Below are 72,089 nucleotides of genomic sequence, written 5' to 3'. Positions count from 1 at the left end.
AGTCGACTCGTTGACTCGAAGCTCAACTCGAGGAATGAACTCAACTCGAGGAGTCATGTGAAGGGTCAGCAGGAGGGCTTAGCAATCGACTCGTGGACTCGAAGCTCAACTCGAAAAGTGAACTCAACTAGAGGAGTCATGTGAAGAGTCAACACAAGGACTTAGCAGTCGACTCGTGGACTCGGAGCTCAACTCGAGGAGCTAACTCAACTCGAGGAGTCATGTGAAGTGTCAACATGAGGACTTAGAAGTCGACTCGTGGACTCGAAGCTTAGCTCGAGGAGTGAACTCAACTAGAGGAGTCATGTGAAGAGTCAACACAAGGACTTAGCAGTCGACTCGTGGACTTGGAGCTTAACTCGAGGAGTGAACTCAACTCGAGGTGTCATGTGAAGAGTCAACAAGAGGACTTAGCAGTCGAATCGTGGACTCAAAGCTCAACTCGAGGATTCATGTGAAGACTCAGCACGAGGGCTTAGCAATCGACTCGTGGACTCGAAGCCCAACTCGAAGAGTCAACTCAACTCGAGGAGTCATGTGAAGAGTCAACACGAGGACTTAGCAGTCGACTCGTGGAGTCGGAACTCAACTCGAGGAGCCAAGTCAACTCGAGGAGTCATGTGAAGAGTCAACACGAGGACTTAGCAGTCGACTCGTGGACTTGGAGCTCAACTCGAGGAGTGAACTCAACTCGAGGAGTCATGTAAAGAGTCAGCACGACGGCTTAGTAGTCGACTCGTGGACTCGAAGCTCAACTCGAGGAGTGAACTTAACTCAAGGAGTCATGTGAAGAGTCAACACGAGGACTTAGCATGCGACACGTGGACTTGGATCTCAACTCGAGGAGTGAACACAACTCGAGGAGTCATGTGAAGAGTCAACACGAGGACTTAGAAGTCGACTCGTGGACTCGAAGCTTAGCTCGAGGAGTGAACTCAACTAGAGGAGTCATGTGAAGAGTCAACACGAGGACTTAGAAGTCGACTCGTGGACTCGAAGCTTAGCTCGAGGAGTGAACTCAACTAGAGGAGTCATGTGAAGAGTCAACACAAGGACTTAGCAGTCGACTCGTGGACTTGGAGCTTAACTCGAGGAGTGAACTCAACTCGAGGAGTCATGTGAAGAGTCAACAAGAGGACTTAGCAGTCGAATCGTGGACTCAAAGCTCAACTCGAGGATTCATGTGAAGACTCAGCACGAGGGCTTAGCAATCGACTCGTGGACTCGAAGCCCAACTCGAAGAGTCAACTCAACTCCAGGAGTCATGTGAAGAGTCAACACGAGGACTTAGCAGTCGACTCGTGGAGTCGGAGCTCAACCCGAGGAGCCAAGTCAACTCGAGGAGTCATGTGAAGAGTCAACACGAGGACTTAGCAGTCGACTCGTGGACTTGGAGCTCAACTCGAGGAGTGAACTCAACTCGAGGTGTCATGTAAAGAGTCAGCACGAGGGCTTAGTAGTCGACTCGTGGACTCGAAGCTCAACTCGAGGAGTGAACTTAACTCAAGGAGTCATGTGAAGAGTCAACACGAGGACTTAGCATGCGACACGTGGACTTGGATCTCAACTCGAGGAGTGAACACAACTCGAAGAGTCATGTGAAGAGTCAACACGAGGACTTAGAAGTCGACTCGTGGACTTGGAGCTCAACTCGAGGAGTGAACTCCACTCGAGGAGTCATGTTAAGAATAAGCACGAGGGCTTAGCAATGGATTCGTGGACTCGAAGCTCAACTCGAAGAGTGAACTCAACTCGAGGAGTCATGTGAAAAGTCAACACAAGGACTTAACAGTCGACTCGTGGACTCGGAGCTCAACTCGAGGAGTCATGCGAAGAGTCAACATGAGGACTTAGCAGTCGACTCGTGGACTTGGAGCTTAACTCGAGGTGTGAACTCAACTCGAGGAGTCATGTGAAGTGTCAACACGAGGACTTAGCAGTCGACTCGTGGACTTGGAGCTCAACTTGAGGAGTGAACCCAACTCGAGGAGTCATGTGAAGAGTCAACATGAGGCCTTAGCAGTCGACTTGTGGATTTGGAGCTCAACTCGAGGAGTGAACTCAACTCGAGGAGCCATGTGAAGAGTCAACACGAGGGCTTAGGAGTCGAGTCGTGGACTTGGAGATCAGCACGAGGAGTGAACTCAACTCGAGGAGTCATGTGAAGAGTCAGCACGAGGGCTTAGCAGTCGACTCGTGGACTCGAAGCTCAACTCGAGGAGTGAACTCAACTTGAGGAGTCATGTTAAGAATCAGCACGAGGGTTTAGCAGTCGACTCGTGGACTCGAAGCTCAACTCGAGGAGTGAACTCAACTGGAGGAGTCATGTGAATAATCAACACGAGGACTTAGCAGTCGATTCGTGGACTTGGAGCTCAACTCGAGGAGTGAACTCAACTCGAGGAGTCATGTGAAGAGTCAACACGAGGGCTTAGCAGTCGAGTCGTGGACTTGGAGCTCAACTCAAGGACTGAACTCAACTCGAGGAGTCATGTGAAGAGTCAGCACGAGGGCTTAGCAGTCGACTCGTGGACTCGAAGCTCAGCTCGAGGAGTGAACTCAACTCGAGGAGTCATGTGAAGAGTCAACACGAGGACTTAGCAGTTGACTCGTGGAGTCGGAGCTCAACTCGAGGAGCCAACTCAACTCGAGGAGTCATGTGAAGAGCCAGCACGAGGGCTTAGAAGACGACTCGTGGACTCGAAGCTCAGCTCGAGGAGTGAACACAACTCTATGAGTCATGTGAAGAGTCAACACGAGGACTTAGCAGTCGACTCGTGTACTTGGAGATGAACTCGAGGAGTGAACTCAACTCGAGGAATCATGTGAAGAGTAAACACGAGGGTGTAGCAGTCGACTCGTGGACTCGAAGCTCAACTCGAAAAGTGAACTCAACTCGAGGAGTCATGTGAAGAGTCAACACAAGGACTTAGCAGTCGACTCGTGGACTTGGAGCTCAACTCAAGGACTGAACTCAACTCGAGGAGTCATGTGAAGAGTCAGCACGAGGGCTTAGCAGTCGACTCGTGGACTCGCAGCTCAACTCGAGGAGTGAACTCAACTCGAGGAGTCATGTGAAGAGTCAACACGAGGACTTAGCAGTCGACTCGTGGAGTCGGAGCTCAACTCGAGGAGCCAACTCAACTCGAGGAGTCATGTGAAGAGCCAGCACGAGGGCTTAGACGTCGACTCGTGGACTCGAAGTTCAGCTCGAGGAGTGAACACAACTTGAGGAGTCATGTGAAGAGTCAACACGAGGACTTAGCAGTCGACTCGTGCACTTGGAGATGAACTCGAGGAGTGAACTCAACTTGAGGAATCATGTGAAGAGTAAACACGAGGGTGTAGCAGTCGACTCGTGGACTCGAAGCTCAACTCGAGGAATGAACTCAACTCGAGGAGTCATGTGAAGGGTCAGCAGGAGGGCTTAGCAATCGACTCGTGGACTCGAAGCTCAACTCGAAAAGTGAACTCAACTAGAGGAGTCATGTGAAGAGTCAACACAAGGACTTAGCAGTCGACTCGTGGACTCGGAGCTCAACTCGAGGAGCTAACTCAACTCGAGGAGTCATGTGAAGAGTCAACATGAGGACTTAGAAGTCGACTCGTGGACTCGAAGCTTAGCTCGAGGAGTGAACTCAACTAGAGGAGTCATGTGAAGAGTCAACACAAGGACTTAGCAGTCGACTCGTGGACTTGGAGCTTAACTCGAGGAGTGAACTCAACTAGAGGAGTCATGTGAAGAGTCAACAAGAGGACTTAGCAGTCGAATCGTGGACTCAAAGCTCAACTCGAGGATTCATGTGAAGACTCAGCACGAGGGCTTAGCAATCGACTCGTGGACTCGAAGCCCAACTCGAAGAGTCAACTCAACTCCAGGAGTCATGTGAAGAGTCAACACGAGGACTTAGCAGTCGACTCGTGGAGTCGGAGCTCAACTCGAGGAGCCAAGTCAACTCGAGGAGTCATGTGAAGAGTCAACACGAGGACTTAGCAGTCGACTCGTGGACTTGGAGCTCAACTCGAGGAGTGAACTCAACTCGAGGAGTCATGTAAAGAGTCAGCACGAGGGCTTAGTAGTCGACTCGTGGACTCGAAGCTCAACTCGAGGAGTGAACTTAACTCAAGGAGTCATGTGAAGAGTCAACACGAGGACTTAGCATGCGACACGTGGACTTGGATCTCAACTCGAGGAGTGAACACAACTCGAGGAGTCATGTGAAGAGTCAACACGAGGACTTAGAAGTCGACTCGTGGACTTGGAGCTCAACTCGAGGAGTGAACTCCACTCGAGGATTCATGTTAAGAATAAGCACGAGGGCTTAGCAATGGATTCGTGGACTCGAAGCTCAACTCGAAGAGTGAACTCAACTCGAGGAGTCATGTGAAAAGTCAACACAAGGACTTAACAGTCGACTCGTGGACTCGGAGCTCAACTCGAGGAGTCATGCGAAGAGTCAACATGAGGACTTAGCAGTCGACTCGTGGACTTGGAGCTTAACTCGAGGTGTGAACTCAACTCGAGGAGTCCTGTGAAGTGTCAACACGAGGACTTAGCAGTCGACTCGTGGACTTGGAGCTCAACTTGAGGAGTGAACCCAACTCGAGGAGTCATGTGAAGAGTCAACATGAGGCCTTAGCAGTCGACTTGTGGATTTGGAGCTCAACTCGAGGAGTGAACTCAACTCGAGGAGCCATGTGAAGAGTCAACACGAGGGCTTAGGAGTCGAGTCGTGGACTTGGAGATCAGCACGAGGAGTGAACTCAACTCGAGGAGTCATGTGAAGAGTCAGCACGAGGGCTTAGCAGTCGACTCGTGGACTCGAAGCTCAACTCGAGGAGTGAACTCAACTCGAGGAGTCATGTTAAGAATCAGCACGAGGGTTTAGCAGTCGACTCGTGGACTCGAAGCTCAACTCGAGGAGTGAACTCAACTGGAGGAGTCATGTGAATAATCAACTCGAGGACTTAGCAGTCGAGTCGTGGACTTGGAGCTCAACTCAAGGACTGAACTCAACTCGAGGAGTCATGTGAAGAGTCAGCACGAGGGCTTAGCAGTCGACTCGTGGACTCGAAGCTCAGCTCGAGGAGTGAACTCAACTCGAGGAGTCATGTGAAGAGTCAACACGAGGACTTAGCCGTTGACTCGTGGAGTCGGAGCTCAACTCGAGGAGCCAACTCAACTCGAGGAGTCATGTGAAGAGCCAGCACGAGGGCTTAGAAGACGACTCGTGGATTCGAAGCTCAGCTCGAGGAGTGAACACAACTCTAGGAGTCATGTGAAGAGTCAACACGAGGACTTAGCAGTCGACTCGTGTACTTGGAGATGAACTCGAGGAGTGAACTCAACTCGAGGAATCATGTGAAGAGTAAACACGAGGGTGTAGCAGTCGACTCGTGGACTCGAAGCTCAACTCGAGGAATGAAATCAACTCGAGGAGTCATGTGAAGGGTCAGCAGGAGGGCTTAGCAATCGACTCGTGGACTCGAAGCTCAACTCGAAGAGTGAACTCAACTCGAGGAGTCATGTGAAGAGTCAACACAAGGACTTAGCAGTCGACTCGTGGACTCGGAGCTCAACTCGAGGAGCCAACTCAACTCGAGGAGTCATGTGAAGAGTCAACATGAGGACTTAGCAGTGGACTCGTGGACATGGAGCTTAACTCGAGGAGTGAACTCAACTCGAGGAGTCATGCGAAGAGTCAACAAGAGGACTTACCAGTCGAATCGTGGACTTGGTGCTCAACTCGAGGAGTGAAGTCAACTCGAGGAGTCATGTGACGAGTCAGCACGAGGGCTTAGCAGTCGAATTGTGGACTCGAAGCTCAACTCGGAGAGTGAACTCAACTCGAGGAGTCATGTGAAGAGTCAACACGAGGACTTAGCAGTCGAATCGTGGACTCGGAGCTCAACTCGAGGAGCCAACTCTACTCGAGGAGTCATGTGAAGAGCCAGCACGAGGACTTAGAAGTCGACTCGTGTACTCGAAGCTTAGCTCGAGGAGTGAACATAACTCAAGGAGTCATGTGAAGAGTCAACACGAGGACTTAGCAGTCGACTCGTGGACTTGGAGCTCAACTCGAGGCGTGAACTCAACTCGAGGAATCATGTGAAGAGTAAACACGAGGGTGTAGCAGTCGACTCGTGGACTCGAAGCTAACCTCGAGGAGTGACCTCAACTCGAGGAGTCATGTGAAGAGTTAGCACGAGGGCTTAGCAATCGACTCGTGGACTCGAAGCTCAACTCGAAGAGTGAACTCAACTCGAGGAGTCATGTGAAGAGTCAACACAAGGACTTAGCAGTCGACTCGTGGACTCGAAGCTCAACTCGAGGAGTGAACTCAACTCGAGGAGTCATGTTAAGAATCAGCACGAGGGTTTAGCAGTCGACTCGTGGACTCGAAGCTGAACTCGAGGAGTGAACTCAACTGGAGGAGTCATGTGAATAATCAACACGAGGACTTAGCAGTCGATTCGTGGACTTGGAGCTCAACTCGAGGAGTGAACTCAACTCGAGGAGTCATGTGAAGAGTCAACACGAGGGCTTAGCAGTCGAGTCGTGGACTTGGAGCTCAACTCAAGGACTGAACTCAACTCGAGGAGTCATGTGAAGAGTCAGCACGAGGGCTTAGCAGTCGACTCGTGGACTCGAAGCTCAGCTCGAGGAGTGAACTCAACTCGAGGAGTCATGTGAAGAGTCAACACGAGGACTTAGCCGTTGACTCGTGGAGTCGGAGCTCAACTCGAGGAGTCAACTCAACTCGAGGAGTCATGTGAAGAGCCAGCACGAGGGCTTAGAAGACGACTCGTGGACTCGAAGCTCAGCTCGAGGAGTGAACACAACTCTAGGAGTCATGTGAAGAGTCAACACGAGGACTTAGCAGTCGACTCGTGTACTTGGAGATGAACTCGAGGAGTGAACTCAACTCGAGGAATCATGTGAAGAGTAAACACGAGGGTGTAGCAGTCGACTCGTGGACTCGAAGCTCAACTCGAGGAATGAAATCAACTCGAGGAGTCATGTGAAGGGTCAGCAGGAGGGCTTAGCAATCGACTCGTGGACTCGAAGCTCAACTCGAAGAGTGAACTCAACTCGAGGAGTCATGTGAAGAGTCAACACAAGGACTTAGCAGTCGACTCGTGGACTCGGAGCTCAACTCGAGGAGCTAACTCAACTCGAGGAGTCATGTGAAGAGTCAACATGAGGACTTAGCAGTGGACTCGTAGACATGGAGCTTAACTCGAGGAGTGAACTCAACTCGAGGAGTCATGCGAAGAGTCAACAAGAGGACTTACCAGTCGAATCGTGGACTTGGTGCTCAACTCGAGGAGTGAAGTCAACTCGAGGAGTCATGTGACGAGTCAGCACGAGGGCTTAGCAGTCGAATTGTGGACTCGAAGCTCAACTCGAAGAGTGAACTCAACTCGAGGAGTCATGTGAAGATTCAACACGAGGACTTAGCAGTCGAATCGTGGACTCGGAGCTCAACTCGAGGAGCCAACTCTACTCGAGGAGTCATGTGAAGAGCCAGCACGAGGACTTAGAAGTCGACTCGTGTACTCGAAGCTTAGCTCGAGGAGTGAACATAACTCAAGGAGTCATGTGAAGAGTCAACACGAGGACTTAGCAGTCGACTCGTGGACTTGGAGCTCAACTCCACGCGTGAACTCAACTTGAGGAATCATGTGAAGAGTAAACACGAGGGTGTAGCAGTCGACTCGTGGACTCGAAGCTAACCTCGAGGAGTGACCTCAACTCGAGGAGTCATGTGAAGAGTTAGCACGAGGGCTTAGCAATCGACTCGTGGACTCGAAGCTCAACTCGAAGAGTGAACTCAACTCGAGGAGTCATGTGAAGAGTCAACACAAGGACTTAGCAGTCGACTCGTGGACTCGAAGCTCAACTCGAGGAGTGAACTCAACTCGAGGAGTCATGTTAAGAATCAGCACGAGGGTTTAGCAGTCGACTCGTGGACTCGAAGCTCAACTCGAGGAGTGAACTCAACTGGAGGAGTCATGTGAATAATCAACACGAGGACTTAGCAGTCGATTCGTGGACTTGGAGCTCAACTCGAGGAGTGAACTCAACTCGAGGAGTGAACTCAACTCGAGGAGTCATGTGAAGAGTCAACACGAGGGCTTAGCAGTCGAGTCGTGGACTTGGAGCTCAACTCAAGGACTGAACTCAACTCGAGGAGTCATGTGAAGAGTCAGCACGAGGGCTTAGCAGTCGACTCGTGGACTCGAAGCTCAGCTCGAGGAGTGAACTCAACTCGAGGAGTCATGTGAAGAGTCAACACGAGGACTTAGCCGTTGACTCGTGGAGTCGGAGCTCAACTCGAGGAGCCAACTCAACTCGAGGAGTCATGTGAAGAGCCAGCACGAGGGCTTAGAAGACGACTCGTGGACTCGAAGCTCAGCTCGAGGAGTGAACACAACTCTAGGAGTCATGTGAAGAGTCAACACGAGGACTTAGCAGTCGACTCGTGTACTTGGAGATGAACTCGAGGAGTGAACTCAACTCGAGGAATCATGTGAAGAGTAAACACGAGGGTGTAGCAGTCGACTCGTGGACTCGAAGCTCAACTCGAGGAATGAAATCAACTCGAGGAGTCATGTGAAGGGTCAGCAGGAGGGCTTAGCAATCGACTCGTGGACTCGAAGCTCAACTCGAAGAGTGAACTCAACTCGAGGAGTCATGTGAAGAGTCAACACAAGGACTTAGCAGTCGACTCGTGGACTCGGAGCTCAACTCGAGGAGCCAACTCAACTCGAGGAGTCATGTGAAGAGTCAACATGAGGACTTAGTAGTGGACTCGTGGACATGGAGCTTAACTCGAGGAGTGAACTCAACTCGAGGAGTCATGCGAAGAGTCAACAAGAGGACTTACCAGTCGAATCGTGGACTTGGTGCTCAACTCGAGGAGTGAAGTCAACTCGAGGAGTCATGTGACGAGTCAGCACGAGGGCTTAGCAGTCGAATTGTGGACTCGAAGCTCAACTCGGAGAGTGAACTCAACTCGAGGAGTCATGTGAAGAGTCAACACGAGGACTTAGCAGTCGAATCGTGGACTCGGAGCTCAACTCGAGGAGCCAACTCTACTCGAGGAGTCATGTGAAGAGCCAGCACGAGGACTTAGAAGTCGACTCGTGTACTCGAAGCTTAGCTCGAGGAGTGAACATAACTCAAGGAGTCATGTGAAGAGTCAACACGAGGACTTAGCAGTCGACTCGTGGACTTGGAGCTCAACTCGAGGCGTGAACTCAACTCGAGGAATCATGTGAAGAGTAAACACGAGGGTGTAGCAGTCGACTCGTGGACTCGAAGCTAACCTCGAGGAGTGACCTCAACTCGAGGAGTCATGTGAAGAGTTAGCACGAGGGCTTAGCAATCGACTCGTGGACTCGAAGCTCAACTCGAAGAGTGAACTCAACTCGAGGAGTCATGTGAAGAGTCAACACAAGGACTTAGCAGTCGACTCGTGGACTCGGAGATCAACTCGAGGAGCCAACTAAACTCGAGGAGTCATGTCAAGAGTCAACATGAGGACTTAGCAGTGGACTCGTGGACTTGGAGCTTAACTCGAGGAGTGAACTCAACTCGAGGAGTCATGCGAAGAGTCAAAAAGAGGACTTAGCAGTCGAATCGTGGACTTGGTGCTCAACTCGAGGAGTGAAGTCAACTCGAGGAGTCATGTGAAGAGTCAGCACGAGGGCTTAGCAGTCGAATCGTGGACTCGAAGCTCAACTCGGAGAGTGAACTCAACTCGAGGAGTCATGTGAAGAGTCAACACGAGGACTTAGCAGTCGACTCGTGGACTCGGAGCTCAACTCGAGGAGCCAACTCAACTCGAGGATTCATGTGAAGAGCCAGCACGAGGGCTTAGAAGTCGACTCGTGTACTCGAAGCTTAGCTCGAGGAGTGAACATAACTCAAGGAGTCATGTGAAGAGTCAACACGAGGACTTAGCAGTCGACTCGTGGACTTGGAGCTCAACTCGAGGAATCATGTGAAGAGTAAACACGAGGGTGTAGCAGTCGACTCGTGGACTCGAAGCTAACCTCGAGGAGTGACCTCAACTCGAGGAGTCATGTGAAGAGTTAGCACGAGGGCTTAGCAATCGACTCGTGGACTCGAAGCTCAACTCGAAGAGTGAACTCAACTCGAGGAGTCATGTGAAGAGTCAACACAAGGACTTAGCAGTCGACTCGTGGACTCGAAGCTCAACTCGAGGAGTGAACTCAACTCGAGGAGTCATGTTAAGAATCAGCACGAGGGTTTAGCAGTCGACTCGTGGACTCGAAGCTCAACTCGAGGAGTGAACTCAACTGGAGGAGTCATGTGAATAATCAACACGAGGGCTTAGCAGTCGAATTGTGGACTCGAAGCTCAACTCGGACAGTGAACTCAACTCGAGGAGTCATGTGAAGAGTCAACACGAGGACTTAGCAGTCGAATCGTGGACTCGGAGCTCAACTCGAGGAGCCAACTCTACTCGAGGAGTCATGTGAAGAGCCAGCACGAGGACTTAGAAGTCGACTCGTGTACTCGAAGCTTAGCTCGAGGAGTGAACATAACTCAAGGAGTCATGTGAAGAGTCAACACGAGGACTTAGCAGTCGACTCGTGGACTTGGAGCTCAACTCGAGGCGTGAACTCAACTCGAGGAATCATGTGAAGAGTAAACACGAGGGTGTAGCAGTCGACTCGTGGACTCGAAGCTAACCTCGAGGAGTGACCTCAACTCGAGGAGTCATGTGAAGAGTTAGCACGAGGGCTTAGCAATCGACTCGTGGACTCGAAGCTCAACTCGAAGAGTGAACTCAACTCGAGGACTCATGTGAAGAGTCAACACAAGGACTTAGCAGTCGACTCGTGGACTCGGAGATCAACTCGAGGAGCCAACTAAACTCGAGGAGTCATGTCAAGAGTCAACATGAGGACTTAGCAGTGGACTCGTGGACTTGGAGCTTAACTCGAGGAGTGAACTCAACTCGAGGAGTCATGCGAAGAGTCAAAAAGAGGACTTAGCAGTCGAATCGTGGACTTGGTGCTCAACTCGAGGAGTGAAGTCAACTCGAGGAGTCATGTGAAGAGTCAGCACGAGGGCTTAGCAGTCGAATCGTGGACTCGAAGCTCAACTCGGAGAGTGAACTCAACTCGAGGAGTCATGTGAAGAGTCAACACGAGGACTTAGCAGTCGACTCGTGGACTCGGAGCTCAACTCGAGGAGCCAACTCAACTCGAGGATTCATGTGAAGAGCCAGCACGAGGGCTTAGAAGTCGACTCGTGTACTCGAAGCTTAGCTCGAGGAGTGAACATAACTCAAGGAGTCATGTGAAGAGTCAACACGAGGACTTAGCAGTCGACTCGTGGACTTTGAGCTCAACTCGACGAGTGAACTCAACTCGAGGAATCATGTGAAGAGTAAACACGAGGGTGTAGCAGTCGACTCGTGGACTCGAAGCTAACCTCAAGGAGTGAACTCAACTCGAGGAGTCATGTGAAGAGTTAGCACGAGGGCTTAGCAATCGACTCGTGGACTCGAAGCTCAACTCGAAGAGTGAACTCAACTCGAGGAGTCATGTGAAGAGTCAACACAAGGACTTAGCAGTCGACTCGTGGACTTGGAGCTCAACTCAAGGACTGAACTCAACTCGAGGAGTCATGTGAAGAGTCAGCACGAGGGCTTAGCAGTCGACTCGTGGACTCGCAGCTCAACTCGAGGAGTGAACTCAACTCGAGGAGTCATGTGAAGAGTCAACACGAGGACTTAGCAGTCGACTCGTGGAGTCGGAGCTCAACTCGAGGAGCCAACTCAACTCGAGGAGTCATGTGAAGAGCCAGCACGAGGGCTTAGACGTCGACTCGTGGACTCGAAGTTCAGCTCGAGGAGTGAACACAACTTGAGGAGTCATGTGAAGAGTCAACACGAGGACTTAGCAGTCGACTCGTGTACTTGGAGATGAACTCGAGGAGTGAACTCAACTCGAGGAATCATGTGAAGAGTAGACACGAGGGTGTAGCAGTCGACTCGTGGACTCGAAGCTCAACTCGAGGAATGAACTCAACTCGAGGAGTCATGTGAAGGGTTAGCAGGAGGGCTTAGCAATCGACTCGTGGACTCGAAGCTCAACTCGAAAAGTGAACTCAACTAGAGGAGTCATGTGAAGAGTCAACACAAGGACTTAGCAGTCGACTCGTGGACTCGGAGCTCAACTCGAGGAGCTAACTCAACTCGAGGAGTCATGTGAAGAGTCAACATGAGGACTTAGAAGTCGACTCGTGGACTCGAAGCTTAGCTCGAGGAGTGAACTCAACTAGAGGATTCATGTGAAGAGTCAACACAAGGACTTAGCAGTCGACTCGTGGACTTGGAGCTTAACTCGAGGAGTGAACTCAACTCGAGGAGTCATGTGAAGAGTCAACAAGAGGACTTAGCAGTCGAATCGTGGACTCAAAGCTCAACTCGAGGATTCATGTGAAGACTCAGCACGAGGGCTTAGCAATCAACACGAGGACTTAGCAGTCGATTCGTGGACTTGGAGCTCAACTCGAGGAGTGAACTCAACTCGAGGAGTCATGTTAAGAGTCAACACGAGGGCTTAGCAGTCGAGTCGTGGACTTGGAGCTCAACTCAAGGACTGAACTCAACTCGAGGAGTCATGTGAAGAGTCAGCACGAGGGCTTAGCAGTCGACTCGTGGACTCGAAGCTCAGCTCGAGGAGTGAACTCAACTCGAGGAGTCATGTGAAGAGTCAACACGAGGACTTAGCAGTTGACTCGTGGAGTCGGAGCTCAACTCGAGGAGCCAACTCAACTCGAGGAGTCATGTGAAGAGCCAACACGAGGGCTTAGAAGACGACTCGTGGACTCGAAGCTCAGCTCGAGGAGTGAACACAACTCTAGGAGTCATGTGAAGAGTCAACACGAGGACTTAGCAGTCGACTCGTGTACTTGGAGATGAACTCGAGGAGTGAACTCAACTCGAGGAATCATGTGAAGAGTAAACACGAGGGTGTAGCAGTCGACTCGTGGACTCGAAGCTCAATTCGAGGAATGAATTCAACTCGAGGAGTCATGTGAAGGGTCAGCAGGAGGGCTTAGCAATCGACTCGTGGACTCGAAGCTCAACTCGAAGAGTGAACTCAACTCGAGGAGTCATGTGAAGAGTCAACACAAGGACTTAGCAGTCGACTCGTGGACTCGGAGCTCAACTCGAGGAGCTAACTCAACTCGAGGAGTCATGTGAAGAGTCAACATGAGGACTTAGAAGTCGACTCGTGGACTCGAAGCTTAGCTCGAGGAGTGAACTCAACTAGAGGATTCATGTGAAGAGTCAACACAAGGACTTAGCAGTCGACTCGTGGACTTGGAGCTTAACTCGAGGAGTGAACTCAACTCGAGGAGTCATGTGAAGAGTCAACAAGAGGACTTAGCAGTCGAATCGTGGACTCAAAGCTCAACTCGAGGATTCATGTGAAGACTCAGCACGAGGGCTTAGCAATCGACTCGTGGACTCGAAGCTCAACTCGAAGAGTGAACTCAACTCGAGGAGTCATGTGAAGAGTCAACACAAGGACTTAGCAGTCGACTCGTGGACTTGGAGCTCAACTCAAGGACTGAACTCAACTCGAGGAGTCATGTGAAGAGTCAGCACGAGGGCTTAGCAGTCGACTCGTGGACTCGCAGCTCAACTCGAGGAGTGAACTCAACTCGAGGAGTCATGTGAAGAGTCAACACGAGGACTTAGCAGTCGACTCGTGGAGTCGGAGCTCAACTCGAGGAGCCAACTCAACTCGAGGAGTCATGTGAAGAGCCAGCACGAGGGCTTAGACGTCGACTCGTGGACTCGAAGTTCAGCTCGAGGAGTGAACACAACTTGAGGAGTCATGTGAAGAGTCAACACGAGGACTTAGCAGTCGACTCGTGTACTTGGAGATGAACTCGAGGAGTGAACTCAACTCGAGGAATCATGTGAAGAGTAAACACGAGGGTGTAGCAGTCGACTCGTGGACTCGAAGCTCAACTCGAGGAATGAACTCAACTCGAGGAGTCATGTGAAGGGTCAGCAGGAGGGCTTAGCAATCGACTCGTGGACTCGAAGCTCAACTCGAAAAGTGAACTCAACTAGAGGAGTCATGTGAAGAGTCAACACAAGGACTTAGCAGTCGACTCGTGGACTCGGAGCTCAACTCGAGGAGCTAACTCAACTCGAGGAGTCATGTGAAGAGTCAACATGAGGACTTAGAAGTCGACTTGTGGACTCGAAGCTTAGCTCGAGGAGTGAACTCAACTAGAGGATTCATGTGAAGAGTCAACACAAGGACTTAGCAGTCGACTCGTGGACTTGGAGCTTAACTCGAGGAGTGAACTCAACTCGAGGAGTCATGTGAAGAGTCAACAAGAGGACTTAGCAGTCGAATCGTGGACTCAAAGCTCAACTCGAGGATTCATGTGAAGACTCAGCACGAGGGCTTAGCAATCGACTCGTGGACTCGAAGCCCAACTCGAAGAGTCAACTCAACTCGAGGAGTCATGTGAAGAGTCAACACGAGGACTTAGCAGTCGACTCGTGGAGTCGGAGCTCAACTCGAGGAGCCAAGTCAACTCGAGGAGTCATGTGAAGAGTCAAGACGAGGACTTAGCAGTCGACTCGTGGACTTGGAGCTCAACTCGAGGAGTCATGTAAAGAGTCAGCACGAGGGCTTAGTAGTCGACTCGTGGACTCGAAGCTCAACTCGAGGAGTGAACTTAACTCAAGGAGTCATGTGAAGAGTCAACACGAGGACTTAGCATGCGACACGTGGACTTGGATCTCAACTCGAGGAGTGAACACAACTCGAGGAGTCATGTGAAGAGTCAACACGAGGACTTAGAAGTCGACTCGTGGACTTGGAGCTCAACTCGAGGAGTGAACTCCACTCGAGGATTCATGTTAAGAATAAGCACGAGGGCTTAGCAATGGATTCGTGGACTCGAAGCTCAACTCGAAGAGTGAACTCAACTCGAGGAGTCATGTGAAAAGTCAACACAAGGACTTAACAGTCGACTCGTGGACTCGGAGCTCAACTCGAGGAGTCATGCGAAGAGTCAACATGAGGACTTAGCAGTCGACTCGTGGACTTGGAGCTTAACTCGAGGTGTGAACTCAACTCGAGGAGTCATGTGAAGTGTCAACACGAGGACTTAGCAGTCGACTCGTGGACTTGGAGCTCAACTTGAGGAGTGAACCCAACTCGAGGAGTCATGTGAAGAGTCAACATGAGGCCTTAGCAGTCGACTTGTGGATTTGGAGCTCAACTCGAGGAGTGAACTCAACTCGAGGAGCCATGTGAAGAGTCAACACGAGGGCTTAGGAGTCGAGTCGTGGACTTGGAGATCAGCACGAGGAGTGAACTCAACTCGAGGAGTCATGTGAAGAGTCAGCACGAGGGCTTAGCAGTCGACTCGTGGACTCGAAGCTCAACTCGAGGAGTGAACTCAACTCGAGGAGTCATGTTAAGAATCAGCACGAGGGTTTAGCAGTCGACTCGTGGACTCGAAGCTCAACTCGAGGAGTGAACTCAACTGGAGGAGTCATGTGAATAATCAACACGAGGACTTAGCAGTCGATTCGTGGACTTGGAGCTCAACTCGAGGAGTGAACTCAACTCGAGGAGTCATGTTAAGAGTCAACACGAGGGCTTAGCAGTCGAGTCGTGGACTTGGAGCTCAACTCAAGGACTGAACTCAACTCGAGGAGTCATGTGAAGAGTCAGCACGAGGGCTTAGCAGTCGACTCGTGGACTCGAAGCTCAGCTCGAGGAGTGAACTCAACTCGAGGAGTCATGTGAAGAGTCAACACGAGGACTTAGCAGTTGACTCGTGGAGTCGGAGCTCAACTCGAGGAGCCAACTCAACTCGAGGAGTCATGTGAAGAGCCAGCACGAGGGCTTAGAAGACGACTCGTGGACTCGAAGCTCAGCTCGAGGAGTGAACACAACTCTAGGAGTCATGTGAAGAGTCAACACGAGGACTTAGCAGTCGACTCGTGTACTTGGAGATGAACTCGAGGAGTGAACTCAACTCGAGGAATCATGTGAAGAGTAAACACGAGGGTGTAGCAGTCGACTCGTGGACTCGAAGCTCAATTCGAGGAATGAATTCAACTCGAGGAGTCATGTGAAGGGTCAGCAGGAGGGCTTAGCAATCGACTCGTGGACTCGAAGCTCAACTCGAAGAGTGAACTCAACTCGAGGAGTCATGTGAAGAGTCAACACAAGGACTTAGCAGTCGACTCGTGGACTCGGAGCTCAACTCGAGGAGCCAACTCAACTCGAGGAGTCATGTGAAGAGTCAACATGAGGACTTAGCAGTGGACTCGTGGACATGGAGCTTAACTCGACGAGTGAACTCAACTCGAGGAGTCATGCGAAGAGTCAACAAGAGGACTTAGCAGTCGAATCGTGGACTTGGTGCTCAACTCGAGGAGTGAAGTCAACTCGAGGAGTCATGTGACGAGTCAGCACGAGGGCTTAGCAGTCGAATTGTGGACTCGAAGCTCAACTCGGAGAGTGAACTCAACTCGAGGAGTCATGTGAAGAGTCAACACGAGGACTTAGCAGTCGAATCGTGGACTCTGAGCTCAACTCGAGGAGCCAACTCTACTCGAGGAGTCATGTGAAGAGCCAGCACGAGGACTTAGAAGTCGACTCGTGTACTCGAAGCTTAGCTCGAGGAGTGAACATAACTCAAGGAGTCATGTGAAGAGTCAACACGAGGACTTAGCAGTCGACTCGTGGACTTGGAGCTCAACTCGAGGCGTGAACTCAACTCGAGGAATCATGTGAAGAGTAAACACGAGGGTGTAGCAGTCGACTCGTGGACTCGAAGCTAACCTCGAGGAGTGACCTCAACTCGAGGAGTCATGTGAAGAGTTAGCACGAGGGCTTAGCAATCGACTCGTGGACTCGAAGCTCAACTCGAAGAGTGAACTCAACTCGAGGAGTCATGTGAAGAGTCAACACAAGGACTTAGCAGTCGACTCGTGGACTTGGAGCTCAACTCAAGGACTGAACTCAACTCGAGGAGTCATGTGAAGAGTCAGCACGAGGGCTTAGCAGTCGACTCGTGGACTCGAAGCTCAACTCGAGGAGTGAACTCAACTCGAGGAGTCATGTGAAGAGCAACACGAGGACTTAGCAGTCGACTCGTGAAGTCGGAGCTCAACTCGAGGAGCCAACTCAACTCGAGAAGTCATGTGAAGAGCCAGCACGAGGGCTTAGACGTCGACTCGTGGACTCGAAGCTCAGCTCGAGGAGTGAACACAACTTGAGGAGTCATGTGAAGAGTCAACACGAGGACTTAGCAGTCGACTCGTGTACTTGGAGATGAACTCGAGGAGTGAACTCAACTCGAGGAATCATGTGAAGAGTAAACACGAGGGTGTAGCAGTCGACTCGTGGACTCGAAGCTCAACTCGAGGAATGAACTCAACTCGAGGAGTCATGTGAAGGGTCAGCAGGAGGGCTTAGCAATCGACTCGTGGACTCGAAGCTCAACTCGAAGAGGGAACTCAACTAGAGGAGTCATGTGAAGAGTCAACACAAGGACTTAGCAGTCGACTCGTGGAGTTGGAGCTTAACTCGAGGAGTGAACTCAACTCGAGGAGCCAACTCGAGGAGCCAACTCAACTCGAGGAGTCATGTGAAGAGTCAACATGAGGACTTAGAAGTCGACTCGTGGACTCAAAGCTTAGCTCGAGGAGTGAACTCAACTAGAGGAGCCAACTCAACTCGAGGAGTCATGTGAAGAGTCAACATGAGGACTTAGAAGTCGACTCGTGGACTCAAAGCTTAGCTCGAGGAGTGAACTCAACTAGAGGAGTCATGTGAAGAGTCAACACAAGGACTTAGCAGTCGACTCGTGGAGTTGGAGCTTAACTCGAGGAGTGAACTCAACTCGAGGAGTCATGTGAAGAGTCAACAAGAGGACTTAGCAGTCGAATCGTGGACTTGGAGGTCAACTCGAGGAGTGAAGTCAACTCGAGGAGTCATGTGAAGAGTCAACACGAGGGCTTAGCAGTCGAATCGTGGACTCAAAGCTCAGCTCGGAGAGTGAACTCAACTCGAGGAGTCATGTGAAGAGTCAACACGAGGACTTAGCAGTCGACTCGTGGACTCGGAGCTCAACTCGAGGAGCCAACTCAACTCAAGGAGTCATGTGAAGAGCCAGCACGAGGGCTTAGAAGTCGACTCGTGGACTCGAAGCTTAGCTCGAGGAGTGAACATAACTCAATGAGTCATGTGAAGAGTCAACACGAGGACTTAGCAGTCGAATCGTGGACTTGGAGCTAAACTCGAGGAGTGAACTCAACTCGAGGAATCATGTGAAGAGTAAACAAGAGGGTGTAGCAGTCGACTCGTGGACTCGAAGCTAACCTGGAGGAGTGAACTCAACTCGAGGAGTCATGTGAAGAGTTAGCACGAGGGCTTAGCAATCGACTCGCGGACTCGAAGCTCAACTCGAAGAGTGAACTCAACTCGAGGAGTCATGTGAAGAGTCAACACAAGGACTTAGCAGTCGACTCGTGGACTTGGAGCTCAACTCGAGGAGTCATGTGAAGAGTCAACACAAGGACTTAGCAATCGACTCGTGGACTCGGAGCTCAACTCGAGGAGTCATGTGAAGAGTCAACGTGAGGACTTAGCAGTCGACTCGTGGACTTGGAGCTTAACTCGAGGAGTGAACTCAACTCGAGGAGTCATGTGAAGAGTCAACACGAGGACTTAGCAGTCGACTCGTGGACTTGGTGCTCAACTCGAGAAGTGAAATCAACTCGAGGAGTCATGTGAAGAGTTAGCACGAGGTCTTAGCAGTCGACTCGTGGACTCGAAGCTCAACTCGAGGAGTGAACTCAACTCGAGGAGTCATGTGAAGAGCAACACGAGGACTTAGCAGTCGACTCGTGAAGTCGGAGCTCAACTCGAGGAGCCAACTCAACTCGAGGAGTCATGTGAAGAGCCAGCACGAGGGCTTAGACGTCGACTCGTGGACTTGAAGCTCAGCTCGAGGAGTGAACACAACTTGAGGAGTCATGTGAAGAGTCAACACGAGGACTTAGCAGTCGACTCGTGTACTTGGAGATGAACTCGAGGAGTGAACTCAACTCGAGGAATCATGTGAAGAGTAAACACGAGGGTGTAGCAGTCGACTCGTGGACTCGAAGCTCAACTCGAGGAATGAACTCAACTCGAGGAGTCATGTGAAGGGTCAGCAGGAGGGCTTAGCAATCGACTCGTGGACTCGAAGCTCAACTCGAAGAGGGAACTCAACTAGAGGAGTCATGTGAAGAGTCAACACAAGGACTTAGCAGTCGACTCGTGGAGTTGGAGCTTAACTCGAGGAGTGAACTCAACTCGAGGAGCCAACTCGAGGAGCCAACTCAACTCGAGGAGTCATGTGAAGAGTCAACATGAGGACTTAGAAGTCGACTCGTGGACTCAAAGCTTAGCTCGAGGAGTGAACTCAACTAGAGGAGCCAACTCAACTCGAGGAGTCATGTGAAGAGTCAACATGAGGACTTAGAAGTCGACTCGTGGACTCAAAGATTAGCTCGAGGAGTGAACTCAACTAGAGGAGTCATGTGAAGAGTCAACACAAGGACTTAGCAGTCGACTCGTGGAGTTGGAGCTTAACTCGAGGAGTGAACTCAACTCGAGGAGTCATGTGAAGAGTCAACAAGAGGACTTAGCAGTCGAATCGTGGACTTGGAGGTCAACTCGAGGAGTGAAGTCAACTCGAGGAGTCATGTGAAGAGTCAACACGAGGGCTTAGCAGTCGAATCGTGGACTCAAAGCTCAGCTCGGAGAGTGAACTCAACTCGAGGAGTCATGTGAAGAGTCAACACGAGGACTTAGCAGTCGATTCGTGGACTTGGAGCTCAACTCGAGGAGTGAACTCAACTCGAGGAGTCATGTTAAGAGTCAACACGAGGGCTTAGCAGTCGAGTCGTGGACTTGGAGCTCAACTCAAGGACTGAACTCAACTCGAGGAGTCATGTGAAGAGTCAGCACGAGGGCTTAGCAGTCGACTCGTGGACTCGAAGCTCAGCTCGAGGAGTGAACTCAACTCGAGGAGTCATGTGAAGAGTCAACACGAGGACTTAGCAGTTGACTCGTGGAGTCGGAGCTCAACTCGAGGAGCCAACTCAACTCGAGGAGTCATGTGAAGAGCCAGCACGAGGGCTTAGAAGACGACTCGTGGACTCGAAGCTCAGCTCGAGGAGTGAACACAACTCTAGGAGTCATGTGAAGAGTCAACACGAGGACTTAGCAGTCGACTCGTGTACTTGGAGATGAACTCGAGGAGTGAACTCAACTCGAGGAATCATGTGAAGAGTAAACACGAGGGTGTAGCAGTCGACTCGTGGACTCGAAGCTCAATTCGAGGAATGAATTCAACTCGAGGAGTCATGTGAAGGGTCAGCAGGAGGGCTTAGCAATCGACTCGTGGACTCGAAGCTCAACTCGAAGAGTGAACTCAACTCGAGGAGTCATGTGAAGAGTCAACACAAGGACTTAGCAGTCGACTCGTGGACTCGGAGCTCAACTCGAGGAGCCAACTCAACTCGAGGATTCATGTGAAGAGTCAACATGAGGACTTAGCAGTGGACTCGTGGACATGGACCTTAACTCGAGGAGTGAACTCAACTCGAGGAGTCATGCGAAGAGTCAACAAGAGGACTTAGCAGTCGAATCGTGGACTTGGTGCTCAACTCGAGGAGTGAAGTCAACTCGAGGAGTCATGTGACGAGTCAGCACGAGGGCTTAGCAGTCGAATTGTGGACTCGAAGCTCAACTCGGAGAGTGAACTCAACTCGAGGAGTCATGTGAAGAGTCAACACGAGGACTTAGCAGTCGAATCGTGGACTCTGAGCTCAAATCGAGGAGCCAACTCTACTCGAGGAGTCATGTGAAGAGCCAGCACGAGGACTTAGAAGTCGACTCGTGTCCTCGAAGCTTAGCTCGAGGAGTGAACATAACTCAAGGAGTCATGTGAAGAGTCAACACGAGGACTTAGCAGTCGACTCGTGGACTTGGAGCTCAACTCGAGGCGTGAACTCAACTCGAGGAATCATGTGAAGAGTAAACACGAGGGTGTAGCAGTCGACTCGTGGACTCGAAGCTAACCTCGAGGAGTGACCTCAACTCGAGGAGTCATGTGAAGAGTTAGCACGAGGGCTTAGCAATCGACTCGTGGACTCGAAGCTCAACTCGAAGAGTGAACTCAACTCGAGGAGTCATGTGAAGAGTCAACACAAGGACTTAGCAGTCGACTCGTGGACTTGGAGCTCAACTCAAGGACTGAACTCAACTCGAGGAGTCATGTGAAGAGTCAGCACGAGGGCTTAGCAGTCGACTCGTGGACTCGAAGCTCAACTCGAGGAGTGAACTCAACTCGAGGAGTCATGTGAAGAGCAACACGAGGACTTAGCAGTCGACTCGTGAAGTCGGAGCTCAACTCGAGGAGCCAACTCAACTCGAGGAGTCATGTGAAGAGCCAGCACGAGGGCTTAGACGTCGACTCGTGGACTCGAAGCTCAGCTCGAGGAGTGAACACAACTTGAGGAGTCATGTGAAGAGTCAACACGAGGACTTAGCAGTCGACTCGTGTACTTGGAGATGAACTCGAGGAGTGAACTCAACTCGAGGAATCATGTGAAGAGTAAACACGAGGGTGTAGCAGTCGACTCGTGGACTCGAAGCTCAACTCGAGGAATGAACTCAACTCGAGGAGTCATGTGAAGGGTCAGCAGGAGGGCTTAGCAATCGACTCGTGGACTCGAAGCTCAACTCGAAGAGGGAACTCAACTAGAGGAGTCATGTGAAGAGTCAACACAAGGACTTAGCAGTCGACTCGTGGAGTTGGAGCTTAACTCGAGGAGTGAACTCAACTCGAGGAGCCAACTCGAGGAGCCAACTCAACTCGAGGAGTCATGTGAAGAGTCAACATGAGGACTTAGAAGTCGACTCGTGGACTCAAAGCTTAGCTCGAGGAGTGAACTCAACTAGAGGAGCCAACTCAACTCGAGGAGTCATGTGAAGAGTCAACATGAGGACTTAGAAGTCGACTCGTGGACTCAAAGCTTAGCTCGAGGAGTGAACTCAACTAGAGGAGTCATGTGAAGAGTCAACACAAGGACTTAGCAGTCGACTCGTGGAGTTGGAGCTTAACTCGAGGAGTGAACTCAACTCGAGGAGTCATGTGAAGAGTCAACAAGAGGACTTAGCAGTCGAATCGTGGACTTGGAGGTCAACTCGAGGAGTGAAGTCAACTCGAGGAGTCATGTGAAGAGTCAACACGAGGGCTTAGCAGTCGAATCGTGGACTCAAAGCTCAGCTCGGAGAGTGAACTCAACTCGAGGAGTCATGTGAAGAGTCAACACGAGGACTTAGCAGTCGACTCGTGGACTCGGAGCTCAACTCGAGGAGCCAACTCAACTCAAGGAGTCATGTGAAGAGCCAGCACGAGGGCTTAGAAGTCGACTCGTGGACTCGAAGCTTAGCTCGAGGAGTGAACATAACTCAATGAGTCATGTGAAGAGTCAACACGAGGACTTAGCAGTCGAATCGTGGACTTGGAGCTAAACTCGAGGAGTGAACTCAACTCGAGGAATCATGTGAAGAGTAAACAAGAGGGTGTAGCAGTCGACTCGTGGACTCGAAGCTAACCTGGAGGAGTGAACTCAACTCGAGGAGTCATGTGAAGAGTTAGCACGAGGGCTTAGCAATCGACTCGTGGACTCGAAGCTCAACTCGAAGAGTGAACTCAACTCGAGGAGTCATGTGAAGAGTCAACACAAGGACTTAGCAGTCGACTCGTGGACTTGGAGCTCAACTCGAGGAGTCATGTGAAGAGTCAACACAAGGACTTAGCAATCGACTCGTGGACTCGGAGCTCAACTCGAGGAGTCATGTGAAGAGTCAACGTGAGGACTTAGCAGTCGACTCGTGGACTTGGAGCTTAACTCGAGGAGTGAACTCAACTCGAGGAGTCATGTGAAGAGTCAACACGAGGACTTAGCAGTCGACTCGTGGACTTGGTGCTCAACTCGAGAAGTGAAATCAACTCGAGGAGTCATGTGAAGAGTTAGCACGAGGTCTTAGCAGTCGACTCGTGGACTCGAAGCTCAACTCGAGGAGTGAACTCAACTCGAGGAGTCATGTGAAGAGCAACACGAGGACTTAGCAGTCGACTCGTGAAGTCGGAGCTCAACTCGAGGAGCCAACTCAACTCGAGGAGTCATGTGAAGAGCCAGCACGAGGGCTTAGACGTCGACTCGTGGACTCGAAGCTCAGCTCGAGGAGTGAACACAACTTGAGGAGTCATGTGAAGAGTCAACACGAGGACTTAGCAGTCGACTCGTGTACTTGGAGATGAACTCGAGGAGTGAACTCAACTCAAGGAATCATGTGAAGAGTAAACACGAGGGTGTAGCAGTCGACTCGTGTACTCGAAGCTCAACTCGAGGAATGAACTCAACTCGAGGAGTCATGTGAAGGGTCAGCAGGAGGGCTTAGCAATCGACTCGTGGACTCGAAGCTCAACTCGAAGAGGGAACTCAACTAGAGGAGTCATGTGAAGAGTCAACACAAGGACTTAGCAGTCGACTCATGGAGTTGGAGCTTAACTCGAGGAGTGAACTCAACTCGAGGAGCCAACTCGAGGAGCCAACTCAACTCGAGGAGTCATGTGAAGAGTCAACATGAGGACTTAGAAGTCGACTCGTGGACTCAAAGCTTAGCTCGAGGAGTGAACTCAACTAGAGGAGCCAACTCAACTCGAGGAGTCATGTGAAGAGTCAACATGAGGACTTAGAAGTCGACTCGTGGACTCAAAGCTTAGCTCGAGGAGTGAACTCAACTAGAGGAGTCATGTGAAGAGTCAACACAAGGACTTAGCAGTCGACTCGTGGAGTTGGAGCTTAACTCGAGGAGTGAACTCAACTCGAGGAGTCATGTGAAGAGTCAACAAGAGGACTTAGCAGTCGAATCGTGGACTTGGAGGTCAACTCGAGGAGTGAAGTCAACTCGAGGAGTCATGTGAAGAGTCAACACGAGGGCTTAGCAGTCGAATCGTGGACTCAAAGCTCAGCTCGGAGAGTGAACTCAACTCGAGGAGTCATGTGAAGAGTCAACACGAGGACTTAGCAGTCGACTCGTGGAGTCGGAGCTCAACTCGAGGAGCCAACTCAACTCGAGGAGCCAACTCAACTCGAGGAGCCAACTCAACTCAAGGAGTCATGTGAAGAGCCAGCACGAGGGCTTAGAAGTCGACTCGTGGACTCGAAGCTTAGCTCGAGGAGTGAACATAACTCAATGAGTCATGTGAAGAGTCAACACGAGGACTTAGCAGTCGACTCGTGGACTCGAAGCTCAACTCGAGGAGTGAACTCAACTGGAGGAGTCATGTTAAGAGTCAGCACGAGGGCTTAGCAGTCGACTAGTGGACTCGAAGCTCAACTCGAGGAGTGAACTCAACTGGAGGAGTCATGTCAATAATCAACACGAGCACTTAGCAGTTGACTCGTGGACTTGGAGCTCAACACGATGAGTGAACTCAACTCGAGGAGCCATGTGAAGAGTCAACACGAGGGCTTAGCAGTCGAGTCGTGGACTTGGAGCTCAACTCGAGGACTGAACTCAACTCGAGGAGTCATGTGAAGAGTCAGCACGAGGGCTTAGCAGTCGACTCGTGGACTCGAAGCTCAACTCGAGGAGTGAACTCAACTCGAGGAGTCATGTGAAGAGTCAACACGAGGACTTAGCAGTTGACTCGTGGAGTTGGAGCTCAACTCGAGGATCCAACTCAACTCGAGGAGTCATGTGAAGAGCCAGCACGAGGGCTTAGAAGTCGATTCGTGGACTCGAAGCTCAGCTGGAGGAGTGAACACAACTCGAGGAGTCATGTGAAGAGTCAACACGAGGACTTAGCAGTCGACTCGTGTACTTGGAGATGAACTCGAGGAGTGAACTCAACTCGAGGAATCATGTGAAGAGTAAACACGAGGGTGTAGCAGTCGACTCGTGGACTCAAAGCTCAACTCGAGGAGTGAACTCAACTCGAGGAGTCATGTGAAGAGTCATCAGGAGGGCTTAGCAATCCACTCGTGGACTCGAAGCTCAACTCGAAGAGTGAACTCAACTCGAGGAGTCATGTGAAGAGTCAACACAAGGACTTAGCAGTCGACTCGTGGACTCGGCGCTCAACTCAACTCGAGGAGTCAGGTGAAGAGTCAACATGAGGACTTAGCAGTGGACTCGTGGACTTGGAGCTTAACTCGAGGAGTGAACTCAACTAGAGGAGTCATGTGAAGAGTCAACAAGAGGACTTAGCAGTCGAATCGTGGACTTGGTGCTCAACTCGAGGAGTGAAGTCAACTCGAGGAGTCATGTGCAGAGTCAGCAGGAGGGCTTAGCAGTCGAATCGTGGACTCGAAGCTCAACTCGGAGAGTGAACTCAACTCGAGGAGTCATGTGAAGAGTCAACACGAGGACTTAGCAGTCGACTCGTGGACTCGGAGCTCAACTCGAGGAGCCAACTCAACTCGAGGAGTCATGTGAAGAGCCGGGACGAGGGCTTAGAAGTCGACTCGTGGACTCGAAGCTTAGCTCGAGGAGTGAACATAACTCAAGGAGTCATGTGAAGAGTCAACACGAGGACTTAGCAGTCGACTCGTGGACTTGGAGGTCAACTTGAGGAGTGAACTCAACTCGAGGAATCATGGGAAGAGTAAACACGAGGGTGTAGCAGTCGACTCGTGGACTCGAAGCTAACCTCGAGGAGTGAACTCAACTCGAGGAGTCATGTGAAGAGTTAGCACGAGGGCTTAGCAATCGACTCGTGGACTCGAAGCTCAACTCGAAGAGTGAACTCAACTCGAGGAGTCATGTGAAGAGTCAACACAAGGACTTAGCAGTCGACTCGTGGACTTGGAGCTCAACTCGAGGAGTGAACTCAACTCGAGGAGTCATGTGAAGAGTCAACACAAGGACTTAGCAATCGACTAGTGGACTCGGAGCTCAACTCGAGGAGTCATGTGAAGAGTCAACATGAGGACTTAGCAGTCGACTCGTGGAATTGGAGCTTAACTCGAGGAGTGAACTCAACTCGAGGAGTCATGTGAAGAGTCAACACGAGGACTTAGCAGTCGACTCGTGGACTTGTTGCTCAACTCGAGAAGTGAACTCAACTCGAGGAGTCATGTGAAGAGTTAGAACGCGGTCTTAGCAGTCGACTCGTGGACTCGAAGCTCAACTCGGAGAGTGAACTCAACTCGAGGAGTCATGTGAAGAGTCAGCACGAGGGCTTAGCAGTCGACTCGTGGACTCGAAGCTCAACTCGAGAAGTGAACTCAACTCGAGGAGTCATGTTAAGAGTCAGCACGAGGGCTTAGCAGTCGACTCGTGGACTCGAAGCTCAACTCGAGGAGTGAACTCAACTGGAGGAGTCATGTCAATAATCAACACGAGCACTTAGCAGGTGACTCGTGGACTTGGAGCTCAACACGAGGAGTGAACTCAATTCGAGGAGCCATGTGAAGAGTCAACACGAGGGCTTAGCAGTCGAGTCGTGGACTTGGAGCCCAACTCGAGGACTGAACTCAACTCGAGGAGTCATGTGAAGAGTCAGCACGAGGGCTTTGTTGTCAATGGTGGCCACAAGAAGAGTAGTAGTGTCTATTTATGTACATTTGATGTCATATAGTCTTACGAAGACTCTTGCTTGTAATTGCTTATTCATTCATTAATATAGTTGAAACGTTCATTCATTCTTTCTTTGTTTGAAGCTTTATGATAAAACCTTAGTCTTTTAGTCCATAAACAAACTTAACAACTTACGAAGAGACAAATGTAGATTTGCATGAACAAACTCTTCGTAGTTTGCTTAAAACGACATATTCGTAATCTTACGGTCAAAGGACTATTGACCTCAGTACGATTGTTAGAAGAATCTATGATGTCTGGCTATGAGGCATTGAGAGTTGGAGACTCTATAGTTCTTCTAGGTATCTTCCGAATGTATTGAATTGACCAGTGCACTTCTAGAGACAATATAAGAACAAACCATTTAACCTCTTATGTCTCGAAGTCACTATGTATGAATTGCATCATGCTTACCTTAATCCTGAAATGAGACATGCCATTTCACACCTTAGTATTCTCATTTGAGAAAGTCAAAGTTCGGACTCACTATGTGATTCCGAACAAGGCCTATTGGTTAAGTACTAAGTTGTGAGTCTGTCATGAGTAACTTTGTGAAGTTCTCATAGATATGGAATTCATGTACAAGATTGCTGAAATGCAATGTATGTCACCTCATGCTTTGTTCCTTGGAGTGTGAATAAATGAACTGGCCAGTGTCCAAATTGAGTCATGACTCTTTTGGATGAAACAATGTGACTTGTTAGCTCCTCGTCAATATATTGTTTCTAACTTATTCACAAGCGACAAAGGAGTTGAGGAAATAACAGCTAGAAGGGTAAAATGGTAATTTAGTAAATCCCGACTAGGTGATGACATTCATGAAGGGTAAACATAGATAATATTCAGTGGATCCGCTCATCATAATTAGGTCGAATTCTTGAGTAGAAAATAAATTCATTTGAACCGAGAGATTTTCAGTGTCAGCTCTTTAGTGGAGTCAGTTGGCATTAAGCTAAACTTGGAAAAGGTTTGTGAACTTTTGAGTCCAAGTGTTTAGCTCAAGCTTTGTTCATTTGGGTCCATGAGGTCACTGTCACGAATCACATCGATAGGAATAGTTAAACTGGAAGCTAAGTCGAAACAAGAACGAAAATAGTCAAAAGGGTATTTTTGTCTTTTGAGACAAAGGATGAAATGAATGTCAATAAATTTTTTGACAAGTTCATTTGATGACTTAATGTCACTCGGCCATGACTTGATCATTGGGCCTTGTGAATTAATTTCATTTCATAAGAATTTTATTGAAAATACTAAATGGGCCTTTTCTTATGTTGTCATGAACAAGTGAAGAAAATTCTAGAAGCCTTTTCTAGAAGATTATGGGCGCCTACCCTATAGAGAAATAGGAGAGTTTATTTTGTGCATAAATGTATTTAGATACTTGCCAAAAGAAAAAGAGGAAACAAATTTCCCACACATGCATGGGGAATTTCGGCCAACTGAGAAAAGGGCAAGCCAAGGAACAAAAAAGGAAACAAATCCAAGCCTCTAGGAGGCAGCCTTGGGCGCCCAAGATGGAATGGGAAATAAAGGATTTTTGCTCATGAATATGTGATATTCTATAGAAGAGGAAACTACCTTATTGAAGGTAAAACCTCTCGTATAAATAGGAGCCCCATTCCTCATATTTCATTCATCCAAAGTCTTAGAGATTGAGAGCTTCTCTCTCTAGACTTGGCCGCCCCTTTCTCTCTCTCTCTCTATTATATTTTCGATTATTTCTTGTCTTGGCACCTAGGCCCTCACTCGACCTAGTGTTTAGCTCTGCGACTTCGAGACTCGTTCTTAAGTCGTAGTGTTTAAAAGTGCCCACTCACTGATTCCTTCTTTTCGAGTGATTTAGTGATAGAAACTTTCGTGGTTGCTCGAGGTGCCGAGGAAAGAAAGAGAGACGTGCTGCGAGGGGAGATGAGCGTTGCGAACTTTCCAAAAGGTTCTTCAAAGTTCAAGCTTCAAGAAAGGTTAGTAAACTCTTAGCTCATATTGATTTTTAATTACATGTACATGCTTCTTTGTCTAGGTTAGTAAAAACTGTTTTTACTTGAAAAGAAATTTTTTAAAATTCCGCCGCTTCCCGAAGCGTTTAATCTTTTTCTTAAACCCTAGATCAATTCCAACAAGCTTAGCAGTCGACTCGTGGACTCGAAGCTCAACTCGAGGAGTGAACTCAACTCGAGGAGTCATGTGAAGAGTCAACACGAGGACTTAGCAGTCGACTCGTGGAGTCGGAGCTCAACTCGAGGATCCAACTCAACTCGAGGAGTCATGTGAAGAGCCAGCACGAGGGCTTAGAAGTCGATTCGTGGACTCGAAGCTCAGCTGGAGGAGTGAACACAACTCGAGGAGTCATGTGAAGAGTCAACACGAGGACTTAGCAGTCGACTCGTGTACTTGGAGATGAACTCGAGGAGTGAACTCAACTCGAGGAATAATGTGAAGAGTAAACACGAGGGTGTAGCAGTGGACTCGTGGACTCAAAGGTCAACTCGAGGAGTGAACTCAACTCGAGGAGTCATGTGAAGAGTCAGCAAGAGGGCTTAGCAATCGACACGTGGACTCGAAGCTCAACTCGAAGAGTGAACTCAACTCGAGGAGTCATTTGAAGAGTCAACACAAGGACTTAGCAGTCGACTCGTGGACTCGGAGCTGAACTCGAGGATCCAACTCAACTCGAGGAGTCATGTGAAGAGTCAACATGAGGACTTAGCAGTCGACTCGTGTACTTGGAGATGAACTCGAGGAGTGAACTCAACTCGAGGAATCATGTGAAGAGTAAACACGAGGGTGTAGCAGTCAACTCCTGGACTCAAAGGTCAACTCGAGGAGTCAAGTCAACTCGAGGAGTCATGTGAAGAGTCAGCACGAGGGCTTAGCAGTCGAATCGTGGACTCGAAGCTCAACTCGGAGAGTGAACTCAACTCGAGGAGTCATGTGAAGAGTCAACACGAGGACTTAGCAGTCGACTCGTGGACTCGGAGCTCAACTCGAGGAGCTAACTCAACTCGAGGAGACATGTGAAGAGCCAGCACGAGGGCTTAGAAGTCGACTCGTGGACTCGAAGCTTAGCTCGAGGAGTGAACATAACTCAAGGAGTCATGTGAAGAGTCAACACGAGGACTTAGCAGTCGACTCGTGGACTTGGAGCTCAACTCGAGGAGTGAACTCAACTCGAGGAATCATGTGAAGAGTGTTGTCGGTCCGTCTCGGACCGACGAGAACTAAGGCATCGCTTAGATCCACACGACCGGTGCGAGGCCCGCACAGCGGCTCCCGGCCGGCCAAGTGCCGACCGGCCAGCTCCCGGCCGGCGGCCGCCCGGCGTATGACCGGCCCAAGGCCGGCGCTGGCCAAAGCCGGCTCTCCAAGGCCGGCGCTCCAAGGCCGGCCCTCCACGGCCGGCCCTCCACGGCCGGCGCTCGAAGGCCGGCCCTCCACGGCCGGCGCTGGCCAAGGCCGGCTCTCCCAGGCCGGCGCTGGCCAAGGCCAGCGCTCCAAGGCCGGCCCTCCACGGCCGGCGCTCCAAGGCCGGCCCTCCACGGCCGACGCTGGCCAAGGCCGGCGCTCCAAGACCGGCCCTCCTCGGCCGGCGCTCCAAGACCGGCCCTCCTCGGCCGGCGCTTCAAGACCGGCCCTCCTCGGCCGGCGCTAGCCAAGGCCGGCCCTCCACGGCCGGCGTTCCTCGGCCGGCGCTCCAAGGCCGGCCCTCCACGGCCGGCGCTCCAAGGCCGGCCCTCCTCGGCCGGCGCTCCAAGACCGGCCCTCCTCGGCCGGCGCTCCAAGACCGGCCCTCCTCGGCCGGCGCTCCAAGACCGGCCCTCCACGGCCGGCACTCCAAGGCCGGCCCTCCTCCAAGGCCGGCCCAACCTTGCTCACTCGGCCAAGGGGTCTTCAAACCACCCCTTGGCTGCCTATAAATACAAGGGTCCTTCCCTTGACCCAGGTAATCCGAATTTGAGTACTGAAACGCTGTCGAACTCGTACCTCGCTCGTTTCTCTCAAGTCTCGACCTCTAAACACTAAACCCTCTACAAACCACCTCAACCCTACTAATGTTGAGCGTCGGAGAGGTAAACAGAGGCAACCCCTCTGTTTCCCCTTTGTAGTTCACACCTTTTTGTTCACGTTTCAGGTGTTTGGACGAGATAGAGATCACCTACAGCTAAGGGACGGCTTGGGACACCAAGCCCGACACGCTCGAGTCGAGACGAGACCACTTGGTCCGGCCTTGGGTCTAACCGTCTACGACTCCTAAATCGTTGTCCGAAAAACTGCGACAACATTTTGGCGCTAGAAGGAGGGGGCTCTCTTGACCTTGACGACGCATTCCCTCTACCAGTTTTCTCCCTTTGTTATCACGACTCTCGAGAGATGAGTCATCTACCCACTACCTCCGCGGGTACCCGAGCGACGAGCTCGAGGTACGGTCTCCGAAGCCTCGCGCGCCGTCTTGAAGGGCAACCTCGCGATAGCGAGAGCCAGCCCCAAGACCCGGTGAGCGACCCCGAGGCCGAGCTCCGAGAGGACACGGCCCGGCGGCTCGCGGAGCTCCTTGACCGTCCCGGCGTTGACAGCTCCCTCATCGCCGGTCTCCTCGGCTACGACGTCGAGGATCGATCTGCTCAGGATTACTCCGACCCCGAGTACGTGGAGGAGTCGAGGACCGACGAGGCCACCCCTAGCCTCGCTCAAACGCGACCCGAGAAAGCCAACGGTGCGTTGGCCGATCCTTTGTGCCCGGCGCGACAACAGGCACGGTCACAGTCCCGGGGACTCACCCCCTCGGTTTCAAGAGGTGGCCGGACACGGCCCCTCGCCGAGGAGAGAGCGACTCTGGTCGACGATGGAGCCGATAGCCGAAGCGCTCGCCGGACTACCCGGCCAAGGGCGACCTCGCCTCGTCACGCACCAAGCGTGGACCTTAGAGAGCGCTTGACGGCGCAGAGAAACTCCCGAGGGGAGGATCTCCGCCAAAGGCTAAATTCTCGAAGGGACGCGCTCCCCGCCGCAACTCTTGGCCGACCTCAGGCCAATGTCGTGGCCCCGACGATTGGCCCTGCCAACGGGCTTGATATGGTCACAATGATCCAGAGCCTCCAAAACCAAATCATCGAGATGAGGGAATCAGGGAGGCAAAGGCCGTACGGGGGGATCGAGGAATCATACTCTCCCTTCGCCGCACAAGTCCTCGCGCGGCCATGCGTGGGAAACTTTAAGTTACCGTCCATTCCCCCCTATGATGGACGTACGGACCCCCACTTCCACGTCCAACACTATGAGACGTGGATGACGATGCAAGGGCAGACGGACGCCACCCTCTGCCAAGCCTTCAGCCTGACCCTCACAGGGTCGGGCTTTGAGTGGTTCCAAAGTTTGAGGCCTGGAAGCATCCCGTCCTTCCGGGCCTTGCGAGAGGCTTTCCTCGCTCGCTTCGCCACGCTTGTGGCACAAAAGAAATCGAAGACCCACCTCCTCTCCATTCGACAGGGGAGAGATGAGACGTTGAGACAATACCTCGCCCGCTTCACCGAGGAGTCTCACAAAGTCGAGGGCTTCGACGACAGGGACGCCATCACGGCGATTACCGAGGGAGTTCGCACGAGCGACTTCCTCAAGTCCATTGTTGGGCAAGTCCCGTGAGACATGGCAGAGCTGATGACGAGAGCCTGCACACATATGGGATCGAGGACTATCTCGACGGCCGCGATGGCCGGAAGTCAGGAGGACAAGGTAGTCGCCACCGCGAAGAACGGGACGAAGATCGCCCCGACCCTCAAAGCAAGAGGAGCAAGGGAGGCCGGGCCCCTAACGGTCGCCCCCTCTCCGGTCCAAGATCGTCGCACGTTGATAACTTCCAAGCGTTATCAACGTACACCCCGCTGAACACTCCGCAAGAGCGGATCCTAGCTCTGCACCGCGACGAGCTAGGAAGTCCGGCTCCTCTAGCGAAGGATCCCGCGAAGAGGGATCGGAACAGGTTCTGTGAGTACCACCAAGATCACGGGCATCTGACGTCCGAGTGCTATCATCTTAGGCGTCAGATCGAGGCCCTGATTCAAGTCGGGAAATTAAAAGAGTATGTCCTAAGAACGGTCGGGGCGGCCACGGTGCACGAAGGCCGTCCACGGCGGGGAAGGAAGGGTCCGGCGACGGTGACTGTCATGAACCAGGCAGCGATTGAACAACCGGAGAGCTCACAGCTGCATGTCGTGGGCTAAGCCCGTCCCCTCTTCTCATTATGTCATTTTATTTTAAGACAATCTCGAATTTCAATAAGGCCAATGGCCCAGGGATGTAATTTTTGACTATTTGTGCATGACAATTGTATCACATTTCACCTCGAAGTCTTTATCTTGCTGCATTATAATTTCTAGTCTCCTCTACGAGTACACGAGAAACTCGGGGGGCTAATGGGAAACAATGCTCAACAAACAAAAAAAAAAAAAATAAAAAATAAAAAAAAAAGAAAGAAGGAAACAAAAAAAGACGTGCTAATCGATTATGCCTTCGTTGGCAAATCGAGAAAAGTAAGACGCGCACTAAACGACGAAGACGTGCTAATCGATTATGCCTCCGTTGGCAAATCGAGAACATAAGACGCGCACAAAACAAAAAAGACGTGCTAATCGATTATGCCTTCGTTGGCAAATCGAGAACATAAGACGCGCACAAAACAAAAAAAGACGTGCTAATCGATTATGCCTTCGTTGGCAAATCGAGAAAAGTAAGACGCGCACTAAACGACGAAGACGTGCTAATCGATTATGCCTCCGTTGGCAAATCGAGAACATAAGACGCGCACAAAACAAAAAAGACGTGCTAATCGATTATGCCTTCGTTGGCAAATCGAGAACATAAGACGCGCACAAAACAAAAAAAGACGTGCTAATCGATTATGCCTTCGTTGGCAAATCGAGAAAAGTAAGACGCGCACTAAACGACGAAGACGTGCTAATCGATTATGCCTCCGTTGGCAAATCGAGAACATAAGACGCGCACAAAACAAAAAAAAGACGTGCTAATCGATTATGCCTTCGTTGGCAAATCGAGAAAAGTAAGACGCGCACAAAACGATGAAGACGTGCAAATCGATTATGCCTTCGTTGGCAAATCGAGAAAACAAGACGCGCACATAACAAAAAAAGACGTGCTAATCGATTATGCCTTCGTTGGCAAATCGAGAACATAAGACGCGCACAAAACAAAAAAGACGTGCTAATCGATTATGCCTTCGTTGGCAAATCGAGAACATAAGACGCGCACAAAACAAAAAAAGATGTGCTAATCGATTATGCCTTCGTTGGCAAATCGAGAGAAGTAAGACGCGCACTAAACGACGAAGACGTGCTAATCGATTATGCCTCCGTTGGCAAATCGAGAACATAAGACGCGCACAAAACAAAAAAGACGTGGAAATCGATTATGCCTTCGTTGGCAAATCGAGAAAACAAGACGCGCATAAAACAATAAAGACGCGCAAATCGATTATGCCTTCGTTGGCAAGTCGAGAAAAGTAAGACGCGCACAAAACGACAAAGACGTGCAAATCGATTATGCCTTCGTTGGCAAATCGAGAACATAAGACGCGCACAACAAAACAAAGACGTGCAAATCGATCATGCCTTCGCTGGCAAATCGAGAACATAAGACGCGCACGAAACAACAAGGACGCGCAAATCGATTATGCCTTCGTTGGCAAATCGAGAAAAGTAAGACGCGCACTAAACGACGAAGACGTGCAAATTGGTTATGCCTCCGTTGGCAAGTCGAGAAAATAAGACGCGCACGACACAATAAAGTCGTGCTAATCGATCACGCCCTCATTGGCAGATCGAGAATATAAGCCACGCACGATCAACCCGAAACAAAGGCCGTCCCTTGAGACGCACAAAGGCCGTCCCCCGCGACTCACAAAGGCCGTCCCTCGCGACGCGCGAAGGCCATTCCTCATGACACGAACCCGAGAGCGTTCATCCCGCATCCGTATAAAGGCGCAGATTTTGAGTTTCCACTCGATCTACGCTCGACCGGAAACTCGGGGGGCTAATGTTGTCGGTCCGTCTCGGACCGACGAGAACTAAGGCATCGCTTAGATCCACGCGACCGGTGCGAGGCCCGCACAGCGGCTCCCGGCCGGCCAAGTGCCGACCGGCCAGCTCCCGGCCGGCGGCCGCCCGGCGTATGACCGGCCCAAGGCCGGCGCTGGCCAAGGCCGGCTCTCCAAGGCCGGCGCTAGCCAAGGCCGGCGCTCCAAGGCCGGCCCTCCACGGCCGGCGCTCCAAGGCCGGCCCTCCACGGCCGGCGCTCCAAGGCCGGCCCTCCACGGCCGGCGCTGGCCAAGGCCGGCTCTCCCAGGCCGGCGCTGGCCAAGGCCGGCGCTCCAAGGCCGGCCCTCCACGGCCGGCGCTCCAAGGCCGGCCCTCCACGGCCGGCGCTCCAAGGCCGGCCCTCCACGGCCGGCGCTCCAAGACCGGCCCTCCTCGGCCGGCGCTCCAAGACCGGCCCTCCTCGGCCGGCGCTCCAAGACCGGCCCTCCTCGGCCGGCGCTAGCCAAGGCCGGCCCTCCACGGCCGGCGCTCCTCGGCCGGCGCTCCAAGGCCGGCCCTCCACGGCCGGCGCTCCAAGGCCGGCCCTCCTCGGCCGGCGCTCCAAGACCGGCCCTCCTCGGCAGGCGCTCCAAGACCGGCCCTCCTCGGCCGGCGCTCCAAGACCGGCCCTCCACGGCCGGCACTCCAAGGCCGGCCCTCCTCCAAGGCCGGCCCAACCTTGCTCACTCGGCCAAGGGGTCTTCAAACCACCCCTTGGCTGCCTATAAATACAAGGGTCCTTCCCTTGACCCAGGTAATCCGAATTTGAGTACTGAAACGCTGTCGAACTCGTACCTCGCTCGTTTCTCTCAAGTCTCGACCTCTAAACACTAAACCCTCTACAAACCACCTCAACCCTACTAATGTTGAGCGTCGGAGAGGTAAACAGAGGCAACCCCTCTGTTTCCCCTTTGTAGTTCACACCTTTTTGTTCACGTTTCAGGTGTTTGGACGAGATAGAGATCACCTACAGCTAAGGGACGGCTTGGGACACCAAGCCCGACACGCTCGAGTCGAGACGAGACCACTTGGTCCGGCCTTGGGTCTAACCGTCTACGACTCCTAAATCGTTGTCCGAAAAACTGCGACAACAAAGAGTAAACACGAGGGTGTAGCAGTCGACTCGTGGACTCGAAGCTAACCTCGAGGAGTGAACTCAACTCGAGGAGTCATGTGAAAAGTCAGCACGAGGGCTTAGCAATCGACTCGTGGACTCGAAGCTCAACTCGAGGAGTCATGTGAAGAGTCAACCCAAGGACTTAGCAGTCGACTCGTGGACTTGGAGCTCAACTCGAGGAGTGAAATCAACTCGAGGAGTCATGTGAAGAGTCAACACAAGGACTTAGCAATCGACTCGTGGACTCGGAGCTCAACTAGAGGAGTCATGTGAAGAGTCAACATGAGGACTTAGCACTCGACTCCTGGACTTGGAGCTTAACTCGAGGAGTGAACTCAACTCGAGGAGTCATGTGAAGAGGCAACACGAGGACTTAGCAGTCGACTCGTGGACTTGGTGCTCAACTCGAGAAGTGAACTCAACTCGAGGCGTCATGTGAAGAGTTAGCACGAGGTCTTAGCAGTCGACTGGTGGACTCGAAGCTCAACTCGGAGAGTGAACTCAACTCGAGGAGTCATGTGAAGAGTTAACACGAGGACTTAGCAGTCGAGTCGTGGAGTTGGAGATAAACTCAAGGAGTGAACTCAACTCGAGGAGTCATGTGAAGAGTCAGCACGAGGGCTTAGCAGTCGACTCGTGGACTCGAAGCTCAACTCGAGGAGTTAACTCAACTCGAGGATTCATGTGAAGAGTCAACACGAGGACTTAGCAGTTGACTCGTGGACTTGGAGCTCAACTTGAGGAGTGATCCCAACTCGAGGAGTCATGTGAAGAGTCAATACGAGGGCTTAGCAGTCGACTCGTGGACTTGGAGCTCAACTCAAGGAGTGAACTCAACTCGAGGAGCCATGTGAAGAGTCAACACGAGGGCTTAGCAGTCGAGTCGTGGACTTGGAGCTCAACTAGAGGAGTGAACTCAACTCGAGGACTCATGTGAAGAGTCAGCACGAGGGCTTAGCAGTCGACTCGTGGACTCGAAGCTCAACTCTAGGAGTGAACTCAACTCGAGGAGTCATGTAAAGAGTCAACACGAGGACTTAGCAGTCGACTCGTGGACTCGGAGCTCAACTCGAGGAGCCAACTCAACTCGAGGAGTCATGTGAAGAGCCAGCACGAGGGCTTAGAAGTCGACTCGTGGACTCGAAGCTCAGCTCGAGGAGTGAATACAGCTCGAGGAGTCATGTGAAGAGTCAACACGAGGACTTAGCAGTCGACTCGTGGACTTGGAGATCAACTCGAGGAGTGAACTCAACTCGACGAATCATGTGAAGAGTAAACACGAGGGTGTAGCAGTCGACTCGTGTACTCGAAGCTCAACTCGAGGAGTGAACTCAACTCGAGGAGTCATGTGAAGAGTCAACACGAGGGCTTAGCAGTCGCGTCGTGGAGTTGGAGATCAACTCAAGGAGTGAACTCAACTCGAGGAGTCATGTGAAGAGTCAGCACGAGGGCTTAGCAGTCGACTCGTGGACTCGAAGCTCAACTCGTGGAGTGAACTCAACTCGAGGATTCATGTGAAGAGTCAACACGAGGACTTAGCAGTCGACTCGTGGACTTGGAGCTCAACCTGAGGAGTGAACCCAACTCGAGGAGTAATGTGAAGAGTCAACACGAGGGCTTAGCAGTCGAGTCGTGGACTTGGAGCTCAACTCGAGGAGTGAACTCAACAGGAGGGGTCATGTGAAGAGTCAGCATGAGGGCTTAGCAGTCGACTCGTGGACTCGAAGCTCAACTCAAGGAGTAAACTCAAATCGAGGAGTCATGTGAAGAGTTAACACGAGGACTTAGTAGTCGACTCGAGGACTCGGAGCTCAACTCGAGGAGCCAACTCAACTCGAGGAGTCATGTGAAGAGCCGGCACGAGGGCTTAGAAGTCGACTCGTGAACTCGTAGCTTAGCTCGAGGAGTGAACATAACTCGAGGAGTCATGTGAAGAGTCAACACAAGACTTAGCAGTCGACTCGTGGACTTGGAGCTCAACTCGAGGAGTGAACTCAACTCGAGGAATCATGTGAAGAGTAAACACGAGGGTGTAGCAGTCGACTCGTGGACTCGAAGCTAACCTCGAGGAGTGAACTCAACTCGAGGAGTCATGTGAAGAGTCAGCACGAGGGCTTAGCAATCGACTCGTGGACTCGAAGCTCAACTCGAGGAGTCATGTGAAGAGTCAACCCAAGGACTTAGCAGTCGACTCGTGGACTTGGAGCTCAACTCGAGGAGTGAACTCAACTCGAGGAGTCATGTGAAGAGTAAACACGAGGGTGTAGCAGTCGACTCGTGGAATCGCAGCTCAACTCGAGGAGTGAACTCAACTCGAGGAGTTAGGTGAAGAGTCAACACAAGGACTTAGCAGTCGACTCGTGGACTCGGAGCTCAACTCGAGGAGCCAACTCAAATCGAGGAGTCGTGTGAAGAGTCAACATGAGGACTTAGCAGTCGACTCGTGGACTTGGAGCTTAACTCGAGGAGTGAACTCAACTCGAGGAGTCATGTGAAGAGTCAACACAAGGACTTAGCAGTCAACTCGTGGAGTCGGAGCTCAACTCGAGGAGCCAACTCAACTCGAGGAGTCATGTGAAAAGACAGCACGAGGGCTTAGAAGTCGACTCGTGGACTCGTAGCTCAGCTAGAGAAGTGAACACAACTCGAGGAGTCATGTGAAGAGTCAACACGAGGATTAGCAGTCGACTCGTGTACTTGGAGATGAACTCGAGGAGTGAACTCAACTCGAGAAATCATGTGAAGAGTAAACACGAGGGTGTAGCAGTCGACTCGTGGACTCGAAGCTCAACTCGAGGAGTGAACTCAACTCGAGGAGTCATGTGAAGAGTCAGCAGGAGGGCTTAGCAATCGACTCATGGACTCGAAGCTCAACTCGAAGAGTGAACTCAACTCGAGGAGTCATGTGAAGAGTCAACACAAGGACTTAGTAGTCGACTCGTGGACTCGGAGCTCAACTCGAGGAGCCAACTCAACTCGAGGAGTCATGTTAAGAGTCAACATGAGGACTTAGCAGTCGACTCGTGGACTTGGAGCTTAACTCGAGGAGTGAACTTAACTCTAGGAGTCATGTGAAGAGTCAACAAGAGGACTTCGTAGTCGAATCGTGGACTTGGTGCTCAACTTGAGGAGTGAAGTCAACTCGAGGAGTCATGTGAAGAGTCAGCACGAGGGCTTAGCAGTCGAATCGTGGACTCGAAGCTCAACTCGGAGAGTGAACTAAACTCGAGCAGTCACGTGAAGAGTCAACACGAGGACTTAGCAGTCGACTCGTGGACTGGGAGCTCAACTCGAGGAGCCAACTCAACTCGAGGAGTCATGAGAAGAGCCATCACGAGGGCTTAGAAGTCGACTCGTGGACTCGAAGCTTAGCTCGAGGAGTGAACTCAACTCGAGGAGTCATGTGAAGAGTCAGCACGAGGACTTAGCAATCGACTCATGGACTCGAAGCTCAACTCGAAGAGTGAACACAACTCGAGGAGTCATGTGAAGAGTCAACACGAGGACTTAGCAGTCGACTCGTGGACTTGGAGCTCAACTCGAGGAGTGAACTCAACTCGAGGAGTCATGTGAAAAGTCAGCACGAGGGCTTAGCAGTCGACTCGTGGACTTGGAGATCAACTCGAGGAGTGAACTCAACTCGAGGAATCATGTGAAGATTAAACACGAGGGTGTAGCAGTCGACTCGTGGACTCGGAGCTCAACTCGAGGAGCCAACTCAAATCAAGGAGTCATGTGAAGATTCAACATGAGGACTTAGCAGTCGACTCGTGGACTCGAAGCTCAACTCGAGGAGTCATGTGAAGAGTCAACACAAGGACTTAGCAGTGGACTCGTGGACTCGGAGCTCAACTCGAGGAGCCAACTCAAATCGAGGAGTCATGTGAAGAGTCAACATGAGGACTTAGCAGTCGACTCGTGGACTTGGAGCTTAACTCGAGGAGTGAACTCAACTCGAGGAGTCATGTGAAGAGTCAACACAAGGACTTAGCAGTCAACTCGTGGAGTCGGAGCTCAACTCGAGGAGCCAACTCAACTCGAGGAGTCATGTGAAGAGACAGCACGAGGGCTTAGAAGTCGACTCGTGGACTCGTAGCTCAGCTAGAGAAGTGAACACAACTCGAGGAGTCATGTGAAGAGTCAACACGAGGATTAGCAGTCGACTCGTGTACTTGGAGATGAACTCGAGGAGTGAACTCAACTCGAGAAATCATGTGAAGAGTAAACACGAGGGTGTAGCAGTCGACTCGTGGACTCGAAGCTCAACTCGAGGAGTGAACTCAACTCGAGGAGTCATGTGAAGAGTCAGCAGGAGGGCTTAGCAATCGACTCGTGGACTCAAAGCTCAACTCGAAGAGTGAACTCAACTCGAGGAGTCATGTGAAGAGTCAACACGAGGACTTAGCAGTAGACTCGTGGACTGGGAGCTCAACTCGAGGAGCCAACTCACCTCGAGGAGTCATGTGAAGAGCCAGCACGAGGGCTTAGAAGTCGACTCGTGGACTCGAAGCTTAGCTCGAGGAGTGAACTCAACTCGAGGAGTCATGTGAAGAGTCAGCACGAGGACTTAGCAATCGACTCATGGACTCGAAGCTCAACTCGAAGAGTGAACACAACTCGAGGAGTCATGTGAAGAGTCAACACGAGGACTTAGCAGTCGACTCGTGGACTTGGAGCTCAACTCGAGGAGTGAACTCAACTCGAGGAATCATGTGAAAAGTCAGCACGAGGGCTTAGCAGTCGACTCGTGGACTTGGAGATCAACTCGAGGAGTGAACTCAACTCGAGGAATCATGTGAAGATTAAACACGAGGGTGTAGCAGTCGACTCGTGGACTCGGAGCTCAACTCGAGGAGCCTACTCAAATCAAGGAGTCATGTGAAGATTCAACATGAGGACTTAGCAGTCGACTCGTGGACTCGAAGCTCAACTCGAAGAGTGAACTCAATTCGAGGAGTCATGTGAAGAGTCAACACAAGGACTTAGCAGTGGACTCGTGGACTCGGAGCTCAACTCGAGGAGCCAACTCAAATCGAGGAGTCATGTGAAGAGTCAACATGAGGACTTAACAGTCGACTCGTGGACTTGGAGCTTAACTCGAGGAGTGAACTCAACTCGAGGAGTCATGTGAAGAGTCAACACAAGGACTTAGCAGTCAACTCGTGGAGTCGGAGCTCAACTCGAGGAGCCAACTCAACTCGAGGAGTCATGTGAAGAGACAGCACGAGGGCTTAGAAGTCGACTCGTGGACTCGTAGCTCAGCTAGAGAAGTGAACACAACTCGAGGAGTCATGTGAAGAGTCAACACGAGGATTAGCAGTCGACTCGTGTACTTGGTGATGAACTCGAGGAGTGAACTCAACTCGAGAAATCATGTGAAGAGTAAACACGAGGGTGTAGCAGTCGACTCGTGGACTCGAAGCTCAACTCGAGGAGTGAACTCAACTCGAGGAGTCATGTGAAGAGTCAGCAGGAGGGCTTAGCAATCGACTCGTGGACTCAAAGCTCAACTCGAAGAGTGAACTCAACTCGAGGAGTCATGTGAAGAGTCAACACAAGGACTTAGCAGTCGACTCGTGGACTCGGAGCTCAACTCGAGGAGCCAACTCAACTCGAGGAGTCATGTTAAGAGTCAACATGAGGACTTAGCAGTCGACTCGTGGACTTGGAGCTTAACTCGAGGAGTGAACTTAACTCTAGGAGTCATGTGAAGAGTCAACAAGAGGACTTCATAGTCGAATCGTGGACTTGGTGCTCAACTTGAGGAGTGAAGTCAACTCGAGGAGTCATGTGAAGAGTCAGCACGAGGGCTTAGCAGTCGAATCATGGACTCGAAGCTCAACTCGGAGAGTGAACTAAACTCGAGCAGTCATGTGAAGAGTCAACACGAGGACTTAGCAGTAGACTTGTGGACTGGGAGCTCAACTCGAGGAGCCAACTCAACTTGAGGAGTCATGTGAAGAGCCAGCACGAGGGCTTAGAAGTCGACTCGTGGACTCGAAGCTTAGCTCGAGGAGTGAACATAACTCAAGGAGTCATGTGAAGAGTCAACACGAGGACTTAGCAGTCGACTCGTGGACTTGGAGCTCAATTCGAGGAGTGAACTCAACTCGAGGAATCATGTGAAGAGTGTTGTCGGTCCGTCTCGGACCGACGAGAACTAAGGCATCGCTTAGATCCACACGACCGGTGCGAGGCCCGCACAGCGGCTCCCGGCCGGCCAAGTGCCGACCGGCCAGCTCCCGGCCGGCGGCCGCCCGGCGTATGACCGGCCCAAGGCCGGCGCTGGCCAAAGCCGGCTCTCCAAGGCCGGCGCTAGCCAAGGCCGGCGCTCCAAGGCCGGCCCTCCACGGCCGGCGCTCCAAGGCCGGCCCTCCACGGCCGGCGCTGGCCAAGGCCGGCTCTCCCAGGCCGGCGCTGGCCAAGGCCGGCGCTCCAAGGCCGGCCCTCCACGGCCGGCGCTCCAAGGCCGGCCCTCCTCGGCCGGCGCTCCAAGACCGGCCCTCCACGGCCGGCGCTCCAAGGCCGGCCCTCCACGGCCGGCGCTGGCCAAGGCCGGCTCTCCCAGGCCGGCGCTGGCCAAGGCCGGCGCTCCAAGACCGGCCCTCCTCGGCCGGCGCTCCAAGACCGGCCCTCCTCGGCCGGCGCTAGCCAAGGCCGGCCCTCCACGGCCGGCGCTCCTCGGCCGGCGCTCCAAGGCCGGCCCTCCACGGCCGGCGCTCCAAGGCCGGCCCTCCTCGGCCGGCGCTCCAAGACCGGCCCTCCTCGGCCGGCGCTCCAAGACCGGCCCTCCACGGCCGGCACTCCAAGGCCGTCCCTCCTCCAAGGCCGGCCCAACCTTGCTCACTCGGCCAAGGGGTCTTCAAACCACCCCTTGGCTGCCTATAAATACAAGGGTCCTTCCCTTGACCCAGGTAATCCGAATTTGAGTACTGAAACGCTGTCGAACTCGTACCTCGCTCGTTTCTCTCAAGTCTCGACCTCTAAACACTAAACCCTCTACAAACCACCTCAACCCTACTAATGTTGAGCGTCGGAGAGGTAAACAGAGGCAACCCCTCTGTTTCCCCTTTGTAGTTCACACCTTTTTGTTCACGTTTCAGGTGTTTGGACGAGATAGAGATCACCTACAGCTAAGGGACGGCTTGGGACACCAAGCCCGACACGCTCGAGTCGAGACGAGACCACTTGGTCCGGCCTTGGGTCTAACCGTCTACGACTCCTAAATCGTTGTCCAAAAAACTGCGACAACATTTTGGCGCTAGAAGGAGGGGGCTCTCTCGACCTTGACGACGCATTCCCTCTACCAGTTTTCTCCCTTTGTTATCACGACTCTCGAGAGATGAGTCATCTACCCACTACCTCCGCGGGTACCCGAGCGACGAGCTCGAGGTACGGTCTCCGAAGCCTCGCGCGCCGTCTTGAAGGGCAACCTCGCGATAGCGAGAGCCAGCCCCAAGACCTGGTGAGCGACCCCGAGGCCGAGCTCCGAGAGGACACGGCCCGGCGGCTCGCGGAGCTCCTTGACCGTCCCGGCGTTGACAGCTCCCTCATCGCCGGTCTCCTCGGCTACGACGTCGAGGATCGATCTGCTCAGGATTACTCCGACCCCGAGTACGTGGAGGAGTCGAGGACCGACGAGGCCACCCCTAGCCTCGCTCAAACGCGACCCGAGAAAGCCAACGGTGCGTTGGCCGATCCTTTGTGCCCGGCGCGACAACAGGCACGGTCACAGTCCCGGGGACTCACCCCCTCGGTTTCAAGAGGTGGCCGGACACGGCCCCTCGCCGAGGAGAGAGCGACTCTGGTCGACGATGGAGCCGATAGCCAAAGCGCTCGCCGGACGACCCGGCCAAGGGCGACCTCGCCTCGTCACGCACCAAGCGTGGACCTTAGAGAGCGCTTGACGGCGCAGAGAAACTCCCGAGGGGAGGATCTCCGCCAAAGGCTAAATTCTCGAAGGGACGCGCTCCCCGCCGCAACTCTTGGCCGACCTCAGGCCAATGTCGTGGCCCCGACGATTGGCCCTGCCAACGGGCTTGATATGGTCACAATGATCCAGAGCCTCCAAAACCAAATCATCGAGATGAGGGAATCAGGGAGGCAAAGGCCGTACGGGGGGATCGAGGAATCATACTCTCCCTTCGCCGCACAAGTCCTCGCGCGGCCATGCGTGGGAAACTTTAAGTTACCGTCCATTCCCCCCTATGATGGACGTACGGACCCCCACTTCCACGTCCAACACTATGAGACGTGGATGACGATGCAAGGGCAGACGGACGCCACCCTCTGCCAAGCCTTCAGCCTGACCCTCACAGGGTCGGGCTTTGAGTGGTTCCAAAGTTTGAGGCCTGGAAGCATCCCGTCCTTCCGGGCCTTGCGAGAGGCTTTCCTCGCTCGCTTCGCCACGCTTGTGGCACAAAAGAAATCGAAGACCCACCTCCTCTCCATTCGACAGGGGAGAGATGAGACGTTGAGACAATACCTCGCCCGCTTCACCGAGGAGTATCACAAAGTCGAGGGCTTCGACGACAGGGACGCCATCACGGCGATTACCGAGGGAGTTCGCACGAGCGACTTCCTCAAGTCCATTGTCGGGCAAGTCCCGCGAGACATGGCAGAGCTGATGACGAGAGCCTGCACACATATGGGATCGAGGACTATCTCGACGGCCGCGATGGCCGGAAGTCAGGAGGACAAGGTAGTCGCCACCGCGAAGAACGGGACGAAGATCGCCCCGACCGTCAAAGCAAGAGGAGCAAGGGAGGCCGGGCCCCTAACGGTCGCCCCCTCTCCGGTCCAAGATCGTCGCACGTTGATAACTTCCAAGCGTTATCAACGTACACCCCGCTGAACACTCCGCAAGAGCGGATCCTAGCTCTGCACCGCGACGAGCTAGGAAGTCCGGCTCCTCTAGCGAAGGATCCCGCGAAGAGGGATCGGAACAGGTTCTGTGAGTACCACCAAGATCACGGGCATCTGACGTCCGAGTGCTATCATCTTAGGCGTCAGATCGAGGCCCTGATTCAAGTCGGGAAATTAAAAGAGTATGTCCTAAGAACGGTCGGGGCGGCCACGGTGCACGAAGGCCGTCCACGGCGGGGAAGGAAGGGTCCGGCGACGGTGACTGTCATGAACCAGGCAGGGATTGAACAACCGGAGAGCTCACAGCTGCATGTCGTGGGCTAAGCCCGTCCCCTCTTCTCATTATGTCATTTTATTTTAAGACAATCTCGAATTTCAATAAGGCCAATGGCCCAGGGATGTAATTTTTGACTATTTGTGCATGACAATTGTATCACATTTCACCTCGAAGTCTTTATCTTGCTGCATTATAATTTCTAGTCTCCTCTACGAGTACACGAGAAACTCGGGGGGCTAATGGGAAACAATGCTCAACAAACAAAAAAAAAATAAAAAAAAAAGAAAGAAGGAAACAAAAAAAGACGTGCTAATCGATTATGCCTTCGTTGGCAAATCGAGAAAAGTAAGACGCGCACTAAACGACGAAGACGTGCTAATCGATTATGCCTCCGTTGGCAAATCGAGAACATAAGACGCGCACAAAACAAAAAAGACGTGCTAATCGATTATGCCTTCGTTGGCAAATCGAGAACATAAGACGCGCACAAAACAAAAAAAGACGTGCTAATCGATTATGCCTTCGTTGGCAAATCGAGAAAAGTAAGACGCGCACTAAACGACGAAGACGTGCTAATCGATTATGCCTCCGTTGGCAAATCGAGAACATAAGACGCGCACAAAACAAAAAAAAGACGTGCTAATCGATTATGCCTTCGTTGGCAAATCGAGAAAAGTAAGACGCGCACAAAACGATCAAGACGTGCAAATCGATTATGCCTTCGTTGGCAAATCGAGAAAACAAGACGCGCACATAACAAAAAAAGACGTGCTAATCGATTATGCCTTCGTTGGCAAATCGAGAACATAAGACGCGCACAAAACAAAAAAGACGTGCTAATCGATTATGCCTTCGTTGGCAAATCGAGAACATAAGACGCGCACAAAACAAAAAAAGACGTGCTAATCGATTATGCCTTCGTTGGCAAATCGAGAGAAGTAAGACGCGCACTAAACGACGAAGACGTGCTAATCGATTATGCCTCCGTTGGCAAATCGAGAACATAAGACGCGCACAAAACAAAAAAGACGTGGAAATCGATTATGCCTTCGTTGGCAAATCGAGAAAACAAGACGCGCATAAAACAATAAAGACGCGCAAATCGATTATGCCTTCGTTGGCAAGTCGAGAAAAGTAAGACGCGCACAAAACGACAAAGACGTGCAAATCGATTATGCCTTCGTTGGCAAATCGAGAACATAAGACGCGCACAACAAAACAAAGACGTGCAAATCGATCATGCCTTCGCTGGCAAATCGAGAACATAAGACGCGCACGAAACAACAAGGACGCGCAAATCGATTATGCCTTCGTTGGCAAATCGAGAAAAGTAAGACGCGCACTAAACGACGAAGACGTGCAAATTGGTTATGCCTCCGTTGGCAAGTCGAGAAAATAAGACGCGCACGACACAATAAAGTCGTGCTAATCGATCACGCCCTCATTGGCAGATCGAGAATATAAGCCACGCACGATCAACCCGAAACAAAGGCCGTCCCCCGCGACTCACAAAGGCCGTCCCTCGCGACGCGCGAAGGCCATTCCTCATGACACGAACCCGAGAGCGTTCATCCCGCATCCGTATAAAGGCGCAGATTTTGAGTTTCCACTCGATCTACGCTCGACCGGAAACTCGGGGGGCTAATGTTGTCGGTCCGTCTCGGACCGACGAGAACTAAGGCATCGCTTCGATCCACGCGACCGGTGCGAGGCCCGCACAGCGGCTCCCGGCCGGCCAAGTGCCGACCGGCCAGCTCCCGGCCGGCGGCCGCCCGGCGTATGACCGGCCCAAGGCCGGCGCTGGCCAAGGCCGGCTCTCCAAGGCCGGCGCTCCAAGGCCGGCCCTCCACGGCCGGCGCTCCAAGGCCGGCCCTCCACGGCCGGCGCTCCAAGGCCGGCCCTCCACGGCCGGCGCTGGCCAAGGCCGGCTCTCCCAGGCCGGCGCTGGCCAAGGCCGGCGCTCCAAGGCCGGCCCTCCACGGCCGGCGCTCCAAGGCCGGCCCTCCACGGCCGGCGCTCCAAGGCCGGCCCTCCACGGCCGGCGCTCCAAGACCGGCCCTCCTCGGCCGGCGCTCCAAGACCGGCCCTCCTCGGCCGGCGCTAGCCAAGGCCGGCCCTCCACGGCCGGCGCTCCTCGGCCGGCGCTCCAAGGCCGGCCCTCCACGGCCGGCGCTCCAAGGCCGGCCCTCCTCGGCCGGCGCTCCAAGACCGGCCCTCCTCGGCAGGCGCTCCAAGACCGGCCCTCCTCGGCCGGCGCTCCAAGACCGGCCCTCCACGGCCGGCACTCCAAGGCCGGCCCTCCTCCAAGGCCGGCCCAACCTTGCTCACTCGGCCAAGGGGTCTTCAAACCACCCCTTGGCTGCCTATAAATACAAGGGTCCTTCCCTTGACCCAGGTAATCCGAATTTGAGTACTGAAACGCTGTCGAACTCGTACCTCGCTCGTTTCTCTCAAGTCTCGACCTCTAAACACTAAACCCTCTACAAACCACCTCAACCCTACTAATGTTGAGCGTCGGAGAGGTAAACAGAGGCAACCCCTCTGTTTCCCCTTTGTAGTTCACACCTTTTTGTTCACGTTTCAGGTGTTTGGACGAGATAGAGATCACCTACAGCTAAGGGACGGCTTGGGACACCAAGCCCGACACGCTCGAGTCGAGACGAGACCACTTGGTCCGGCCTTGGGTCTAACCGTCTACGACTCCTAAATCGTTGTCCGAAAAACTGCGACAACAAAGAGTAAACACGACGGTGTAGCAGTCGACTCGTGGACTCGAAGCTAACCTCGAGGAGTGAACTCAACTCGAGGAGTCATGTGAAAAGTCAGCACGAGGGCTTAGCAATCGACTCGTGGACTCGAAGCTCAACTCGAGGAGTCATGTGAAGAGTCAACCCAAGGACTTAGCAGTCGACTCGTGGACTTGGAGCTCAACTCGAGGAGTGAACTCAACTCGAGGAGTCATGTGAAGAGTCAACACAAGGACTTAGCAATCGACTCGTGGACTCGGAGCTCAACTAGAGGAGTCATGTGAAGAGTCAACATGAGGACTTAGCACTCGACTCGTGGACTTGGAGCTTAACTCGAGGAGTGAACTCAACTCGAGGAGTCATGTGAAGAGGCAACACGAGGACTTAGCAGTCGACTCGTGGACTTGGTGCTCAACTCGAGAAGTGAACTCAACTCGAGGCGTCATGTGAAGAGTTAGCACGAGGTCTTAGCAGTCGACTGGTGGACTCGAAGCTCAACTCGGAGAGTGAACTCAACTCGAGGAGTCATGTGAAGAGTTAACACGAGGACTTAGCAGTCGAGTCGTGGAGTTGGAGATAAACTCAAGGAGTGAACTCAACTCGAGGAGTCATGTGAAGAGTCAGCACGAGGGCTTAGCAGTCGACTCGTGGACTCGAAGCTCAACTCGAGGAGTGAACTCAACTCGAGGATTCATGTGAAGAGTCAACACGAGGACTTAGCAGTTGACTCGTGGACTTGGAGCTCAACTTGAGGAGTGATCCCAACTCGAGGAGTCATGTGAAGAGTCAATACGAGGGCTTAGCAGTCGACTCGTGGACTTGGAGCTCAACTCAAGGAGTGAACTCAACTCGAGGAGCCATGTGAAGAGTCAACACGAGGGCTTAGCAGTCGAGTCGTGGACTTGGAGCTCAACTAGAGGAGTGAACTCAACTCGAGGACTCATGTGAAGAGTCAGCACGAGGGCTTAGCAGTCGACTCGTGGACTCGAAGCTCAACTCTAGGAGTGAACTCAACTCGAGGAGTCATGTAAAGAGTCAACACGAGGACTTAGCAGTCGACTCGTGGACTCGGAGCTCAACTCGAGGAGCCAACTCAACTCGAGGAGTCATGTGAAGAGCCAGCACGAGGGCTTAGAAGTCGACTCGTGGACTCGAAGCTCAGCTCGAGGAGTGAACACAGCTCGAGGAGTCATGTGAAGAGTCAACACGAGGACTTAGCAGTCGACTCGTGGACTTGGAGATCAACTCGAGGAGTGAACTCAACTCGACGAATCATGTGAAGAGTAAACACGAGGGTGTAGCAGTCGACTCGTGTACTCGAATCTCAACTCGAGGAGTGAACTCAACTCGAGGAGTCATGTGAAGAGTCAACACGAGGGCTTAGCAGTCGCGTCGTGGAGTTGGAGATCAACTCAAGGAGTGAACTCAACTCGAGGAGTCATGTGAAGAGTCAGCACGAGGGCTTAGCAGTCGACTCGTGGACTCGAAGCTCAACTCGTGGAGTGAACTCAACTCGAGGATTCATGTGAAGAGTCAACACGAGGACTTAGCAGTCGACTCGTGGACTTGGAGCTCAACTTGAGGAGTGAACCCAACTCGAGGAGTAATGTGAAGAGTCAACACGAGGGCTTAGCAGTCGAGTCGTGGACTTGGAGCTCAACTCGAGGAGTGAACTCAACAGGAGGGGTCATGTGAAGAGTCAGCATGAGGGCTTAGCAGTCGACTCGTGGACTCGAAGCTCAACTCAAGGAGTAAACTCAAATCGAGGAGTCATGTGAAGAGTTAACACGAGGACTTAGTAGTCGACTCGAGGACTCGGAGCTCAACTCGAGGAGCCAACTCAACTCGAGGAGTCATGTGAAGAGCCGGCACGAGGGCTTAGAAGTCGACTCGTGAACTCGTAGCTTAGCTCGAGGAGTGAACATAACTCGAGGAGTCATGTGAAGAGTCAACACAAGACTTAGCAGTCGACTCGTGGACTTGGAGTTCAACTCGAGGAGTGAACTCAACTCGAGGAATCATGTGAAGAGTAAACACGAGGGTGTAGCAGTCGACTCGTGGACTCGAAGCTAACCTCGAGGAGTGAACTCAACTCGAGGAGTCATGTGAAGAGTCAGCACGAGGGCTTAGCAATCGACTCGTGGACTCGAAGCTCAACTCGAGGAGTCATGTGAAGAGTCAACCCAAGGACTTAGCAGTCGACTCGTGGACTTGGAGCTCAACTCGAGGAGTGAACTCAACTCGAGGAGTCATGTGAAGAGTAAACACGAGGGTGTAGCAGTCGACTCGTGGAATCGCAGCTCAACTCGAGGAGTGAACTCAACTCGAGGAGTTAGGTGAAGAGTCAACACAAGGACTTAGCAGTCGACTCGTGGACTCGGAGCTCAACTCGAGGAGCCAACTCAAATCGAGGAGTCGTGTGAAGAGTCAACATGAGGACTTAGCAGTCGACTCGTGGACTTGGAGCTTAACTCGAGGAGTGAACTCAACTCGAGGAGTCATGTGAAGAGTCAACACAAGGACTTAGCAGTCAACTCGTGGAGTCGGAGCTCAACTCGAGGAGCCAACTCAACTCGAGGAGTCATGTGAAAAGACAGCACGAGGGCTTAGAAGTCGACTCGTGGACTCGTAGCACAGCTAGAGAAGTGAACACAACTCGAGGAGTCATGTGAAGAGTCAACACGAGGATTAGCAGTCGACTCGTGTACTTGGAGATGAACTCGAGGAGTGAACTCAACTCGAGAAATCATGTGAAGAGTAAACACGAGGGTGTAGCAGTCGACTCGTGGACTCGAAGCTCAACTCGAGGAGTGAACTCAACTCGAGGAGTCATGTGAAGAGTCAGCAGGAGGGCTTAGCAATCGACTCGTGGACTCGAAGCTCAACTCGAAGAGTGAACTCAACTCGAGGAGTCATGTGAAGAGTCAACACAAGGACTTAGTAGTCGACTCGTGGACTCGGAGCTCAACTCGAGGAGCCAACTCAACTCGAGGAGTCATGTTAAGAGTCAACATGAGGACTTAGCAGTCGACTCGTGGACTTGGAGCTTAACTCGAGGAGTGAACTTAACTCTAGGAGTCATGTGAAGAGTCAACAAGAGGACTTCGTAGTCGAATCGTGGACTTGGTGCTCAACTTGAGGAGTGAAGTCAACTCGAGGAGTCATCTGAAGAGTCAGCACGAGGGCTTAGCAGTCGAATCGTGGACTCGAAGCTCAACTCGGAGAGTGAACTAAACTCGAGCAGTCACGTGAAGAGTCAACACGAGGACTTAGCAGTCGACTCGTGGACTGGGAGCTCAACTCGAGGAGCGAACTCAACTCGAGGAGTCATGAGAAGAGCCATCACGAGGGCTTAGAAGTCGACTCGTGGACTCGAAGCTTAGCTCGAGGAGTGAACTCAACTCGAGGAGTCATGTGAAGAGTCAGCACGAGGACTTAGCAATCGACTCATGGACTCGAAGCTCAACTCGAAGAGTGAACACAACTCGAGGAGTCATGTGAAGAGTCAACACGAGGACTTAGCAGTCGACTCGTGGACTTGGAGCTCAACTCGAGGAGTGAACTCAACTCGAGGAGTCATGTGAAAAGTCAGCACGAGGGCTTAGCAGTCGACTCGTGGACTTGGAGATCAACTCGAGGAGTGATCTCAACTCGAGGAATCATGTGAAGATTAAACACGAGGGTGTAGCAGTCGACTCGTGGACTCGGAGCTCAACTCGAGGAGCCAACTCAAATCAAGGAGTCATGTGAAGATTCAACATGAGGACTTAGCAGTCGACTCGTGGACTCGAAGCTCAACTCGAGGAGTCATGTGAAGAGTCAACACAAGGACTTAGCAGTGGACTCGTGGACTCGGAGCTCAACTCGAGGAGCCAACTCAAATCGAGGAGTCATGTGAAGAGTCAACATGAGGACTTAGCAGTCGACTCGTGGACTTGGAGCTTAACTCGAGGAGTGAACTCAACTCGAGGAGTCATGTGAAGAGTCAACACAAGGACTTAGCAGTCAACTCGTGGAGTCGGAGCTCAACTCGAGGAGCCAACTCAACTCGAGGAGTCATGTGAAGAGACAGCACGAGGGCTTAGAAGTCGACTCGTGGACTCGTAGCTCAGCTAGAGAAGTGAACACAACTCGAGGAGTCATGTGAAGAGTCAACACGAGGATTAGCAGTCGACTCGTGTACTTGGAGATGAACTCGAGGAGTGAACTCAACTCGAGAAATCATGTGAAGAGTAAACACGAGGGTGTAGCAGTCGACTCGTGGACTCGAAGCTCAACTCGAGGAGTCATGTGAAGAGTCAGCAGGAGGGCTTAGCAATCGACTCGTGGACTCAAAGCTCAACTCGAAGAGTGAACTCAACTCGAGGAGTCATGTGAAGAGTCAACACGAGGACTTAGCAGTAGACTCGTGGAATGGGAGCTCAACTCGAGGAGCCAACTCACCTCGAGGAGTCATGTGAAGAGCCAGCACGAGGGCTTATAAGTCGACTCGTGGACTCGAAGCTTAGCTCGAGGAGTGAACTCAACTCGAGGAGTCATGTGAAGAGTCAGCACGAGGACTTAGCAATCGACTCATGGACTCGAAGCTCAACACGAAGAGTGAACACAACTCGAGGAGTCATGTGAAGAGTCAACACGAGGACTTAGCAGTCGACTCGTGGACTTGGAGCTCAACTCGAGGAGTGAACTCAACTCGAGGAATCATGTGAAAAGTCAGCACGAGGGCTTAGCAGTCGACTCGTGGACTTGGAGATCAACTCGAGGAGTGAACTCAACTCGAGGAATCATGTGAAGATTAAACACGAGGGTGTAGCAGTCGACTCGTGGACTCGGAGCTCAACTCGAGGAGCCAACTCAAATCAAGGAGTCATGTGAAGATTCAACATGAGGACTTAGCAGTCGACTCGTGGACTCGAAGCTCAACTCAAAGAGTGAACTCAACTCGAGGAGTCATGTGAAGAGTCAACACAAGGACTTAGCAGTGGACTCGTGGACTCGGAGCTCAACTCGAGGAGCCAACTCAAATCGAGGAGTCATGTGAAGAGTCAACATGCGGACTTAACAGTCGACTCGTGGACTTGGAGCTTAACTCGAGGAGTGAACTCAACTCGAGGAGTCATGTGAAGAGTCAACACAAGGACTTAGCAGTCAACTCGTGGAGTCGGAGCTCAACTCGAGGAGCCAACTCAACTCGAGGAGTCATGTGAAGAGACAGCACGAGGGCTTAGAAGTCGACTCGTGGACTCGTAGCTCAGCTAGAGAAGTGAACACAACTCGAGGAGTCATGTGAAGAGTCAACACGAGGATTAGCAGTCGACTCGTGTACTTGGAGATGAACTCGAGGAGTGAACTCAACTCGAGAAATCATGTGAAGAGTAAACACGAGGGTGTAGCAGTCGACTCGTGGACTCGAAGCTCAACTCGAGGAGTGAACTCAACTCGAGGAGTCATGTGAAGAGTCAGCAGGAGGGCTTAGCAATCGACTCGTGGACTCAAAGCTCAACTCGAAGAGTGAACTCAACTCGAGGAGTCATGTGAAGAGTCAACACAAGGACTTAGCAGTCGACTCGTGGACTCGGAGCTCAACTCGAGGAGCCAACTCAACTCGAGGAGTCATGTTAAGAGTCAACATGAGGACTTAGCAGTCGACTCGTGGACTTGGAGCTTAACTCGAGGAGTGAACTTAACTCTAGGAGTCATGTGAAGAGTCAACAAGAGGACTTCATAGTCGAATCGTGGACTTGGTGCTCAACTTGAGGAGTGAAGTCAACTCGAGGAGTCATGTGAAGAGTCAGCACGAGGGCTTAGCAGTCGAATCATGGACTCGAAGCTCAACTCGGAGAGTGAACTAAACTCGAGCAGTCATGTGAAGAGTCAACACGAGGACTTAGCAGTAGACTTGTGGACTGGGAGCTCAACTCGAGGAGCCAACTCAACTCGAGGAGTCATGTGAAGAGCCAGCACGAGGGCTTAGAAGTCGACTCGTGGACTCGAAGCTTAGCTCGAGGAGTGAACTCAACTCGAGGAGTCATGTGAAGAGTCAGCACGAGGACTTAGCAATCGACTCATGGACTCGAAGCTCAACTCGAAGAGTGAACACAACTCGAGGAGTCATGTGAAGAGTCAACACGAGGACTTAGCAGTCGACTCGTGGACTCGGAGCTCAACTCGAGGAGCCAACTCAACTCGAGGAGTCATGTGAAGAGCCGGGACGAGGGCTTAGAAGTCGACTCGTGGACTCGAAGCTTAGCTCGAGGAGTGAACATAACTCAAGGAGTCATGTGAAGAGTCAACACGAGGACTTAGCAGTCGACTCGTGGACTTGGAGGTCAACTCGAGGAGTGAACTCAACTCGAGGAGTCATGTGAAGAGTTAGCACGAGGGCTTAGCAATCGACTCGTGGACTCGAAGCTCAACTCGAAGAGTGAACTCAACTCGAGGAGTCATGTGAAGAGTCAACACAAGGACTTAGCAGTCGACTCGTGGACTTGGAGCTCAACTCGAGGAGTGAACTCAACTCGAGGAGTCATGTGAAGAGTCAACACAAGGACTTAGCAATCGACTAGTGGACTCGGAGCTCAACTCGAGGAGTCATGTGAAGAGTCAACATGAGGACTTAGCAGTCGACTCGTGGAATTGGAGCTTAACTCGAGGAGTGAACTCAACTCGAGGAGTCATGTGAAGAGTCAACACGAGGACTTAGCAGTCGACTCGTGGACTTGTTGCTCAACTCGAGAAGTGAACTCAACTCGAGGAGTCATGTGAAGAGTTAGAACGCGGTCTTAGCAGTCGACTCGTGGACTCGAAGCTCAACTCGGAGAGTGAACTCAACTCGAGGAGTCATGTGAAGAGTCAGCACGAGGGCTTAGCAGTCGACTCGTGGACTCGAAGCTCAACTCGAGAAGTGAACTCAACTCGAGGAGTCATGTTAAGAGTCAGCACGAGGGCTTAGCAGTCGACTCGTGGACTCGAAGCTCAACTCGAGGAGTGAACTCAACTGGAGGAGTCATGTCAATAATCAACACGAGCACTTAGCAGGTGACTCGTGGACTTGGAGCTCAACACGAGGAGTGAACTCAATTCGAGGAGCCATGTGAAGAGTCAACACGAGGGCTTAGCAGTCGAGTCGTGGACTTGGAGCTCAACTCGAGGACTGAACTCAACTCGAGGAGTCATGTGAAGAGTCAGCACGAGGGCTTTGTTGTCAATGGTGGCCACAAGAAGAGTAGTAGTGTCTATTTATGTACATTTGATGTCATATAGTCTTACGAAGACTCTTGCTTGTAATTGCTTATTCATTCATTAATAAAGTTGAAACGTTCATTCATTCTTTCTTTGTTTGAAGCTTTATGATAAAACCTTAGTCTTTTAGTCCATAAACAAACTTAACAACTTACGAAGAGACAAATGTAGATTTGCATGAACAAACTCTTCGTAGTTTGCTTAAAACGACATATTCGTAATCTTACGGTCAAAGGACTATTGACCTCAGTACGATTGTTAGAAGAATCTATGATGTCTGGCTATGAGGCATTGAGAGTTGGAGACTCTATAGTTCTTCTAGGTATCTTCCGAATGTATTGAATTGACCAGTGCACTTCTAGAGACAATATAAGAACAAACCATTTAACCTCTTATGTCTCGAAGTCACTATGTATGAATTGCATCATGCTTACCTTAATCCTGAAATGAGACATGCCATTTCACACCTTAGTATTCTCATTTGAGAAAGTCAAAGTTCGGACTCACTATGTGATTCCGAACAAGGCCTATTGGTTAAGTACTAAGTTGTGAGTCTGTCATGAGTAACTTTGTGAAGTTCTCATAGATATGGAATTCATGTACAAGATTGCTGAAATGCAATGTATGTCACCTCATGCTTTGTTCCTTGGAGTGTGAATAAATGAACTGGCCAGTGTCCAAATTGAGTCATGACTCTTTTGGATGAAACAATGTGACTTGTTAGCTCCTCGTCAATATATTGTTTCTAACTTATTCACAAGCGACAAAGGAGTTGAGGAAATAACAGCTAGAAGGGTAAAATGGTAATTTAGTAAATCCCGACTAGCTGATGACATTCATGAAGGGTAAACATAGATAATATTCAGTGGATCCGCTCATCATAATTAGGTCGAATTCTTGAGTAGAAAATAAATTCATTTGAACCGAGAGATTTTCAGTGTCAGCTCTTTAGTGGAGTCAGTTGGCATTAAGCTAAACTTGGAAAAGGTTTGTGAACTTTTGAGTCCAAGTGTTTAGCTCAAGCTTTGTTCATTTGGGTCCATGAGGTCACTGTCACGAATCACATCGATAGGAATAGTTAAACTGGAAGCTAAGTCGAAACAAGAACGAAAATAGTCAAAAGGGTATTTTTGTCTTTTGAGACAAAGGATGAAATGAATGTCAATAAATTTTTTGACAAGTTCATTTGATGACTTAATGTCACTCGGCCATGACTTGATCATTGGGCCTTGTGAATTAATTTCATTTCATAAGAATTTTATTGAAAATACTAAATGGGCCTTTTCTTATGTTGTCATGAACAAGTGAAGAAAATTCTAGAAGCCTTTTCTAGAAGATTATGGGCGCCTACCCTATAGAGAAATAGGAGAGTTTATTTTGTGCATAAATGTATTTAGATACTTGCCAAAAGAAAAAGAGGAAACAAATTTCCCACACATGCATGGGGAATTTCGGCCAACTGAGAAAAGGGCAAGCCAAGGAACAAAAAAGGAAACAAATCCAAGCCTCTAGGAGGCAGCCTTGGGCGCCCAAGATGGAATGGGAAATAAAGGATTTTTGCTCATGAATATGTGATATTCTATAGAAGAGGAAACTACCTTATTGAAGGTAAAACCTCTCGTATAAATAGGAGCCCCATTCCTCATATTTCATTCATCCAAAGTCTTAGAGATTGAGAGCTTCTCTCTCTAGACTTGGCCGCCCCTTTCTCTCTCTCTCTCTATTATATTTTCGATTATTTCTTGTCTTGGCACCTAGGCCCTCACTCGACCTAGTGTTTAGCTCTGCGACTTCGAGACTCGTTCTTAAGTCGTAGTGTTTAAAAGTGCCCACTCACTGATTCCTTCTTTTCGAGTGATTTAGTGATAGAAACTTTCGTGGTTGCTCGAGGTGCCGAGGAAAGAAAGAGAGACGTGCTGCGAGGGGAGATGAGCGTTGCGAACTTTCCAAAAGGTTCTTCAAAGTTCAAGCTTCAAGAAAGGTTAGTAAACTCTTAGCTCATATTGATTTTTAATTACATGTACATGCTTCTTTGTCTAGGTTAGTAAAAACTGTTTTTACTTGAAAATAAATTTTTTAAAATTCCGCCGCTTCCCGAAGCGTTTAATCTTTTTCTTAAACCCTAGATCAATTCCAACAAGCTTAGCAGTCGACTCGTGGACTCGAAGCTCAACTCGAGGAGTGAACTCAACTCGAGGAGTCATGTGAAGAGTCAACACGAGGACTTAGCAGTCGACTCGTGGAGTCGGAGCTCAACTCGAGGATCCAACTCAACTCGAGGAGTCATGTGAAGAGCCAGCACGAGGGCTTAGAAGTCGATTCGTGGACTCGAAGCTCAGCTGGAGGAGTGAACACAACTCGAGGAGTCATGTGAAGAGTCAACACGAGGACTTAGCAGTCGACTCGTGTACTTGGAGATGAACTCGAGGAGTGAACTCAACTCGAGGAATAATGTGAAGAGTAAACACGAGGGTGTAGCAGTGGACTCGTGGACTCAAAGGTCAACTCGAGGAGTGAACTCAACTCGAGGAGTCATGTGAAGAGTCAGCAAGAGGGCTTAGCAATCGACTCGTGGACTCGAAGCTCAACTCGAAGAGTGAACTCAACTCGAGGAGTCATTTGAAGAGTCAACACAAGGACTTAGCAGTCGACTCGTGGACTCTGAGCTGAACTCGAGGATCCAACTCAACTCGAGGAGTCATGTGAAGAGTCAACATGAGGACTTAGCAGTCGACTCGTGTACTTGGAGATGAACTCGAGGAGTGAACTCAACTCGAGGAATCATGTGAAGAGTAAACACGAGGGTGTAGCAGTCAACTCCTGGACTCAAAGGTCAACTCGAGGAGTCAAGTCAACTCGAGGAGTCATGTGAAGAGTCAGCACGAGGGCTTAGCAGTCGAATCGTGGACTCGAAGCTCAACTCGGAGAGTGAACTCAACTCGAGGAGTCATGTGAAGAGTCAACACGAGGACTTAGCAGTCGACTCGTGGACTCGGAGCTCAACTCGAGGAGCTAACTCAACTCGAGGAGACATGTGAAGAGCCAGCACGAGGGCTTAGAAGTCGACTCGTGGACTCGAAGCTTAGCTCGAGGAGTGAACATAACTCAAGGAGTCATGTGAAGAGTCAACACGAGGACTTAGCAGTCGACTCGTGGACTTGGAGCTCAACTCGAGGAGTGAACTCAACTCGAGGAATCATGTGAAGAGTGTTGTCGGTCCGTCTCGGACCGACGAGAACTAAGGCATCGCTTAGATCCACACGACCGGTGCGAGGCCCGCACAGCGGCTCCCGGCCGGCCAAGTGCCGACCGGCCAGCTCCCGGCCGGCGGCCGCCCGGCGTATGACCAGCCCAAGGCCGGCGCTGGCCAAAGCCGGCTCTCCAAGGCCGGCGCTAGCCACGGCCGGCGCTCCAAGGCCGGCCCTCCACGGCCGGCGCTGCAAGGCCGGCCCTCCACGGCCGGCGCTGGCCAAGGCCGGCTCTCCCAGGCCGACGCTGGCCAATGCCGGCGCTCCAAGGCCGGCCCTCCACGGCCGGCGCTCCAAGGCCGGCCCTCCACAGCCGGCGCTCCAAGGCCGGCCCTCCACGGCCGGCGCTGGCCAAGGCCGGCGCTCCAAGACCGGCCCTCCTCGGCCGGCGCTCCAAGACCGGCCCTCCTCGGCCGGCGCTAGCCAAGGCCGGCCCTCCACGGCCGGCGCTCCTCGGCCGGCGCTCCAAGGCCGGCCCTCCACGGCCGGCGCTCCAAGGCCGGCCCTCCTCGGCCGGCGCTCCAAGACCGGCCCTCCTCGGCCGGCGCTCCAAGACCGGCCCTCCACGGCCGGCGCTCCAAGACCGGCCCTCCTCCAAGGCCAGCCCAACCTTGCTCACTCGGCCAAGGGGTCTTCAAACCACCCCTTGGCTGCCTATAAATACAAGGGTCCTTCCCTTGACCCAGGTAATCCGAATTTGAGTACTGAAACGCTGTCGAACTCGTACCTCGCTCGTTTCTCTCAAGTCTCGACCTCTAAACACTAAACCCTCTACAAACCACCTCAACCCTACTAATGTTGAGCGTCGGAGAGGTAAACAGAGGCAACCCCTCTGTTTCCCCTTTGTAGTTCACACCTTTTTGTTCACGTTTCAGGTGTTTGGACGAGATAGAGATCACCTACAGCTAAGGGACGGCTTGGGACACCAAGCCCGACACGCTCGAGTCGAGACGAGACCACTTGGTCCGGCCTTGGGTCTAACCGTCTACGACTCCTAAATCGTTGTCCGAAAAACTGCGACAACATTTTGGCGCTAGAAGGAGGGGGCTCTCTCGACCTTGACGACGCATTCCCTCTACCAGTTTTCTCCCTTTGTTATCACGACTCTCGAGAGATGAGTCATCTACCCACTACCTCCGCGGGTACCCGAGCGACGAGCTCGAGGTACGGTCTCCGAAGCCTCGCGCGCCGTCTTGAAGGGCAACCTCGCGATAGCGAGAGCCAGCCCCAAGACCCGGTGAGCGACCCCGAGGCCGAGCTCCGAGAGGACACGGCCCGGCGGCTCGCGGAGCTCCTTGACCGTCCCGGCGTTGACAGCTCCCTCATCGCCGGTCTCCTCGGCTACGACGTCGAGGATCGATCTGCTCAGGATTACTCCGACCCCGAGTACGTGGAGGAGTCGAGGACCGACGAGGCCACCCCTAGCCTCGCTCAAACGCGACCCGAGAAAGCCAACGGTGCGTTGGCCGATCCTTTGTGCCCGGCGCGACAACAGGCACGGTCACAGTCCCGGGGACTCACCCCCTCGGTTTCAAGAGGTGGCCGGACACGGCCCCTCGCCGAGGAGAGAGCGACTCTGGTCGACGATGGAGCCGATAGCCGAAGCGCTCGCCGGACGACCCGGCCAAGGGCGACCTCGCCTCGTCACGCACCAAGCGTGGACCTTAGAGAGCGCTTGACGGCGCAGAGAAACTCCCGAGGGGAGGATCTCCGCCAAAGGCTAAATTCTCGAAGGGACGCGCTCCCCGCCGCAACTCTTGGCCGACCTCAGGCCAATGTCGTGGCCCCGACGATTGGCCCTGCCAACGGGCTTGATATGGTCACAATGATCCAGAGCCTCCAAAACCAAATCATCGAGATGAGGGAATCAGGGAGGCAAAGGCCGTACGGGGGGATCGAGGAATCATACTCTCCCTTCGCCGCACAAGTCCTCGCGCGGCCATGCGTGGGAAACTTTAAGTTACCGTCCATTCCCCCCTATGATGGACGTACGGACCCCCACTTCCACGTCCAACACTATGAGACGTGGATGACGATGCAAGGGCAGACGGACGCCACCCTCTGCCAAGCCTTCAGCCTGACCCTCACAGGGTCGGGCTTTGAGTGGTTCCAAAGTTTGAGGCCTGGAAGCATCCCGTCCTTCCGGGCCTTGCGAGAGGCTTTCCTCGCTCGCTTCGCCACGCTTGTGGCACAAAAGAAATCGAAGACCCACCTCCTCTCCATTCGACAGGGGAGAGATGAGACGTTGAGACAATACCTCGCCCGCTTCACCGAGGAGTCTCACAAAGTCGAGGGCTTCGACGACAGGGACGCCATCACGGCGATTACCGAGGGAGTTCGCACGAGCGACTTCCTCAAGTCCATTGTCGGGCAAGTCCCGCGACACATGGCAGAGCTGATGACGAGAGCCTGCACACATATGGGATCGAGGACTATCTCGACGGCCGCGATGGCCGGAAGTCAGGAGGACAAGGTAGTCGCCACCGCGAAGAACGGGACGAAGATCGCCCCGACCCTCAAAGCAAGAGGAGCAAGGGAGGCCGGGCCCCTAACGGTCGCCCCCTCTCCGGTCCAAGATCGTCGCACGTTGATAACTTCCAAGCGTTATCAACGTACACCCCGCTGAACACTCCGCAAGAGCGGATCCTAGCTCTGCACCGCGACGAGCTAGGAAGTCCGGCTCCTCTAGCGAAGGATCCCGCGAAGAGGGATCGGAACAGGTTCTGTGAGTACCACCAAGATCACGGGCATCTGACGTCCGAGTGCTATCATCTTAGGCGTCAAATCGAGGCCCTGATTCAAGTCGGGAAATTAAAAGAGTATGTCCTAAGAACGGTCGGGGCGGCCACGGTGCACGAAGGCCGTCCACGGCGGGGAAGGAAGGGTCCGGCGACGGTGACTGTCATGAACCAGGCAGCGATTGAACAACCGGAGAGCTCACAGCTGCATGTCGTGGGCTAAGCCCGTCCCCTCTTCTCATTATGTCATTTTATTTTAAGACAATCTCGAATTTCAATAAGGCCAATGGCCCAGGGATGTAATTTTTGACTATTTGTGCATGACAATTGTATCACATTTCACCTCGAAGTCTTTATCTTGCTGCATTATAATTTCTAGTCTCCTCTACGATTACACGAGAAACTCGGGGGGCTAATGGGAAACAATGCTCAACAAACAAAAAAAAAATAAAAAAAAAATAAAAATAAAAGAAAGAAGGAAACAAAAAAAGACGTGCTAATCGATTATGCCTTCGTTGGCAAATCGAGAAAAGTAAGACGCGCACTAAACGACGAAGACGTGCTAATCGATTATGCCTCCGTTGGCAAATCGAGAACATAAGACGCGCACAAAACAAAAAAGACGTGCTAATCAATTATGCCTTCGTTGGCAAATCGAGAACATAAGACGCGCACAAAACAAAAAAAGACGTGCTAATCGATTATGCCTTCGTTGGCAAATCGAGAAAAGTAAGACGCGCACTAAACGACGAAGACGTGCTAATCGATTATGCCTCCGTTGGCAAATCGAGAACATAAGACGCGCACAAAACAAAAAAAAGACGTGCTAATCGATTATGCCTTCGTTGGCAAATCGAGAAAAGTAAGACGCGCACAAAACGATGAAGACGTGCAAATCGATTATGCCTTCGTTGGCGAATCGAGAAAACAAGACGCGCACATAACAAAAAAAGACGTGCTAATCGATTATGCCTTCGTTGGCAAATCGAGAACATAAGACGCGCACAAAACAAAAAAGACGTGCTAATCGATTATGCCTTCGTTGGCAAATCGAGAACATAAGACGCGCACAAAACAAAAAAAGACGTGCTAATCGATTATGCCTTCGTTGGCAAATCGAGAGAAGTAAGACGCGCACTAAACGACGAAGACGTGCTAATCGATTATGCCTCCGTTGGCAAATCGAGAACATAAGACGCGCACAAAACAAAAAAGACGTGGAAATCGATTATGCCTTCGTTGGCAAATCGAGAAAACAAGACGCGCATAAAACAATAAAGACGCGCAAATCGATTATGCCTTCGTTGGCAAGTCGAGAAAAGTAAGACGCGCACAAAACGACAAAGACGTGCAAATCGATTATGCCTTCGTTGGCAAATCGAGAACATAAGACGCGCACAACAAAACAAAGACGTGCAAATCGATCATGCCTTCGCTGGCAAATCGAGAACATAAGACGCGCACGAAACAACAAGGACGCGCAAATCGATTATGCCTTCGTTGGCAAATCGAGAAAAGTAAGACGCGCACTAAACGACGAAGACGTGCAAATTGGTTATGCCTCCGTTGGCAAGTCGAGAAAATAAGACGCGCACGACACAATAAAGTCGTGCTAATCGATCACGCCCTCATTGGCAGATCGAGAATATAAGCCACGCACGATCAACCCGAAACAAAGGCCGTCCCTTGAGACGCACAAAGGCCGTCCCCCGCGACTCACAAAGGTCGTCCCTCGCGACGCGCGAAGGCCATTCCTCATGACACGAACCCGAGAGCGTTCATCCCGCATCCGTATAAAGGCGCAGATTTTGAGTTTCCACTCGATCTACGCTCGACCGGAAACTCGGGGGGCTAATGTTGTCGGTCCGTCTCGGACCGACGAGAACTAAGGGATCGCTTAGATCCACGCGACCGGTGCGAGGCCCGCACAGCGGCTCCCGGCCGGCCAAGTGCCGACCGGCCAGCTCCCGGCCGGCGGCCGCCCGGCGTATGACCGGCCCAAGGCCGGCGCTGGCCAAGGCCGGCTCTCCAAGGCCGGCGCTAGCCAAGGCCGGCGCTCCAAGGCCGGCCCTCCACGGCCGGCGCTCCAAGGCCGGCCCTCCACGGCCGGCGCTGGCCAAGGCCGGCTCTCCCAGGCCGGCGCTGGCCAAGGCCGGCGCTCCAAGGCCGGCCCTCCACGGCCGGCGCTCCAAGGCCGGCCCTCCACGGCCGGCGCTCCAAGACCGGCCCTCCTCGGCCGGCGCTCCAAGACCGGCCCTCCTCGGCCGGCGCTCCAAGACCGGCCTTCCTCGGCCGGCGCTAGCCAAGGCCGGCCCTCCACGGCCGGCGCTCCTCGGCCGGCGCTCCAAGGCCGGCCCTCCACGGCCGGCGCTCCAAGGCCGGCCCTCCTCGGCCGGCGCTCCAAGACCGGCCCTCCTCGGCAGGCGCTCCAAGACCGGCCCTCCTCGGCCGGCGCTCCAAGACCGGCCCTCCACGGCCGGCACTCCAAGGCCGGCCCTCCTCCAAGGCCGGCCCAACCTTGCTCACTCGGCCAAGGGGTCTTCAAACCACCCCTTGGCTGCCTATAAATACAAGGGTCCTTCCCTTGACCCAGGTAATCCGAATTTGAGTACTGAAACGCTGTCGAACTCGTACCTCGCTCGTTTCTCTCAAGTCTCGACCTCTAAACACTAAACCCTCTACAAACCACCTCAACCCTACTAATGTTGAGCGTCGGAGAGGTAAACAGAGGCAACCCCTCTGTTTCCCCTTTGTAGTTCACACCTTTTTGTTCACGTTTCAGGTGTTTGGACGAGATAGAGATCACCTACAGCTAAGGGACGGCTTGGGACACCAAGCCCGACACGCTCGAGTCGAGACGAGACCACTTGGTCCGGCCTTGGGTCTAACCGTCTACGACTCCTAAATCGTTGTCCGAAAAACTGCGACAACAAAGAGTAAACACGAGGGTGTAGCAGTCGACTCGTGGACTCGAAGCTAACCTCGAGGAGTGAACTCAACTCGAGGAGTCATGTGAAAAGTCAGCACGAGGGCTTAGCAATCGACTCGTGGACTCGAAGCTCAACTCGAGGAGTCATGTGAAGAGTCAACCCAAGGACTTAGCAGTCGACTCGTGGACTTGGAGCTCAACTCGAGGAGTGAACTCAACTCGAGGAGTCATGTGAAGAGTCAACACAAGGACTTAGCAATCGACTCGTGGACTCGGAGCTCAACTAGAGGAGTCATGTGAAGAGTCAACATGAGGACTTAGCACTCGACTCGTGGACTTGGAGCTTAACTCGAGGAGTGAACTCAACTCGAGGAGTCATGTGAAGAGGCAACACGAGGACTTAGCAGTCGACTCGTGGACTTGGTGCTCAACTCGAGAAGTGAACTCAACTCGAGGCGTCATGTGAAGAGTTAGCACGAGGTCTTAGCAGTCGACTGGTGGACTCGAAGCTCAACTCGGAGAGTGAACTCAACTCGAGGAGTCATGTGAAGAGTTAACACGAGGACTTAGCAGTCGAGTCGTGGAGTTGGAGATAAACTCAAGGAGTGAACTCAACTCGAGGAGTCATGTGAAGAGTCAGCACGAGGGCTTAGCAGTCGACTCGTGGACTCGAAGCTCAACTCGAGGAGTGAACTCAACTCGAGGATTCATGTGAAGAGTCAACACGAGGACTTAGCAGTTGACTCGTGGACTTGGAGCTCAACTTGAGGAGTGATCCCAACTCGAGGAGTCATGTGAAGAGTCAATACGAGGGCTTAGCAGTCGACTCGTGGACTTGGAGCTCAACTCAAGGAGTGAACTCAACTCGAGGAGCCATGTGAAGAGTCAACACGAGGGCTTAGCAGTCGAGTCGTGGACTTGGAGCTCAACTAGAGGAGTGAACTCAACTCGAGGACTCATGTGAAGAGTCAGCACGAGGGCTTAGCAGTCGACTCGTGGACTCGAAGCTCAACTCTAGGAGTGAACTCAACTCGAGGAGTCATGTAAAGAGTCAACACGAGGACTTAGCAGTCGACTCGTGGACTCGGAACTCAACTCGAGGAGCCAACTCAACTCGAGGAGTCATGTGAAGAGCCAGCACGAGGGCTTAGAAGTCGACTCGTGGACTCGAAGCTCAGCTCGAGGAGTGAACACAGCTCGAGGAGTCATGTGAAGAGTCAACACGAGGACTTAGCAGTCGACTCGTGGACTTGGAGATCAACTCGAGGAGTGAACTCAACTCGACGAATCATGTGAAGAGTAAACACGAGGGTGTAGCAGTCGACTCGTGTACTCGAAGCTCAACTCGAGGAGTGAACTCAACTCGAGGAGTCATGTGAAGAGTCAACACGAGGGCTTAGCAGTCGCGTCGTGGAGTTGGAGATCAACTCAAGGAGTGAACTCAACTCGAGGAGTCATGTGAAGAGTCAGCACGAGGGCTTAGCAGTCGACTCGTGGACTCGAAGCTCAACTCGTGGAGTGAACTCAACTCGAGGATTCATGTGAAGAGTCAACACGAGGACTTAGCAGTCGACTCGTGGACTTGGAGCTCAACTTGAGGAGTGAACCCAACTCGAGGAGTAATGTGAAGAGTCAACACGAGGGCTTAGCAGTCGAGTCGTGGACTTGGAGCTCAACTCGAGGAGTGAACTCAACAGGAGGGGTCATGTGAAGAGTCAGCATGAGGGCTTAGCAGTCGACTCGTGGACTCGAAGCTCAACTCAAGGAGTAAACTCAAATCGAGGAGTCATGTGAAGAGTTAACACGAGGACTTAGTAGTCGACTCGAGGACTCGGAGCTCAACTCGAGGAGCCAACTCAACTCGAGGAGTCATGTGAAGAGCCGGCACGAGGGCTTAGAAGTCGACTCGTGAACTCGTAGCTTAGCTCGAGGAGTGAACATAACTCGAGGAGTCATGTGAAGAGTCAACACAAGACTTAGCAGTCGACTCGTGGACTTGGAGCTCAACTCGAGGAGTGAACTCAACTCGAGGAATCATGTGAAGAGTAAACACGAGGGTGTAGCAGTCGACTCGTGGACTCGAAGCTAACCTCGAGGAGTGAACTCAACTCGAGGAGTCATGTGAAGAGTCAGCACGAGGGCTTAGCAATCGACTCGTGGACTCGAAGCTCAACTCGAGGAGTCATGTGAAGAGTCAACCCAAGGACTTAGCAGTCGACTCGTGGACTTGGAGCTCAACTCGAGGAGTGAACTCAACTCGAGGAGTCATGTGAAGAGTAAACACGAGGGTGTAGCAGTCGACTCGTGGAATCGCAGCTCAACTCGAGGAGTGAACTCAACTCGAGGAGTTAGGTGAAGAGTCAACACAAGGACTTAGCAGTCGACTCGTGGACTCGGAGCTCAACTCGAGGAGCCAACTCAAATCGAGGAGTCGTGTGAAGAGTCAACATGAGGACTTAGCAGTCGACTCGTGGACTTGGAGCTTAACTCGAGGAGTGAACTCAACTCGAGGAGTCATGTGAAGAGTCAACACAAGGACTTAGCAGTCAACTCGTGGAGTCGGAGCTCAACTCGAGGAGCCAACTCAACTCGAGGAGTCATGTGAAGAGACAGCACGAGGGCTTAGAAGTCGACTCGTGGACTCGTAGCTCAGCTAGAGAAGTGAACACAACTCGAGGAGTCATGTGAAGAGTCAACACGAGGATTAGCAGTCGACTCGTGTACTTGGAGATGAACTCGAGGAGTGAACTCAACTCGAGAAATCATGTGAAGAGTAAACACGAGGGTGTAGCAGTCGACTCGTGGACTCGAAGCTCAACTCGAGGAGTGAACTCAAATCGAGGAGTCATGTTAAGAATCAGCACGAGGGTTTAGCAGTCGACTCGTGGACTCGAAGCTCAACTCGAGGAGTGAACTCAACTGGAGGAGTCATGTGAATAATCAACACGAGGACTTAGCAGTCGACTCGTGGACTCGTAGCTCAGCTAGAGAAGTGAACACAACTCGAGGAGTCATGTGAAGAGTCAACACGAGGATTAGCAGTCGACTCGTGTACTTGGAGATGAACTCGAGGAGTGAACTCAACTCGAGAAATCATGTGAAGAGTAAACACGAGGGTGTAGCAGTCGACTCGTGGACTCGAAGCTCAACTCGAGGAGTGAACTCAACTCGAGGAGTCATGTGATGAGTCAGCAGGAGGGCTTAGCAATCGACTCGTGGACTCAAAGCTCAACTCGAAGAGTGAACTCAACTCGAGGAGTCATGTGAAGAGTCAACACGAGGACTTAGCAGTAGACTCGTGGACTGGGAGCTCAACTCGAGGAGCCAACTCACCTCGAGGAGTCATGTGAAGAGCCAGCACGAGGGCTTAGAAGTCGACTCGTGGACTCGAAGCTTAGTTCGAGGAGTGAACTCAACTCGAGGAGTCATGTGAAGAGTCAGCACGAGAACTTAGCAATCGACTCATGGACTCGAAGCTCAACTCGAAGAGTGAACACAACTCGAGGAGTCATGTGAAGAGTCAACACGAGGACTTAGCAGTCGACTCGTGGACTTGGAGCTCAACTCGAGGAGTGAACTCAACTCGAGGAATCATGTGAAAAGTCAGCACGAGGGCTTAGCAGTCGACTCGTGGACTTGGAGATCAACTCGAGGAGTGAACTCAACTCGAGGAATCATGTGAAGATTAAACACGAGGGTGTAGCAGTCGACTCGTGGACTCGGAGCTCAACTCGAGGAGCCAACTCAAATCAAGGAGTCATGTGAAGATTCAACATGAGGACTTAGCAGTCGACTCGTGGACTCGAAGCTCAACTCGAAGAGTGAACTCAACTCGAGGAGTCATGTGAAGAGTCAACACAAGGACTTAGCAGTGGACTCGTGGACTCGGAGCTCAACTCGAGGAGCCAACTCAAATCGAGGAGTCATGTGAAGAGACAACATGAGGACTTAACAGTCGACTCGTGGACTTGGAGCTTAACTCGAGGAGTGAACTCAACTCGAGGAGTCATGTGAAGAGTCAACACAAGGACTTAGCAGTCAACTCGTGGAGTCGGAGCTCAACTCGAGGAGCCAACTCAACTCGAGGAGTCATGTGAAGAGAAAGCACGAGGGCTTAGAAGTCGACTCGTGGACTCGTAGCTCAGCTAGAGAAGTGAACACAACTCGAGGAGTCATGTGAAGAGTCAACACGAGGATTAGCAGTCGACTCGTGTACTTGGAGATGAACTCGAGGAGTGAACTCAACTCGAGAAATCATGTGAAGAGTAAACACGAGGGTGTAGCAGTCGACTCGTGGACTCGAAGCTCAACTCGAGGAGTGAACTCAACTCGAGGAGTCATGTGAAGAGTCAGCAGGAGGGCTTAGCGATCGACTCGTGGACTCAAAGCTCAACTCGAAGAGTGAACTCAACTCGAGGAGTCATGTGAAGAGTCAACACAAGGACTTAGCAGTCGACTCGTGGACTCGGAGCTCAACTCGAGGAGCCAACTCAACTCGAGGAGTCATGTTAAGAGTCAACATGAGGACTTAGCAGTCGACTCGTGGACTTGGAGCTTAACTCGAGGAGTGAACTTAACTCTAGGAGTCATGTGAAGAGTCAACAAGAGGACTTCATAGTCGAATCGTGGACTTGGTGCTCAACTTGAGGAGTGAAGTCAACTCGAGGAGTCATGTGAAGAGTCAGCACGAGGGCTTAGCAGTCGAATCATGGACTCGAAGCTCAACTCGGAGAGTGAACTAAACTCGAGCAGTCATGTGAAGAGTCAACACGAGGACTTAGCAGTAGACTTGTGGACTGGGAGCTCAACTCGAGGAGCCAACTCAACTCGAGGAGTCATGTGAAGAGCCAGCACGAGGGCTTAGAAGTGGACTCGTGGACTCGAAGCTTAGCTCGAGGAGTGAACTCAACTCGAGGAGTCATGTGAAGAGTCAGCACGAGGACTTGGCAATCGACTCATGGACTCGAAGCTCAACTCGAAGAGTGAACACAACTCGAGGAGTCATGTGAAGAGTCAACACGAGGACTTAGCAGTCGACTCGTGGACTTGGAGATCAACTCGAGGAGTGAACTCAACTCGAGGAATCATGTGAAGATTAAACACGAGGGTGTAGCAGTCGACTCGTGGACTCGGAGCTCAACTCGAGGAGCCAACTCAAATCAAGGAGTCATGTGAAGATTCAACATGAGGACTTAGCAGTCGACTCGTGGACTCGAAGCTCAACTCGAAGAGTGAACTCAACTCGAGGAGTCATGTGAAGAGTCAACACAAGGACTTAGCAGTGGACTCGTGGACTCGGAGCTCAACTCGAGGAGCCAACTCAAATCGAGGAGTCATGTGAAGAGTCAACATGAGGACTTAGCAGTCGACTCGTGGACTTGGAGCTTAACTCGAGGAGTGAACTCAACTCGAGGAGTCATGTGAAGAGTCAACACAAGGACTTAGCAGTCAACTCGTGGAGTCGGAGCTCAACTCGAGGAGCCAACTCAACTCGAGGAGTCATGTGAAGAGACAACACGAGGGCTTAGAAGTCGACTCGTGGACTCGTAGCTCAGCTAGAGAAGTGAACACAACTCGAGGAGTCATGTGAAGAGTCAACACGAGGATTAGCAGTCGACTCGTGTACTTGGAGATGAACTCGAGGAGTGAACTCAACTCGAGAAATCATGTGAAGAGTAAACACGAGGGTGTAGCAGTCGACTCGTGGACTCGAACCTCAACTCGAGGAGTGAACTCAACTCGAGGAGTCATGTGAAGAGTCAGCAGGAGGGCTTAGCAATCGACTCGTGGACTCAAAGCTCAACTCGAAGAGTGAACTCAACTCGAGGAGTCATGTGAAGAGTCAACACAAGGACTTAGCAGTCGACTCGTGGACTCGGAGCTCAACTCGAGGAGCCAACTCAACTCGAGGAGTCATGTTAAGAGTCAACATGAGGACTTAGCAGTCGACTCGTGGACTTGGAGCTTAACTCGAGGAGTGAACTTAACTCTAGGAGTCATGTGAAGAGTCAACAAGAGGACTTCGTAGTCGAATCGTGGACTTGGTGCTCAACTTGAGGAGTGAAGTCAACTCGAGGAGTCATGTGAAGAGTCAGCACGAGGGCTTAGCAGTCGAATCGTGGACTCGAAGCTCAACTCGGAGAGTGAACTAAACTCGAGCAGTCACGTGAAGAGTCAACACGAGGACTTAGCAGTCGACTCGTGGACTGGGAGCTCAACTCGAGGAGCCAACTCAACTCGAGGAGTCATGAGAAGAGCCATCACGAGGGCTTAGAAGTCGACTCGTGGACTCGAAGCTTAGCTCGAGGAGTGAACTCAACTCGAGGAGTCATGTGAAGAGTCAGCACGAGGACTTAGCAATCGACTCATGGACTCGAAGCTCAACTCGAAGAGTGAACACAACTCGAGGAGTCATGTGAAGAGTCAACACGAGGACTTAGCAGTCGACTCGTGGACTTGGAGCTCAACTCGAGGAGTGAACTCAACTCGAGGAGTCATGTGAAAAGTCAGCACAAGGGCTTAGCAGTCGACTCGTGGACTTGGAGATCAACTCGAGGAGTGAACTCAACTCGAGGAATCATGTGAAGATTAAACACGAGGGTGTAGCAGTCGACTCGTGGACTCGGAGCTCAACTCGAGGAGCCAACTCAAATCAAGGAGTCATGTGAAGATTCAACATGAGGACTTGGCAGTCGACTCGTGGACTCGAAGCTCAACTCGAGGAGTCATGTGAAGAGTCAACACAAGGACTTAGCAGTGGACTCGTGGACTCGGAGCTCAACTCGAGGAGCCAACTCAAATCGAGGAGTCATGTGAAGAGTCAACATGAGGACTTAGCAGTCGACTCGTGGACTTGGAGCTTAACTCGAGGAGTGAACTCAACTCGAGGAGTCATGTGAAGAGTCAACACAAGGACTTAGCAGTCAACTCGTGGAGTCGGAGCTCAACTCGAGGAGCCAACTCAACTCGAGGAGTCATGTGAAGAGACCGCACGAGGGCTTAGAAGTCGACTCGTGGACTCGTAGCTCAGCTAGAGAAGTGAACACAACTCGAGGAGTCATGTGAAGAGTCAACACGAGGATTAGCAGTCGACTCGTGTACTTGGAGATGAACTCGAGGAGTGAACTCAACTCGAGAAATCATGTGAAGAGTAAACACGAGGGTGTAGCAGTCGACTCGTGGACTCGAAGCTCAACTCGAGGAGTGAACTCAACTCGAGGAGTCATGTGAAGAGTCAGCAGGAGGGCTTAGCAATCGACTCGTGGACTCAAAGCTCAACTCGAAGAGTGAACTCAACTCGAGGAGTCATGTGAAGAGTCAACACAAGGACTTAGCAGTCGACTCGTGGACTCGGAGCTCAACTCGAGGAGCCAACTCAACTCGAGGAGTCATGTTAAGAGTCAACATGAGGACTTAGCAGTCGACTCGTGGACTTGGAGCTTAACTCGAGGAGTGAACTTAACTCTAGGAGTCATGTGAAGAGTCAACAAGAGGACTTCATAGTCGAATCGTGGACTTGGTGCTCAACTTGAGGAGTGAAGTCAACTCGAGGAGTCATGTGAAGAGTCAGCACGAGGGCTTAGCAGTCGAATCGTGGACTCGAAGCTCAACTCGGAGAGTGAACTAAACTCGAGCAGTCATGTGAAGAGTCAACACGAGGACTTAGCAGTAGACTTGTGGACTGGGAGCTCAACTCGAGGAGCCAACTCAACTCGAAGAGTCATGTGAAGAGCCAGCACGAGGGCTTAGAAGTCGACTCGTGGACTCGAAGCTTAGCTCGAGGAGTGAACTCAACTCGAGGAGTCATGTGAAGAGTCAGCACGAGGACTTAGCAATCGACTCATGGACTCGAAGCTCAACTCGAAGAGTGAACACAACTCGAGGAGTCATGTGAAGAGTCAACACGAGGACTTAGCAGTCGACTCGTGGACTTGGAGCTCAACTCGAGGAGTGAACTCAACTCGAGGAATCATGTGAAAAGTCAGTACGAGGGCTTAGCAGTCGACTCGTGGACTTGGAGATCAACTCGAGGAGTGAACTCAACTCGAGGAATCATGTGAAGATTAAACACGAGGGTGTAGCAGTCGACTC

Source organism: Urtica dioica, chromosome 2 (genome assembly GCF_054948205.1).
Source record: "Urtica dioica subsp. dioica isolate 48M chromosome 2, U.dioica_male_clone48M_v1_H2, whole genome shotgun sequence".
NCBI classification, from domain to species: domain Eukaryota; kingdom Viridiplantae; phylum Streptophyta; class Magnoliopsida; order Rosales; family Urticaceae; genus Urtica; species Urtica dioica.
Note: the sequence above shows the minus strand (reverse complement) of the source record.